Raw genomic sequence first — 55805 nt, 5'->3', positions numbered from 1 at the left:
AGCCAGCAATCTGTATTTAAGTCCTGGTGGTTTGATGGGAACCATTGGGCCAGTCAAACCAGAGGACATCGATGTCACAACTCATCAGTGAATACTGTGACCAAACAACCAGAGTGACAGGATTGGTGAGTATGGTGAATATGGTAAATGGAAAGAATAGAGCTCATATCACATGTACTGTTGTATCTTGCTTACCAGCAGAGAGTAGCGATGAACGCATAGTAGATGCTCACAAAAACAAAAACGGGTCCCTGGGCAGTTAAGCGTCCACCTTAGGCTCAGGTCATGATCCCCGGGTCCTGGGATCGAGCCCCTGCATTGGGCTCCCTGCTCAGAGGGGAGTCTGCTTCACCTTCTCCCTCTCTGCCTTTCCCCGCTGCTCGTGCTCACTCTCTCCAAAAAACAAAATCTTTTTAAAAACTTAACAAATAGGTGGAATTTTAAAAGTCAATCTGGAAAGAGTTCACAGAAAATGGAATTTCTTACATTTTGGAACTCAGTTTCATTATGATTCATTTTTCTGGGATGCCTGGGTGGCTCAGTTGGTTAAGAGTCTGCCTTGGGCTCAGGTCATGATCTTAGGGTCCTGGGATCGAGTCCTGCATCAGGTTCCTTGCTCAGCGGGGAGCCTGCTTCTCCCTCTGCCTGCCTCTCTCCCTGCTTGTGCATGCTCTTGCTTTCTCTCTCTCTCTCTGATTGATAATAAATAAATAAATAAATAAATAAATAAATAAATAAATAAAATCTCTTAAAAGAACAGTTATGATTCACTTTTTGAAAGATTTATTTATTATTTGAGAGAGAGAGTGGGGGGGAAGGGCAGAGGGGGAGAGAATCTCAAGCAGACTCCCGCTGAGCACAGATTCCCCCCCCCCAAGGCCAGACCCCATCCCACGAAGATCATGACCTGAGCTGAAATCAAGAGTTGGTCACTTAACTGACTGAGCCACCCTGGCGCCCCAGTTGTAATTCATTTTTATCACTGCCAACCATCTTTAGTTTGTAGCTCTCCCAACAAACAGGTACAAACTGCTTGTCTTCCAGAATGTGCTACATAGTTACTTCCTTAGGATAAATGTATAGGTTAATTTAGTGAATTCTACTGAATATAAAATGACCCACTTTATAAATTTTCATTTGCATATGTTTTATAAATGCATCATCCACTGAGCAATCCCTCATTCTTGAAACTGTCCTCAGCTCCTGTGACTCTACTCTTGGGTTTCCTTCTTTAAATCTCTGACTACTTCTTGGTCTCATTTGCAGTATCCTCTTCCTCTGCCCACATCTTTGATGTGGGATTTCTCCAAGTTTCCATTTCAGACCCCATTTTCCATGGATGATCTCACCCACTCCCCTTCCCATCTATATGCTGGTAGTTCTCAAATTGTTAGGTAAGCTCAGATCTTTCCTGAGCAGCAGACTGGTTTATCTATCTCCTAACTGATCTGTTTCCCCCCGTGCATTAAATTCCCTTAGTGTAACCAGAGTATTTTTGTTTTTAATTTCTAGTAGCATAGACTTTAGAAAAATAAGAAAATATGAACAAGAATTAACATTATCTGGGAAAAGGGACACTAAAAGACATCACAAGAAGCAGTCAGACAAATCTAGAATGTGAAACATTCTATAGGACAAATGACTGGCTATCTTCAACAAATGGTGTGGGTGTTGGGGGAGGGGGGCCATTCTAGATTAAAAGAATTTAAGAGACAGAACCATATGCAATGCATGGCTCTTTGAATCCTAACTCAAGCTAGCAATGCAAAGAAATTTTTGAAACAATTGGGGACATTTAAATATGAAATGGGTATTAGATGGTACTAAGTTTTCATAGTAGTAATAATGACATTATAGTTATGTAAAAAAGGCCTTATGTTAGAAATGCATCTAGGTGTATAAATAAAATAAGATTGACATAATATTAGTAATTGCAGCTGTTTTTCTTGTTATTTCTACTTTTGTATATGTTTGAAATTTTCCGTCATAAAAAATTGAAAGGGCAGGTCAACTAAAAAGGAAAAAATAGGAATAAGAAAAAAAAAAAAAAGTCCTACCATCCTGGGAATGCTTGTTTACAGAACCAAAGGGCTATCTGGTAAAAGTCCTTGACTCTGGCAATCAATCCTGGCAGCAAATCTGGGTTTATCTCATGCACACGTCGTCTGTTTCTCTGCAACACATATGAAGCACTCAGACGGTTTCTCAGGAACAGGAAATTGCAGGGTTTTGTTTTTTCTGTTAAGAGCACTAACTCTTAACTGCAATGAGACCATTCCTTGGTCCCAGAATCATCCGTTGCTGCCATCAGATTGCAACTTAATAAATTAAAAATGGTCAGGTTGGCTGTGTTCTGCTCGCGTTAGTGATAAAGTGGGTAACTATAAATTCAGATCACTGGAAACCCCCTGCTAGAGCTTTCCACACTACAGCATGGTAAACTCTGTGCTTGTGGGAACCACTTTTACCTTCATCACTGTCAAAACCCAGAGACAGCGTGGCACTTGGCCCCTAGTAAGCACTCATGTTTAATTGAACTGAAACCCTTAGAGGAAAGGGGCCACAATAATTTGAATGCCACTTAGCATAGGAAAAAAATGTGATAAGAGATGAGGAAGACAAGTTTGTGAACTACTTCCTAGAACAGTAAATATCCCTTCCCTGGTCATTGGAAATTTGATTAGGACACGAAACATAGATGAGAGAAAGGATAAGAATGATAGAAGCCAAAGCATCAAGTCCAGATAAGATTAGGAGAGAGAAATTTTGGTTTCATTCAGATCTTTCTTTAATAAAGTATTTTTTTAAAAACTTCTGGGGCACCTGGCTGGCTCAGTCGGTAGAGCATGCGACTCTTGATCTCAGGGTCAGGAGTTCAAGCTCCATGTTGGACATGTCCTCCTTTTAAAAAATGGTAAATAAATAAATAAATATTTTTCCCCCTACCCTTCTTTTTGTCCTTCCCTTTCACATTATCTTCAGTAATAGTGCTTGCCAATTCTCAGGAGTCCACACACTATAGAATGTCAGGGAGCTGGCATTCTATTGTCTGGGGACACGTAATATACAGGTCCTTTCATTTTGCCTCTTTTGTCTAAAAATGAAATTCTAGTAAACATCACTTTTTAGTGTTGTTAATTTAATGAGTCGTTCCTAATTGAAGCCCCTACCTCTATCTTAGTGTGAGAATTAGTAAAATAAGTAACATTAACCCATTTTAAATTTGAGGAAGAAAGAAAGGCACTATGAAAACATGAGGTATTGCTGCTTGAATTGGTAGAAACGCAACTTAAACCTGGTTTCTTTAGGAAGTTTTGAGACCAAAGACCATAGCAGAACACACTTAGGAGCTCGCTTCAGGACAGTGTCTGCCCATGCCACACCTTTCCTTACTACTTTTTCGTGTGCTATTGTAAGCTCCTTTACCATCTGACCAAGACATTTCCTAGTGACCAGTTGCAACAATTTGACTTTATCCCTTTCTCATTCCATAAGCAATGGTGGGGCTGCAACACCATGAAATTAATTCCTAGAAGTCACAAAACAAGATTTTGACATGAGGGGATGTCCCTCATTTAGAGTTCCCTTCTGGATAAGATACTGGAGGCCTTGTTGCAGGGAATTCTTGAGAGAAAACAATAGGAGGATGAGGGATTGTGATGGTTTCCCCCCCCTCCCCAAAGAAAAATATCAATAACCCTGTTGACAGTGTAAAGCAGTGTTTCTATCTGGGGTCAAGGCCAGAGCAATGGACTCCTTATCCCACTCATCCTCTTCCTCTGATAAAGCCCCAGCCAGTACTGTAAAATCTTTTTTCAGGAGAGCCTAGCGGCCTTTTTTTAAAATGTGCTTGAAAAAGAAAGGGACAAAGGACAAGTGGAATTAAGAGGATTTCCAGTCTGTTCTGGTGGCTGGTCCAGAAGGATGCTTCAGTTCCTGCTTCTCACCTGCGTCTTCATCACAATCACACCTGCATCACCAATGGGTGAGTCTTGTGTCAAGTACTTGGCACAATGCACTTTTTGTTGTAGGAATTTGCTATTATGTCCGGATTAAAAGCTATTTTCCAGTATCTTAAATACTGGTTCTAGAATAGTGTAAGAAAACCTATGATAACCTACAATACATATATTTTCAAAGAATTTCTGTTTCATGTTCCCATTAGCCTCTTGCCTGGGCATCCAGAATTTCCATGGATCTGCCATACCCAACAGTTTCCACTAGATAAATATTTCTTGGAGTATGTGTAAAAAGAATTCTAACTTCTTTATATTATAGACACTTTTATAATTCCAACTTTTTTTTTAAGGTTTTATTTATTTATTTGACAAAGAGAGAGAGCCAGCAAGAGAGGGAACACAAGCAGGGGGAGTGGGAGAGGAAGAAGCAGGCTCCCAGCGGAGCAGGGAGCCCAATGCGGGGCTTGATTCCAGGACCCTGGGATCACACCCTGGGCTGAAGGCAGACGCTTAAAGACTGAGCCACCCAGATGCCCCTATAATTCCAACTTTAAGAGCAAAAATATAATCTTTAGAGTTGAGGATAGAGTTGCTTTCTTTTTTTTTCCTTTAATGAATACAAGGCACTGAATGAAAGCTCTATCCCCATGAAAGGCACAGATCTGGATAAATTGAACTCAGTCTGGACATCTGAAAAATATGACTTTTGCATCGACTGAGTGAATCTTAAACTCTTTCCCTTCTCAGGCTTGGCACAAAAATGGCCAAGAAGGCAAAACAAAGTTTCAATTCCAGTTACTAACACATTTCTCCTTTTTCCAATTGAATTTAAGTTCTAATTGAAAGAGAGGGGAGAGGAGGTTGAGATGGACAGAGCTATCCTTCTTGGCACTTCTGCGTAGCTCTGTCTAGTTGACCCTGATTTATTTCTTTACGATAATTCAGGTCTTGTGCTAGCACCTTCAAGGGTACACATTAACAATAGGTTTGAAACCCTAAAAGATGTGAAAATTAAGGTAATATGGTATCCTGGATGGGATCCTGGAATAAAGACACAGGCAAAAACTAAGGAAATCTAAACTATGGACTTGAGTTAATAATAATAATGCATCACTACCGGATCATTAAATGTGGAAAAGAGACCACACTGAAGTATGATATTTCATAATAGGGGAAACTGGGCACCAAGTATATGGAAACTCTTTGTACTATTTTCTCATGTATGCCCTAAATCTAAAACTGATCTAAAAAAAAAAAAAAGTCTATTAGAAAAGTCTTGAACTAAGTTTAATCACCCTGTATCTGCAGCCAATAACCAGCCAAGACTTTTCTAAGCAAAAATCGCCCCCCACCACCGGGAACTACCACTTCCCTTTCTTTCCATTCTTTATTGCTGACTCTCCCTCTAGTCCCTCCCGTTCCCATCAAAGATCTCCCATCCCACATCTTTTTTATGTTATTTATTTTTTGCAGCCCTTCTAGGACGTTTGACTCAATGCCAGCAGCGAGACAAAGGGAAAACTTCGGGGGCTGGGGAGCAGGGAGGCGGTCTTCCCTGGGAGGAGAGGGGAAGTGAGAGAAAAGGAGGGGAAGGAAAGGAGAGGAGGGGAGGGGGCAGGAAGCAAGGAGGGAGAGTAGGGAGAAGGGAGGGAGAGGGAAGGAAGAACACAGGGAGCTTGCGGACCCAGGACCCAGCCCGAGGGGCGGCATCCCCTCCACCTGGACGACTGGGACGGGAAGGGCACGGACGCTGCCTGACGTCTGCTCTCCGCACTTGGCCGCCGCGAGGGGCTGGCCCTTGGGGACACGCAGGCGTCTGCGCGTCCCGGGTCGGGGGGGAGTCGGGAGGGGCCGCCAGGCAGGAATCCTGGTAAAGACCAAGGAGCTCTCTGGCAGGCCTGGCCCGGACTCAACTTTGAAAGGAACCCTCGGGGCTGTTCTTTTTGAAGGTCTCCCATTTATGGAGTGTGTACTTGAGCAATTTAGGACGCAGTATGCATAATACCGAATTCCAGGCTCCCCACGGAGAGACTGAAGAATACCAGTGGCCAGATTCTTAAAGGTTTGAAAGGGTGGAGAGGAATGGGTTATTTAATGTTAAAAAATATTCCGTGGGGAACTTAAAAAATGTATTTATTTTACAGAAAATAGCCGGTGAATTTCCCCTATTTGGGCCATATGTCCCCTTCAACAAGAGGAAGTGAACTTTTAACAAAGAGCACAAGAAATGACAGTTAAATTTAAGGAAAAACTTTATAAATCATGAAATAGTTATTGAGGGAGGTTTAGGAATTTCTGCAAAAGCCATTAAAAGTTGAGTATCTAACCATTTCTTATAAAAGTAGAGCCAAGGAGATCAACAAATATTTCTATGAATTTATAATCACCTGTGAAATTGCCCTGGAAACCTTCCTTGCTTCTTAAGAGAACCACAGCTGGGAGAGCAGATGAGGGAATTTTTCCCTTTTGAGAGGGGAGAACGTCTGGGTGAGGACATTTCCTGCCCTCAAGTGACATCAAATATGGTCTAGGGCACAGCTGGGATATCTCAGGAACATTTTAAAAGAGAGTGGCTCCTGCCATGTGCAACCTGCAAATGTGTTATTTCCAGAAAATGCAGTAGCCTATTTATTTCCTGTCCCAAACTGTCATATTCTCTCTGGGGCCATTAGCTCTAGGCTACACCCTCCTCTGCATGTGACTGAATTTAGAGAGTGAACCGGAGTTTTAAATGTAGTCTGGGAAAATCCAAAATATTTTCTAGACAACTTACATTTTATGATCATGGCCCATCCACATTTAATTATTGTGCAGTATTTGCTAAAACTGAATTTTCTGCCTACAAAATGTATGGGCCTTAATGTAAGTTCCCCACCTACAATGTCAGGTAAGTCGGCCTCACGTGCATTACAAAGGATAGCACTCTGGCCAGTGTTCCTTTCTAGAATTTCTTGGTTTTATAGACCCTTCCTAAGGACAATTTACCTACATTTCTTCAATGTTTCCCTGAAATTGAGGGAAGCAGTGAGAATATTGGGGTTACTGGTGTCTGTAGTCATTAAAATATTGTTGATGAGATATTTGTCCATGCGATTTATGCACTAAAAATGAATGCTCGAGAAATTTGGCTCTACTTTAGATAGTGATGCCATGGCTGATTGTTTATACACAAAGTTCATATATTTTCAATAAGCTGATGGCATATATACCAACATTCAGCTTGAGAATATCTCTGATAATAATTTGCTTGTATGCTGTGTATTTCAAAACAGCAGACACATGCCAGAGGCACTTTCTTTTCAGTGGAGTGAGCTGTATACCTTCTTAACAAGACAAACCTCCCAGTAGTGCAAAATTTCATCCACAGTCTTGCTTACAAATGACCATCCAAACACTTTTTGAAAATTACCAGAGACGAAGAGCTTACAACACTGCGATAGGCCTCTCCATGACTCTATAGCTGAACTAAAGGTGCCCCCAGCAGTCTGTTCTTGCTCTTGTAACAGAATACCTAGATTTGTGAGAACTGATGCATACTCTTCAGTCTTTTTTCTCCAAACTATAGTTGTCAGCTTCTTCCCCAGTTGGTAATTTTTTGACTCCCTTCCAAGTCTGGTCACTTTTCTCTGGACACCAGGTTTGTCCATACTTTCATATAATATAGCCTCCAGGTGAACACAATGTTCAAAATATTTTCTGACCGTTACAGAGCTCAGGGAGACTATAATCGTAACTTCCCTTGGTCTGAACAACTATCCTTCTATCAAATGATTATTCTGGATAAAAAGTTTAGTCCAACAGTAGCACTAAACCTTAAGCAGATTGGAAATAATTATGTAAAAGGCATTTATAAAATATGTTTACGTCAACTTAAGGAACCTTAAACAGCTATATGGGAGATTTTCGGGTATTTCTTTCTTAAAATAAAATAAAATAAAATAAAAATCCAAAATGTAAGACCAAGAAGGTGGGCTCAGGCTATCGCCATTGTAATTTGAAACATGACAAGGTGGCTCTGAGTGTCTTTTCATTCCCAGCTCTAGATCCTTGTTCTGCTTACATCAGTTTGAATGAGCCGTGGAGGAACACGGAGCATCAATTTGATGAGTCTCAAGGTCCCCCTCTTTGTGACAACCATGTGGATGGGGAGTGGTACCGCTTCACGGGAATGGCAGGGGATGCCATGCCCACCTTCTGCATACCAGAAAACCACTGTGGAACCCATGCTCCCGTCTGGCTCAATGGCAGCCACCCTCTAGAAGGTGATGGTATCGTGCAACGCCAGGCCTGTGCAAGCTTCAGTGGGAACTGCTGCCTCTGGAACACCACGGTCGAGGTCAAGGCTTGCCCAGGAGGCTACTATGTGTATCGTCTGACCAAGCCCCGCGTCTGCTTTCATGTCTACTGCGGTCGTGAGTACCTTCTCTGTGCTCTTTTTCCTCCCCCGTAAGGCATCAGATGGCATCAGAAAATGCCGTATGAAATTCAGTGATGGTAGTATCTCAGAGTCTGAATAGCATTGATTTAGGGCCACAGGTAACTTCAGATGGTGATTTCTGTGATCTGTCCTTGGGTTTCTGAAAATGTCCTAAAGAAACGGAAAGGGAGAGGAGCTATGACTCTGATCAGTTCTATTTTGTTTTGTCTTTGTTCCATTCAAACAAAACATTAGAAAATGAAGTGTTGATTTGGGTTTTCTAAATAGTGGATTTCCAACATTTTTGAGTGTGGATGACCCCTTTTTAAGATCTATATCAGACATCCGCAGGGTGGCATTGTGTTTAGTATCCATTGATTTTTTTAAATGATGTATAATGGGAAAAAACTACTTGAGATCAGGAATATTTTTAAATGAATTTTTGTATTATTAATCCCATCAAAATCTGTACACATTTAAAAAACGGAAGCACATAGGAGAGTAGGGCATAACACTTACTTAACCCACAGCTCATATTTGATGAGGTTTTAGATTCACAGAGACTATCACCCGTGCATCTGAAGTCGGGAACCATTGATCTAAATGACAGATGTCCCTGGGCAGTATCTCTTTCCATTGGGTTACATAAACCCTGAATGATGAGAACTCTCAACGTTGTCCACGAACCGATACCTCATGATTGAACTCATGAGGCTTTCTCATGAATGAGAGTGTCCTCTGGTCCTCGCCCCTCATGCAAGGTTGACTTCATCTTCCACAGATTTTTATGACATCTGCGACGAGGACTGCCATGGCAGCTGTGTGGACACCAGTGAGTGCACGTGCTCTCCAGGGACTGTGCTAGGCCCCGACAGGCAGACATGCTTCGGTAAGAAACTCATCTTGAAGTGGAAACAGGCCATTTATATCAAAAGGACACATCAAACACTTCCTGACTCAGAGGTCTGTCGCTTTTCTAGTTCGTGTCTCTAAACATTTAGAATGGTGTTTGCCTTTTTTAGGTCATGACTAAAGCCTGAAACCAAATTTATATCATGGGTGGAGACAATCTGGAATTTCACTGTCCAGTACAGCAGCCCCTAGCATGTGTGGCTGTGGAGCTCTTGAAATGTGGCTGGTATGACTGAAAAGCCAAATTTTAATTCTATCTAATTTTAATTTATAAACTGATACTTGGCTTAGTCGTTGGAAAACTGAAAATGTTTGGGACAACTTGAGTAACCAACTATACATTTTATGACTCTAAATACAGAGCAAGTATTTCCAATGAAAATTTAGCATCCAAATTGAGATGTGCTATAAATTTCTCAATAATTTTAATATTGATTTTACATTGAGATGAAATGTTTTAGACATATTGAATTAAATAAAATATATTATTAGAATTTTTTAATGTGACTACTAGAAAAATTTAAATTACTTATGTGGCTTGCTTTGTATTTCTGTTGGATAACTTTGGTCTAGAATTATCTAAGGACATACTTCTACAACTTCACTCACATAATTTTGGTTTCTCTGAGCAGCAAGAAAGGGGGGTCAGATTATTTTCTAGGAAATCTAGACTTGTCTACTTGTACACGTGTTGTTATCTGTAACTAGAAGAAAATAGAGTTGAAAAACCCAAGACTGAAGATCATACCTTTTCCCATTATGAAGCTTTTTGTATTCAGACTCAAGTAGATTTCCTTTTTTTAAGATTTTTAAATTTATTTTTGTGAGAGAGAGAGAGAGCACAAGCAGTGGGAGGCACAGAGTGAGAGGCAGAGGGAGAAGCAGGCTCCCCACTGAGCAGGGAGCCTGATGCGGGACTTGATCCCAGGACCCTGAGATCATGACCTGAGTTGAAGGCAGACACTTAACCAACTGAGCCACCCAAGCGCCAGGACTCAAATAGATTTAAAACACATCCAGAGAGGAAGGGAGGACTGGCCCATACCCACCTCCTCAAGAAGAACAGTAACTGGTCAGCATGGAATGGGGATTAGGTTGAAAGGTATATAAAAATGCTCTTATTTTAGAAAAGCTTTTGTTCTTCAGCCTCCTTAGTGAACCCACTGACCGTCCTATGGAGCAGGTTTACACCCTCCCATGCCAGCTGCTAGCGCTCTTACATGACGGACTTTATGTGATTTAACGCTAAAAGGTTTGGGGTACAGGAGAGCATTGTTCCTGTAATCTTCCCCAACCTCCCTCCTCACCTCGATCTGTCTCTATCTCTGTCTCTGTCTCTGTCTCTCTCTCTTTCTCTCTCTCTCTCTCTCTCTCACACACACACACACACACACACACGGTGTGCTTGGAAAATCTTTGACGTCATTTTAAGGCAGTTTTTGTTTCATTACTCAGCTTTTGGAGGGTTTTTTGTTTGGTTGTTGTTTTTGTTTTAATATTTTATTTATCTGGGGCGCCTGGGTGGCTCAGTTGTTAAGCGTCTGCCTTCAGCTCAGGTCATGATCCCAGGGTCCTGGGATCAAACCCCACATCGGGCTCCCTGCTCAGCAGGAAGCCTGCTTCTCCCTCTCCCTGCTGCTCCCCCTGCTTGTGCTCTCTCTCTCTCTGTCAAATAAATAAATAAAATATATTTTTAAAATATTTTATTTATTTATTTGCGAGAGAGAGAAAGCATGCCCGCACAAGTGGGAGGAGGGGAAGAGGGAGAGAATCTCAAGCAGACTCCACACAGAGTGTGGAGCCCAACGTGGGGCTCAATCTCATGACCCATGAGATCATGACCTGAGCCAAAATCAAGAGTCGGACACTCAACCGACTGAGCCACCCAGGCACCCTTCAGCTTTTGTTTTAATATAACTTTTGACTAGGTAAGATAGTTGGGTCCCAAATTAAACAGTGTGAAAGGTATACAATGAAATGTCTAGTTCTCTGTCCTCCGTTTGTTCCATTTCTCCCTTCTCCAACCCCATCTCAGGTAATCTCTTATATTATTTTCTTACGTATGCTTTCAGGGTTTCTTCAGGCAAATATAAAAAATGCAAATATATATGTTTATTTACTGCCCTTTTTTTACACCAAAGTTGCATACCATACGCATCTCTTGCTTAACAATTTATCTTGGACATCATTGCCTAATAGTGCACAGGGGGAAACCCCCGGTTGCTGCCTGAGGCCTGTCTGTCAGTTTCAGGGACGTCATGAATTCCCTTAAATTAAACGCAAAATTTTGTGATAATGTGCATATGTCAGTTTTCCTTAATTTAAAAAAAAAATGTAACTTACTTTTAATTCTTCATTTTAAATTCCATAAATTTTTTCAGTCAGCGAGGAGTAAAGGAAAATAATACAACAGGATTATTGGCCAGGATGATAAAATAATATAACTCATGTGCCCAGATTGAACTATAGTTAGTTTTTTTCTTCCTTTGTCTTTTTAATAAAATTTTGAAAATACAAATAAAGCCATCTCACTCCGTCTCCTTTTTCATTTTCCTATTTCACCCTCCAGGAGTAATCACTGTTTTGAAGTTAGTGTATATTCTTCTGGTCCCTGTTTTTATGCTTTTATTATTTGTGTATGTACCCATAAAAATATAGAGCATTGTTTTTGTTCTTAAAATTAACATTAAAATGATACTCCAAGTGTGAGATTTTCTCTAGAGCATACCCATAAAAGTGGAATGGCTGGGACACAGAGTGTCTAAGGCTGTAAATGACAATGAACTCCCAAATGACAATGGCTTAAATCAGTACAAGTGTATCACTCGCTCACATTAAAAAAAAACACACATCGGTCTCAAGGTAAACCACCCAGGTTCGGGACAGCGTGTGGCCCCATGCAGGAGAGCTGTCAGCACCTCCGTCACCATCCACTTTCCGGGCCGTAGTGGCTCAAACTAAGAGTCTGATCTTACCCACTGTGTTTTCCATTTCTATAAGTTCTATGTCTGTTTGGTTTCAATTCTGCCTTGTCTTTTTGCTCACTTCTTTTATCTTGGTTACTCTCCTTTCTTTCATCTGTTTAGTAATTTTTAAAATCCTTGCATTATGGATTTTTCAGGATTATTCTCTTATCTCCAGTTCAAAGCTGCCCATTTGTTATCTTGCCAAGTCATTCTCAAAGTGGATCATTTCCTCCTGTGTCGTGTTTTGTGGCAAACCACCTTCTGCTGTAATTGTGTTTCTGTGGAACCACGCTGACCACCTGTTTTGTGGAAGTCTGACTACGGAGTGGTTTTTCCAATGCTTCTGTCAGGTATCACAGAAGCTTCATCAGTCCAGGCCACATTTTATACCAATTCCTCAGCTTCGAGTTAAGTTCATACTTCAACCATGGCAAGGCCTGACTTGGGGTTTCTGTTGTTTATAAAGGATTTCCTCTCTCCTGGAGCCTCAGAGAGGGCTTGCTTACTGCGTCCGTGGGCCTTGGGGCAAAGTTCTACTCCCCCTTTCATTCTCGGGATATCTTTTCTGGAGTCGTGGATTTAAGCAGGGTTTCGGTTGCAGGTCATCTCCTCTCCTGGGCCCAAGACCATGCCTTCTGTCACCCTATGGGTGTTTAAACCCCAGTACCCCAACCCTAATACATTTGTTCCCAAGCTTCTCTTTCTTTCTCGAAGGAAGGGGATCAACATTTGTTCCCAGCTATGCATTTTTTAATAGCAAGAGTCCATATCCTTCATCATATTTTTAAAAAGATTAGCAATCATGGTTTAAGTACAATGTGGGAACAGTCCAATATTTAAGATAGACTTCAAGGGCAGTTGTACATGTTATAACAGAAGACTGCCTCACACAAATTTTTTATCAGCTATTTACTTCCGTGATGTAAGTTCCTTTGATGTATTTAAAACACCATTTGGTTTGTAAGTCTGTATTTATTCAGCAAATCTTCGGGCACTCACTGTAGAAGGTGATGTTCAACAACACAATGAAATAGGTGAATCCAGGTAACAAAAAAACCTCCATTTCCCCAGTTTTGCTCTTAAAGGGAATTAATTGGCAAACGAGAAGGGCCTTCTGCTCTCGCAGAGGGCGGGTGGACAAATTACTTGGTTGAGGACATCAGGTTGATGGAAGTGATGGTAAGGATCATAGCAAAGAAGTTGATGTATCAACAGGCTCTGAAAAGACGGGAAGATTCTGCTAAGGGGCTTGGGATAGGTTGAGTTGCTCAGCAGTGTGTAAGGGGCGTGGTTTCTCTCCTACAGATGAAAATGAATGTGAGCAAAACAATGGTGGCTGCAGTGAGATCTGTGTAAACCTGAAAAATTCGTATCGCTGTGAGTGTGGCGTTGGCCGCGTGCTAAGAAGTGATGGCAAGACGTGTGAAGGTGAGAATGGGCAAGAAGGGATTCAGATCAAGCGCCCACACTAACCCATTGGCTTACTCTTTGACTGATGTTCATGAAACTGTCCCGCGTTAGAAGAGAGTCGAGGTTGGGCTGTGTAAAGAAAAGACAAAAGGGCTTCACCGTCATCGAGGACAGTCATGTTGCAGGCAGAATTCAGGGTTGATTTTATTTTCAAATTTAAAAGGAGGGAGTTGTTGCATTTGCAAGAGGCAGAGAACCACTTTTTTTTTTTTTTTAAGTAAACTCTACCTTCAATGTGCTGTTTGAACTCACAACCCCGAGATCAGCAGTCACAGGCTATCTACAGACTGAGCCAGCCAGGTGCCCCGAGAGCCACAGTTTAATTTGGGAAATAAAAATGGGGTATTATGTGTTTCTCAAACTTTAATGTGCCCATAAATCATCTAGGATCTTTTTAAAATGCAGATGCTGATTCAGTAAGTCTGGGCTCAGGCAAGGACAGTGCATTTCTAAATAACTTCTAGGCGACATCTCTGCTGCAGATCAAGGAGCATCCCTGGAGTAGCAAGATAATAGAGGCGGTAGCATAACAAATGGTTTATAGCAGTGGTTCTCGAACATTCCTACTAAGAAGAATCACCTGGATGCTTTCACACCTGGCCCTTCCCAGGACTCTCTCCTGGAAACTTTGTTCAGTGGGGTGAGATGGGCCTTAAACTTTGTGTTTTTACCAAATTCCATTAGGTGAGTCTTACCATCTTGGAAGTTTGGGAAACTGGTTCACATGAAGCCATTATATTCCCCCTCTAGGCTTTGCATTTATTGAAGATTGATATACTGTGGGGGAGATAAGTAACGTCCTTTTTTTTTTTTTTTAAGATTTTATTTATTTATTTATTTGAGAGAGAGAGAGAGAGAGCATGAGCAGGGGGAGGAGCAGAGGGGGAGGAAGAGAGAGGGGAATAGAATCTCAGGCAGACGCTGCACTGAGCATGGAGTTCTACACGGGGATGGATCCCAGGACCCTGAGATCACAACCTGAGCTGAAACCAAAAGTCAGGTGCTCAACCCACTGAGCCACCAGGGGCCCCACATTGTCTATTTTTAATAGCAGGAAGGCTAGGTACATTTTATATGATTAAGTAATAAAAAAAATTTGTATGTGAAATAGTTGAAATTGTATACTGTAACAAGGATATAAAATTTAGATAATGTCCCTTCTGTAAGACACATTTGTCCTTGCAAATTATCACAACTAAAATGTCATCATTTCTACTTAAATAAGTCTGAATCTCATGATGTTGGGAGTTGAGGGACCAAAAGAAAAAAAAAACCTCTTTGCAGATTATATAAAGAGATAAATGACTTAATTATTATTTACAGAGGACATATGATTTGTCCCTGAGGCTAATTGAATTTGTAGTATAATACTGCTTATAAGAGTTCACTTTATTCTAGTTATATTCAATATAATGAAATATGACCCCAAAAGGAAAACTTATGGCTAGTTCCCACAACTTATTCCATGCAACAAAGTTTACGTTATTCACTGAAGGACTGTTAGCCAGAATATTAAACTATTGTCCCTCATAATGAGACTAAATGTACTTTAAATTTTATTGAATAAGGGTAATGTCCTGAATCTTTCTTAAATCCTAATTATTTTATGTAATAATCTTTGCATATTTGAATACTAATGAAATGTTTCAAGAGGAACATTTGTAATTATTCATGAACATTTTATTGGAAGTATTACTGTTAATCCTCATATAATTTTAAAACCTAATAATCATGATTGAAAAGTATTTTAACAGAAGATAAAATTTATACACGAGTTATACTTTAGCATTAAATTCATTGAAACCCTTACTTATTTTTAAAGATTTATTTGTTTATTTTAGAGAGAGAGACAGAGAGCATGGGGTGGGGGGGGGGGCAGAGGGAGAGAGAAAATCTCAAGCAGTGTCCTTATGAAGCGAGGAGCCCCATGCAGGGCTCCATCTCTCAACCTTGAAATCATGACCTGAGCCAAAATCAAGAGTCAGACATTCAACCGACTGAGCCACTCAGGTGCCCCTGAAACCTTTAAGTTTTATTGATAGTTCAAACATATTTGTTTCTTTGGTTGGGTGTAAAATAATTATACCTTTTTTTTTAAATAAAAAAATACCTTTTTATTTTTAAGTAATTTTTGTTGTTTTGTTTTATTATGAATGTTCATAGAAGAAAATGTGGAGGAATAAATAAAAGATAACTAAAATGGCCCACAAGCCCACTTGCCAAATGTAGTCAAACATTTTGGAATATCCTCATAAGAGACTTACATCCTTTAAGTCAACTTAGAATTTCAACTTATTTTGTGCTTTGCAGTTTTAGACCTGGAAATATCCTGAGTGAACTTTTACTCCAACCCCTTCCTTTTACAAATATTGAAATTGAGACCCAGAGAAATTAAATGACTTAAGGAAGATAATTCTTGTTGATTGATTTTTCAGATTTATTTATTTATTGTAGAGAGAGAGAGAGTACATGCATGAGCAGGGGGAGGGACAGAGGGAGAGCAAGAGAGAGAATCCCAAGCAGACTCCCCACTGAGTGTGGAGCCCTATGTGGGACTTGATTTTACGACCCTGAGATCACAACCTGAGCCGAAACCAAGAATCAGATGCTCAACAGACTGAGCCACCCAGGTGCCCCAGGAAGATCACTTTTAGAAAAAAAAAAAAATCCCATTAATGTTGATCTTAACATTTTATAGTATATTTTTACGCTGTCTTCTACATTGTTACATGTCATTTTCAGCTGTTTCAAAAACCCATAGCAATACTTTCATCATTTTTAAGTATCCAGATTTATAAGCAGGTAATAGCCTAAGCTTTCTTAAGTTTTACAAGGATTAATTCACTGTAAATTTACACTCTCTATATGTTTAACAAAAATGGATTCATCCCCAGTTAATTTACTGATGTTCCAAAGAACTTTTTTTTTTTTTTTACTATTACTGAACTGAGAATTCTGACTATAACTGGAAATCAGTTTACATCTGTCCCTGAGCATCTGAGATGATTTGAAAGCATTCCCTTTCTTTATCTCACCCCTAGAACAGGGGCGGCAAACTTTTTCTGTGTAGGCCAAACAGTAGATATTTTAGGCTTTCTGTATCATATGGAATCTGTTGAAACTATTCAAATCTGCCGTGTAGTGAGAAAACCCTCAGAGACAATAGGTGAATGAATGGGTGTGGCTGTGTGCCAGGAAAACTTACAGGGACATGTAGCAGGCCAGAGTTTGATGGCCCTTGACCTAGAAGATAGTGTCTAGAGCCCACAAGTTCATTAATTTTTATCTACTATGAAATCAGGTGGTAGTTTCTTTAGTTTTCAATTGAGTCCTTTTTTCTTGTCCATCTGGTGGAGTTTGCTTTTTGAAAATGCAAAACTGTTTACATTTTTTTTTTGGCGGGGCTTGAACTCATGACCCTGAGATCCAGACCGGAGCTGAGATCAAGAGTTGGACATTTAACTGAGTGAGGCACCCAGGTACCCCCCAAAAATGCAAAACTTTTTGAAAGGAAACTGAAAAACTGACTCAAAAGAAGAATGTCACCAAGAGTTTGGCGGAGTAGACCAAGTGTGCCGTCTAGGCCTCATTTCTATAGTGTGCGCCAGCCCAAGACACATATCCCGGTGTTATTATTACTACAGGTTTGAGGAGAGGGTCTGGCGATCCAACCTACTGGCAATAGCCAACTGATCCATCTAATTAGTCTAGTTGCATTTGTATTCTGTCAGTCCCCTTTATATCAGTAATACTCTATAAAATTTCAAAATGGGTGCATTGAATGCTATAGCAATTAAGAAATGACTTTTGGGTCTTCCTCCCCAAAACTGTAGCATAACTGTGAGAAAAACCGACAAATCCAGATTGAGGGACATTCTACAAAATGACCAGCTGAAGAGGTTAGAGACTTGGATGTTGTAAGATTGCTCTTTGTAGCTGTCACATTTAATAAACATTTTTTCATAGGTTTCCCTACATGACTGAGTTAGGCCCCAGTGATACTGCGATGAGTTGAGTGTATTCCCTGATGCCAAGTGCCATCCCAAGAACCAGAATCCTCGGGGAAGAGGCCTGCAAGATCATGTCCTTTTCTTCTGGTTTTATTGCAGACATTGAAGGATGTCACAGTAACAACGGTGGCTGCAGCCACCTTTGCCTCGGGTCCGAGAAAGGCTACCAGTGTGAATGTCCCCGGGGCTTGGTGCTGTCTGAGGATAACCACACGTGCCAAGGTAGTACCTGGATGGGCTCAACCTCTGCTCCCCCACCCCGCCCCACAAGCCTCCCCGCCTTCCTCACTCTAGTGTGTCAAAATTCTCATCTATCGAACACCAGCTCCTTCGGCAGTGTGTATCCCTGCATCTTTCCTCTGGGATCGTTCAAAAGAGAAGCTCTCTAAGAAAATATTACCAAAAAGTTAATTTTCCTTTGCTTTTTAAGAAATTGTGGTTAAAAAAACATATAGCAGAAAATTGACCATCTAAGCCAACTTTAAATGTATGTTTGGTAGCGTTACATATATTCACATTGTGATGCGACAGATTTCCAGAACTTTCTTATCTTGTAAAACTGAAACTCTATATCCATGAAACGATAATTCTCCATTCCTCCCTCCCCACGACGCCTTGGCAACCACTATTCTATTTTCTATTTCTATGAAGTAGACTACTTTAGACACCTCATGTAAATGGGGTCATATGGTATTTGTGTTTTTGTGATTGACTTATTTCACTTAGCATGATATCCACCAGGTTCATCCATGTTATAGCGTATGACAAGATTTCCTTCCTTCAAAAGGCTGAATACTATTCCATTGTATTTATATACCACATTTTCTTCAGCCACTCATCCATTGATAGGCACTTGGGTTACTTCTGCGGTTTAGATATTGGGAATAATGCTATGAACATGGGTGTGCAGATATCTCTTTGAGATCCTACTTTCAATTCTTTTGGATGTATACCCAGAAATGGGATTGCTGGATCATATGGTTTCCTTTGCTTTTTACTTGCAATTTTTCCCCCTAATTTCTATTATTAGTAGTATAACTAATAATTAATTTTGAAGTCTAAGACATTGGTGGAGTTCCTCTCTTTTCTAAGATAATTGGGTGGTGAAACTAAGCTGAAAGCCTTAAGGAACTGATTTTTCTCCTTACAATTACAATATAAGAATCAACAATCCTCTGAGAACTATTTTCTGGAATATGTCCCGAATCTTAACTCATTCATCTAGCAAATATTTAATGAGCACCTACCGTTGATTTCTTTATACTGTGTCATTGTTATGACATATCCTCACATTTTTTCTGACAGTGCCCATAAATATTCCTTTCATGGTACGTGTAGAACCTGGAAAAGTGAGCACAGGAACACTGAAGAAAAGCAATCCTTTTCATATTAAGTTAAAGTGGAATTTATAGTCAGCATTTATGGTTTACTGAACAATGCAAGGACAATTTGGAACTTTTCCCCAAGTACACTAACATTGTTTATATTACCTCTGTTTTATGAGACATAATTAATGGCAAAGTCAAAGCAGTGCTATTATGTAATTTAAGCCTACAGTAAAGCAGTACATTTTCTGTATTGCCAATAAATTGTGGTTGTGCTAAAAGTTAATCCTTCAGGTGTTTCATATGGAACTATGCTATCCATACTTTGAAATAAATGTTGAGTCAAAACTTGAACAATATTTCCTCATTCAGAGATCAGTGCGTTTGAGGAGCATTTTTTTACCACAACCTGGGGAGTTAGGAGTCCTGGTTTTATTCACCGACTTGTTTTGAGTCTCTTAGATCTCCTTGAGGATGGAACAAAAGCTCAAGTTGTGTGAGGGTAAAATTATTTCTCCTAGAAGCCTTCCTTATCCTTCTCCCAATTCCCATTTCTCGGTTCTAACAGTACTGCCTTTCTGTCACAGTCCCCGTGTTGTGCAAGTCGAATACCATTGAAGTGAGCATCCCCAGGGACCTGGTTGGCGGTCTGGAGCTCTTCCTGACCAACACCTCCTGCCGAGGAGTGTCCAATGGCACCCATGTCAACATCCTCTTCTCCCTCAAGACCTGTGGCACAGTGGTTGATGTAGGTTCTTCCTGAAGGACACTTGGGGGATGACCAAAAACCAGTTATGGGGGAGGTAGTTGACAGAGGCGTGGCTTGTCATAGATGAGATCTTTCCACATGAAAGAATGCAGCGCAAAAACTCATATGCCATTCATTTAACGCATGTATTATGGAACGTCTGCTGTGGTCCAGGCCCTGTGAGCGCAGGGAGGTGAGCAGAATTCTGCTCTTTCTGTTCTTCGGTAGTCCTCTCTCTCCACTACGAGCAGACATTTTCCCAAGTGCACCAGCATCAGCACCAGCACCGGGAGGCTGGTTGCATCTCCTCTGACCGATTCTTTTACTTGAAAGCAACCGATACAGATGAAGGTTCAGGTGTGAGGTAACAGATGAGGTCAGGTGTTGGACCAGATAGAGGGAAAAGGTTCGTACTTTCATCTAGGAATGTGCACCGGAGCCTGAGGGATATATGCAACAAGAGCCTAACTTGGGGAGCACACACGGTAGGATTAGGATGACAACACACCCACAATATAATCAAGAAACAGGGATGCAGAGGACAGGTGCAGTCACAGTCCAGAAAGGGACAACACTGGAGCAGTCAACACAAGTGGACCTTGAACTGGGGTGGAAGCCTGCATGAGGCTTATCCAGACGGAGAGGAAAAGAAAGGCCATTTCGGATGGGAAACAAGGGAGCCAGTGTCGGGGATGGCAATACTTAAAGCTGCTGCTGAGGGAACGGGCAGTGCGGACTGACTGGCAAGGAATGCATATTGGAAAAGGAAACTGGAAAAGTAGGTGGGGGAGGACTGTGCTTCCAAAGATCTGCCTTGTGTGCGAGGGTGAGGCGTTTGGGCTTGATCCCACAGAGTGAGGTTGCAAGCGCTGTCGTGATGAGATCAGAAGTGTAGAGCCCGTTAGAAAAAAAGAGGACCTGGATCCAGGAGATCAGGGCAGAGGTTCTTGCGACCATTTGATTAAACAAACACTGATTTATTGGATCCAACGAAAAGACAACCAGAGAGCTAATTAGACTTGGGGTGAGACCTGGGAGTGATATCTCAGGAGAAAAGGGTCCCAGTTCAGGCAAATTGTGTTTGTTGTGTCTGCGGATAATGGAGTGGAAATGCCCTGGGGTGGGTTGGAGTCGCTGGCACCCAGGGGAACAGACGAGGCTGGAGATAAAGAGCTGAAAGTCATCTGCACAAATGCGGGAGCTGCAGTTCTCTGCCTGTGGATGAGTTCAGCACAAGGTCAGGCCGCAGCCTGACCAGCACGTCTAGGATTCCAGAACAAAAAATAATATACTGAAGCCATTCTTTCCTAAAATACCAGAGCTTTGAATTTGCTGATTCTGCATAGTTCAGGTTTAATGAGTAATACTCCAAAGGAACGTGTGGGTTGACCATGAAGTAGTATATAAAACTCTTAACAGTCAGAACATCTTGCTAAAAAGAGAAGAGATTTTTTTAAAAGGCTTCAGGCTTCAGCAACCAAATCTCTAATTGTTTGGATATAAATAGAAGTGTGGAGAATGTTACAGTCAAGAGTGGGATGCGGTGGGGGCTGGGGTGGGAGGGAGGGATAGGGTGAGGTGGGGAACTCTGGAGAAATAGACATACAATCTTTTTCCTCTCCTGGCCCTGGCCTGGCTCAGGTGGTAAATGACAAGATTGTGGCGAGCAACCTTGTGACAGGTCTACCCAAGCAGACCCCAGGGAGCAGCGGGGACATCATCATCCGAACCAGCAAAGTGCTGATCCCAGTGACCTGCGAGTTTCCACGCCTGTACACCATTTCAGAAGGATATGTTCCCCACCTTCGAAATTCCCCACTGGAAATCATGAGCCGCAGTCACGGGATCTTTCCATTCACTCTGGAGATCTTCAAGGACAATGAGTTTGAAGAGCCTTACCGGGAAGCTTTGCCCACGCTCAAGCTTCGAGACTCCCTCTACTTTGGCATTGAGCCTGTGGTGCACGTGAATGGCTTAGAAAGCCTGGTGGAGAGCTGCTTTGCCACCCCCACCTCCAAGATTGACGAGATCTTGAAGTACTACCTCATCCAGGATGGGTAATTATTCTGCTTACACGATCTATTATCCCCAGTTCACATCCGATTTCTAAGTGCACAAGCATACTCAGTCATTTCCTAAAACAACAGGGCACTTTTGTGAGCTCTTAATTGGTTTGAGAAACCGTTTATTGACATGGGAGGTAAAAACTGGTGAAGGAACGGGGAGTGGAGAATGATTCCAAGGGGTCTACCACAGATGACTGACTAGATGCCGTTAACCCGGATGGAGGGCTATAAGTAGAAAAGCAGACTTGAGGTAAAATATTGAATATGATAATTCCAAATAATACTATTGAATTGTAAATGCCCGCAGGATACATGGGAAGAGAAGTTCAGTGGGCAGTTGGAAATGTGTATCAGACCCAGGAACAAGGTCAGGACTAGAGATAAAGGACCAAGAATCATCCTTGTTTCTGTTTGAAACATAGGATTGATTAACCTGCTCAAAGAGAGGGTAGAGCATGAGTGTTGGCGGTGGGGGGAGGCTGATAAGTACAAGGGGATAAGGAAGAAAAAGCACCAAATGTAGACTCCTCTTTTAGGAAGCTTGGTAGTTAAGGAGAGGGAAGAAATACTTGGAAGGTTTTAGGAGAAAAAAGATCAAGTAAAATTTGGTTTTTGTTTGCTTGTTTTATACAAAAGAGATTTCCTTATTTCCTAAGGATCCCTGGATTGAGAACTGTGTGTATCTCATGGGACCATTGGAAGCCTAGCAGTTGTCACACCCATTGTTTACAATCCTGGGAAAATTACACACAAACCCCAAACTCACGGTAGAATCTTGTCAGTTTCTTCCTTGTTCTCAGTGTCAGGCGGACATAGCTCAGGTAGGGTCAGGACCTGCAGCTCAATGAAAGGGAGGTGGTCTAATAGGAGCACCACCTGAGCCATGCCCTTTGCTAATTGGCCTCATGGACTCTGAAATGTCTACTTAGTTTTTATCTACTGGATCTCTCACCACAGGCATCCTCCACCTGCTGCTGTCAATCTCTTGCGCAGTGATGTTCAACCTTGAAGCGCACCGGGATCAACCAAGAGGCTTTTGTAGAAGTAGCAGTACCCCCAGACTTGCTCTCTCTGCTCTACTCTGGCTTAATCCTAGCCCTTATCTTTCACCTGGACAGTGAAAACAGCCTTGTGACAGCCCCCTACATTCCAACTCTCAAATCTCAGCTCCAAGAGTCCCTGGGTAGCCAGTCAAAAAGAAAACAAACGTTAAAAGTTAGAAAAAATATATATCTGTATATACAGTCAGATCCTTACTGAAAACCTTTGATGACTCTTGATTTCCTTTGGTTGGTAAATTTCACCATTTGCCAGCTGGTGGAAAATGTATCATTCTGAGCTGCTTTGGATGGCCAGTAATAGGTCTCATAGGGGTCTGTAGTTCTTTGGATTTCTTGCCATCTTAAAATTACTTCCACAAAGTTTTAAAGTGAAAAGTAGAAGTGTCATCTTTTATTTCTTTTTTTCACTCACATACCTAATGCTAAGGAGATTAAGATATGGATTTACTGTTAGGGGGGAATAGATTCGGGTTCCTTTTTTTTTTTTTAACGGCTTCATTGGAATACCATTCTCATACAATGAGTATACACATTGAAAGTCTACAGTTTGGTAAGTTCTGATGTATACATTCATGAAGCCATCACTACAATCAAGATAGGGAACATTTCTCTCATTCCAAGAGTCTTTTCTTACCCCTGTATTTACTTTTTGCAAAAATACATGTATAATCATAACTCACTGGAAAAACATGTAATCTACCATCTCAGTAAAGCTTGTAAAGTTTATTTATATATTTGTTATTCAGATGCTCAGTTAAGGACTATAAGCTTTTTATTTTAGACCGTTCTAAGAAGCTATGCTTTTTAATTTCCAGCCCTTAGCACATACAAAATAGCTAAAAAAAAAAAAAAAAAAAAAAAAAAGCTGCAGGAGAAATTAAAATGCTTAAAAGCCAGAGGCAAGAATTCAAAAACACAGCAGTAGAGGTCTATTTAGTAAACAGGCAAATAGCCCCATCTCTGGCATAATAATGGAGAGTACTGGAATGGTGTCTGTGAGACAATTCCTCGAGATAATATCCAGCACTGAGCTTGGCTCACCATGCCTCACCCTCTGATCTCTGCCCTCTCCAGTTTCTGCTTGCAGCAAAGGGAACTAAGGGCAATTCTCAGACTCTATGTTTTTTACGCCTTCCTTTGCCGCACCTGCTGTTTCCTCTCCCAGAAATCTCCTTTTCTTCCTGCCTAAGTCTCACTGTTCCTTCAAGTTTCAGCAGGATTTCTTTCCTCCATGAGCCTTCCTTGATTCCTTCCAGCCTGAGCTTGAAATTTTCCTTCCTTCTCTTTCTTCCTCAATGCCTAGCCTATAGTAAGGGTCATTAAATAGTTGTCAAGTGAACTATTGAATGAACATTTACTATAATAATCTTTTGAGGCAAGTCCAGAGTCCTAAAATAAATATAATACAGTGTGTTTACATTTATAAATGGTCTGATTATTCATTGTCCTCAGCTTAACATTTTAATCAGGCCATTTTCCCCTGGTATTTAACACAGCTCATTCACCTTGCTCCAGTTTTAGTTGGCGTATGCTGGGAGAATGCAAAGTAACTTAATACAAACCTCAGCAAAGTAGAATGAGAAAGTGAATCTCCAGAAAAAGAAACATATTGAATTCCAAAGTGAAATATTGGACAATATTTTGGAATCGATTATTTTGGATTATCCTATACCATCCTTACTTTCTTTTTTTTTTTTTTAAATATTTTATTTATTTATTCGACAGAGATAGAGACAGCCAGCGAGAGAGGGAACACAAGCAGGGGGAGCGGGAGAGGAAGAAGCAGGCTCATAGCTGAAGAGCCTGATGTGGGGCTCGATCCCATAACGCCGGGATCACGCCCTGAGCCAAAGGCAGATGCTTAACCGCTGTGCCACCCAGGCGCCCCCATCCTTACTTTCTTTTAACACATGAACTTGGAGTTGATGAATTAGCATGGTCTAATCTTAGCAAACACCAAGTCAAGAGCCAGGATTGGTCCTGGGTCCCATATGTAATATATTACCCTATAACAACTCTTCCTGCCTCATTTTCCCTTTTTAAAGCTAAACAATGGTATTTTTTGGTAAAAATAAATTGAAAATGGTGAGGCCCTTAGGTGAAAAGTGCCATTTTGATATCATGTTACTATTTGTGTCCTAGATACAGACTATAAGGTCCTTGACATCACAGACCAGTTATTCATCTTTATACCCTCTGCAGCTCCCAGCAGAGCATGTTGTGTGGATTAGATATGCGATAGGTGTTTATTATAGAACATAATCAAAAGATGGTATAAATTAACTTTAACCTCAGGAAAATGAAAATGAGTACATAAATACAAGAAATAACAGAAACCGCATTATATATTTAGATTCTCTTCAGTTCAGGGGAATACGGTACTGGGGTATTATAAATCACAGTGCCTTCTTTTTAAACAATTTTACTGGATTTTTTTCAACTGCACTGAAACAGCACTTAGCAATGAACTAGAAAGTGGTCTAAAAGCATGTGAAGAAAAGGATCCAGTTTCATAGACTTTTCTTTCTGGTCCCCACTTTTTTTTTTTTTTTTCCTGGCCTGGTAGACCAGAACTATTAGGATACCTAATAGGTATCCACCTAATAGTAAAAGGAAAATACAGTTTAAAGTTCCTTTAAAATTCAGAGTGGGAAAGATGATACAAGTGTAATCCCTGGCCTATCAGGAGAAAATGTTCATCAAATACTAAACCCTGGTCTCAAAATTGGGAATCAATAAGACTTCTTTTACCCAGCTAACTCTGGGGTGAGCCTAGGCGTTTCACTTTTAAAAAGTGGACATGAGATGAAAACCCAAAAACCCTATCAAACCACTTCCTAGCATTAAATTTGGAAAAAGAGAAAGTACAGCAATTTGGAGGTGCCTGAACTTTCTCAGTAGCACCAGTTATTCTCTCCGGAACTTAAATCTGTATGCAGCTCTGTGATGTGCAAATTGAGGTTTGCTCACCTTTGAACCCCCTCTGGGGGTTAGTGTGTGTTAGGTGTCCAATACATGTTTATGACATCCAGTTAAAATAAAGCCTTCTCAAACCAATTATCAAGTAGTGAATGCAGAATTCCTGTGACGTATTACAGATGAAAATACAGGCTTCCAGAGCGATCTTCATTTCAAAAGGTATCTTTGAAAGAAATGTGGTTGCTGTTGCTAATGCTTCCATACATTGACATATCGAGAGGTCCTCGTGCCCAGTTTGTGCGTACAGAGAATGAGAGAAGGGACAGACAGTATTCATGACCAGGGCTGAAGATGCCTTTGCAGGGAGGGAATTTCATTTTTCCTTCATTCTCAAAAAGTTTGAGTGCAGCCCAGCCTCCTCCACCCAGTCAGCGTCTCTTTGGACCAAACACATTGGACCGGATTGTTTTTCCACCTCTGTTGAAATGATCAAGTCTTACGTGCTCTCCCGTCCTGCTTTCAGCTGTGTTTCAGATGACTCCGTGAAGCAGTACACGTCCCGGGACCACCTAGCAAAGCACTTCCAGGTCCCTGTCTTCAAGTTTGTGGGCAAAGACCACAAGGTGAGCTGAACACCTTTTACCTTGTAACCCACACCACGCCCCCCCCCCTGCCCTCCCACCTCAGCCCGAGACCTGAGCCTCGTTTCTTGGTGAGCCAGTTTGTTGACATTCGCTGTGAGCCTACAGTTAGGATCTCCATTACCTCTATGAAAAACACGGCAGAATTGGCTATCTAGAAGTTTCATACCTTTCATGAATGTCACAATTATCTCCCTCCCTCCCAATAAAACCACTGTTTGTTCAAGGAAAATACTGTATGATCATAATTTTATTTTTTTTAATTTTAAGTTTTATTTTATATAAGTCATTTCTATGCCCAACGTGGGGCTCGAACCCACAACCCTGAGATCAAGACCTGAGCTGAGATCAAAGGTCAGATGCCTAACAGACTGAGCCATTCAGGCACCCCTATATGATCATAATTTTAAACTGCTGTGGGCAGGTATGGTTGAAAAAGCCTGTGTGGTAGTCATATGGCAAAGGATATGGGCAGAAAATTCACAGAAAAGACAAATAGTGAATTGTTCAGTGAAAACAGTACTTAAAATGCCAACTAAAACAATTATAGGGGCGCCTGGGTGGCGCAGTCGTTAACCGTCTGCCTTCGGCTCAGGGCGTGATCCCAGCGTTATGGGATCGAGCCCCACATCAGGCTCCTCTGCTGGGAGCCTGCTTCCTCCTCTCCCACTCCCCCCTGCTTGTGTTCCCTCTCTCACTGGCTGTCTCTCTCTGTCAGATAAATACAATCTTAAAAAAATAAATAAAATAAAACAATTATAAGACACTATTTTATACATATTATATTTATAAAAATTATAAATCACAATGCTTGCAGAGTTATAGGGAGAAGCATACAGTGGCAATATAAATGGGTATAGTTTCTGGAAAGTTGTCTGGTAATATGTAGTAATAACCATAAAATCATCAGATTCTTTTGTCTAAAAATTCTGACAGTTTCTCAAAAACAAACAACCAAAAAGAAAAACAAGATGTGTTGGATGTTATAGAGCATTGATTGTTACACAGAGAATGAGAAAAAGCCCCCAAACATCGCTACCCTCTGTCAACTAGTGCAATATTAAGCAGTTATTAAAATGAGAAATATAGAAAAAAGAGATAGGAAAAATCATTTGTCATACCAATTTACATGCATATTGAATATGCTACATTTTTAAAAAATACACATCAGAGGTTATAAGAGGCAAAGATAGTCTGTTAAGGTGGAAAATTTTTTGTTTTTTTCAGTAGAGTTGTTGAAACATTTAAACCAAGGGAAGTTTAAGAGATCAACAATCTTTTCTACGCCACATTTAAGTGAATTCATGTCCTTCCCTGCGACATCACTGTTCTCGAACAACTACTAACCGGGAGGGCTAATCCTGGTCTCCCTCCTCAAGCTGGCAGTGTACTTTGGCAGGTAGCTTAGAGGAAGACGCTTGGACAAAGAACTTGTTATTTTACACAGAAGCGTGTGGGCACCGATGTTTTTCCCAGACTGTGATGTGAAGTGCGAGGATGTTAACGTTATTAGGTGTTCCCTTCTCGAAGGTCTCTCCTGTCCCTGTACGAAGGCAGAAGTTATGCTAGATCACCCGTGTGACTCAGTCTGTTTGCCCACCTGACTAATTTACTAATGTCAATCTGGGCAAGTTCTCTAACCTAAGTCTCCGTTTCCTCATCTGTAAAATGGGGATGACAACATCTACCTCAAAGGGTTGCTGTTTAGATGAAATGAGACACTATATATGAAACATCTGGTGTAGTGTCCGGCTTCCGGAAAGGGCCCCACAGGTGGCAGCTGTCATCGCTGTTTTTGTTAATTATCATTATGGTCTTTCCAGGAAGTGTTTCTGCACTGCCAGGTCCTTGTCTGTGGACGGCTGGACGAGCATTCCCGCTGTGCCCAGGGCTGCCACCGGCGGATGCGGCGTGAGGCAGTGGAAGGAGTGGGCGTAGCTGGTCCGCGGAGCCAGATGCTGACAGGCGGCCCGATTGGCATCGACCGGGAGGACTAGGACCACCCAACACCCGACTCCTGGCTCCTGGTTCCACCTCTTTGGAACTTCCCCCTCTGAGAGAACATCAGTCAACACCTCAGAACATGGCACTTCTTTAAACCTCATACTGTGGGTTTAGACAGACTCCCAGAACTGACTCATTCTGATTCTGGCCCCTGGGTTGGGAAAGATCACTTCACTGCTGACTGACCTGACCCACGTGGGGCTTCATCCTCCTGACGTTGAAAGCTACACTGTCCCTTCAGAAAGCAGCTCACCCCATTTCCCACATTTCTTTCCTACAATGAAACACCTAGTGTAGGATACAATAGGACCATTACAGTCAAAAGTTCGGCATGATATTTCAAACTACGAACTTAAATTAAATAGTTGCTTGAAATTATGACTTAAATACCCAATGACTCCTTAAATATGTAAATAATAATGATACCCTGAGATTTCAGTTCAACCACAGAATAGTTATAGGGGATTTGGAAGTTCATCAATGTAAGTATGTACTAAAAATACTTTTTGATTTTTCTCTTGCATGATGTTTTCTTTTGATGTTTTTATATTATCTTAAGTGAAATATTTTCAATTAATAACTATTAACAAATTTATTAACATGCAGGGCACCTGGGTGGCACAGTCAGTTAAGTGTCCAACTCTTGGTTTTAGCTCAGGTTGTGATCTCAGAATCGTGAGATCGAGCCCCGAGTCGGGCTCCATTCAACATGGAGTCTGCTTGAGATTCTCTCTCCCTCTGCCCCTCCTCCCCCCTAAAATAAATAAATCTTTAAAAAAATTTATTAACATGCATTTAAGAGATTCAATGAACTGTAGACAAAATTCGGTACCATATGCCCTCTTATCTGGCATTCTATGCCCTCAGACTAATAAGGCAATAGAAAAAGATGTAAAATTATACCATACTCTATTTTGTAGGTAGATGCTTAATAAATTTTATTGAAATAAATATTATAAACTACAGGGATAAATTTTATATGCAATCAAATGCAATTTCTTATTATGCCAATTAATTTTATGGCTTTACATAAGATCAGGAAACAGTTTTTCTTCTTGTTCTTTTTAGAAATGACTATCACCAACAATTCTTAATGCAACCAGTAAATTTAACAAAAGGAAGGGAAAGACAGAATGACCTAGGTCAGCAATTGGCCAACTTTTTCTGTCAAGGGCCAAATGGTAAACATTTTAGGCTTTCTGGCCGTGCAGTCTGTCACGAGTATTCAGCTCTGAGGCTGTAGCACAGGCGCGCCATAAACCAAGGAGAGCATGGCTGCGCTCCAAGAAAACTTCACAGAGGCAGACGTTAGGCCTGATTTGGCCCATGAGCTTCATTTGCCAATCCCTGACCTTAGTGGACCTCAGCCTTCCCAGTGCGTCAGAATCAGGTGGGGAGCGTTTATCCACCAATAGGTAGATACCACCCCCAGAAATTCTTTGTTTTTTAATGGTCCTCCGGTGATTCTAATCTGTAGTCAGAGTTAAGAAACATAGTTTACGGACTGACCATTTGTGTCCCCCCAGATTTCAGGGACTTTACCTAGCTATCTGCAGTGGCAATTTTTACCACGTACTTCTCAGATCTTAACATGACACTAACACCACTTAGGAATTGGGAATATCAACAGGAATAGTTCGTTGAAGGAAAAAATGGAACCTCAGAGACCTAACTCCATCTGACCTCCACCTTCATTGGCCTTAACCAGGTAAGTCTCTGACCTTTCCCACCTGTTCTCATCTCTCCAGCACCAGTGGGAATGATGGTTATCATCAGTGGAACTTACCAGGCTGGGTTCTGTTCTCTTCTAAGTGAAATGGAAGTACATTGGTGATAATGGAATTCATTCATTTCTTTTCTAAAAAATACACTTTATTAAATGTGAGATGCTTACTGGCAACTGAAAGATGAACCAGAGGAAAGTCCTTGCCTCCCAAATGGTTGGACTCTGCAAAATTTCACTTATGAATATAATTACCAAGTCCAGGAATCCCAGTGTTTTAGTCTTTATTTTAGTCTTTAAACTAAGAACTGAATTGCCAGGCAAATGTGTCTCGGTTGGGGAGACCATCGTTAAAATGAAGAGTAGTCTTCAAATCACTCCATGGCTTTTTTCCAGTTCTCCTCAAAGGATGGGACTCACTTCTCAGCTAGTAGAACAAGGTTTTCTTTCTCTTGCTTTGTGGTATCCAAACTTTTGGAAGCAAGGAGGAGACACATCTGCCACACTACCATCTCAGAGACTGACAGCTGTGGCATCATTCAAAACCAGGAAGAGATCACCTCTTTCTCATAATTCTACTTTCTCTTCTTCTGCACAGATGCAGGCTGCCCGTTGGCTATTCATAAAAGGTCGGCAGCCCAAGGTCCATACAGTATTGAACACAGTATCAGCCAGAGAATCACAGGCTACTTGAAAAAGATGAAGAGAAATAAAAGGTTAATATACTAGACTACCTGAAGTAGATTGAGTAATTTTAAGAAGCGGTGTAATTCCAAGGATGACATGATATCTGGAGGAAGGTTAAGGCAGTAAGCCAAATACAGAATTAAAAAGAAAAACATACATGTAAGAGAAGTTTTTTCATAAGCTTCCATCCAAACTAGTAAAGTAGAATATACTTTGGGGTACCCTTCTTTTATGGGCCTCCAGGTCTAAATCATGTTTAGCAATCAGAACTCCCATACCACTGTGCTCACTCCATGGAAACTCTACCATTTTTGCAGAATACTCACCCAGATAACTCCACTATGTTTCCTATAGCCTTCTCTGTTCAAGTGTGGGATGAATAACAATTCACTCATTGAAAAAACATGTGTGTTGGTCAGTAATTCTGTTAGTCATCTGGGATACAAAGACCAAAGACATCCCAACCCAAGTATTCACAGTTTGGACAGAGGCGGACAAGATGGATAGGTAAACAAATGGTTACACTACACCGTGATAGAAGTGATATTAAGGTTGTATGGGAACCCACAGAAAGAGTCTCTATCCTTTTGGGGGTAAGGGTTATTAGGGAAGGCATCTCAGAACACCTTCCATTTGAATTTTGATAGGGATTGCATTGAACCTGTAGGTTGTTTTGGGTAGTATGCACGTTTTAAGAATATTAATTCTTTTGGGGCACCTGGGTGGCTCAGCCGTTAGGCATCTGCCTTTGGCTCAGGTCATGATCCCAGGGTCCTGGGATCGAGCCCTGCATCGGGCTCCCTGCTTGGTGGGAAGCCTGCTTCTCCCTCTCCCACTCACCTTGACTGTGTTCCCTCTCTCACTGTCTCTCTCTGTCAAATAAATAAAATCTTAAAAGAAAAAAGAATATTAATTCTTTTAATCCATGATCACAGAATATCTTTCCATTTATTTGTGTCATTCTCAGTTCTTTCATCAATGTCTTATATATTTCAATGCACAGGTCTTCCACTTCCTTGGCTAAATTTATTCCTGGGTATTTTATTCTTTCTGATGCAATTGTAAATGAAAAAATTTTTAAATTTCTCTCTCTGATAATTCATTGTTAGTGTACAGAAACAAAACTGATTTTTTTTTAAAGATTTTATTTATTTATTTGACAGAGATAGAGACAGCCAGCGAGAGAGGGAACACAAGCAGGGGGAGTGGGAGAGGAAGAAGCAGGCTCCCAGCAGAGGAGCCTGACGTGGGGCTCGATCCCATAATGCCGGGATCATGCCCTGAGCCGAAGGCAGACGCTCAACCGCTGTGCCACCCAGGTGCCCCAAAACTGATTTTTTGTATATTAATTTTGTATCCTGTGACTTTACTGAATTTGTTTATTAGTTCTAATAGTATTTTGGTGGAGTCTTTAGGGTTTTACATATACAATATCATGTCATCTGCAAATAGTGATAGTTTTACATCTTCCATTCCAATTTAGATGTCTTTTATTTCTTCTTGCCTAATTGCTCTGGCCAGGATACTTCCAATACTATGTGAAATAAAAGTGGTGAAAGTGAGCATTCTTGTCTTATTCCTGATCTCAGAGGGAAAGCTTTCAGCTTTTCTCCATTGAGCATGATGTTATCTGTGGGCTTGTCAGGTATGGCCTTTATTATGTAGAGGTATGTTCCCCCTCTACCTATTGTTGAGAGTTTTTATCACAAATGGATATTGAATTTCGTTAAATGCTTTTTCTGCATCTATTGAGATGACTATATGATATTCATTCTTCATCTTGTTCATTTTGTTCATGTGGTGTATCACACTGTCTGGTTTGCTGATGTTGAAACTTACTTGCATCCCTTGAATAAATTCCACTTGACCATGATGTACAATCCTTTTAATGTATTGTTGAATTAGGTCTGCTAAAATTCTGTTAAAGATTTTTGCATCTATGTTCATCAGGGATACTGACCTGTAATTTTCTTTTCTTGTAGTGTTCTTGTCTAGTTTGGGTATCAGGGTAATGCTGGCCTCATAAAGTGAGTTTGGAAGTGTTCCCTCCTCTTCTATTTTTTAGAAGAGTTTGGAAAGGATGGGTATTAATTCTTTAAATGTTGAAGCCATTTAAATGGATGATCAATTCTTCTTTAAATGTTGAAGCCACTTTAAAAGTCCATCTTGTTCATTTGTTGGGAGATTTTTGATTGCTGATTCAACCACCTTACTGATGATCAGTTTATTCAGATTCAGTTTTTTCATTATGCAGTCTTGGCAGGTTGTGTTTCCAGGAATTTACCCATTTCTCCTCAGTTGTCCAATTTGTTGGCATATAATTATCCATAGTAGTCTCTTGTGATCCTTTGTATTTCCATGGTGTTAGTTGTAATGTCTCCTCTTCCATTTCTGATTTTATTTATTTGAGTTCTCTCTTTTTTGTTTTTAGTGAGTCTAGATACAGGTTTGCCTATTTTGTTCATCTTTTAAAAAAATAGCTCCTACTTTCATCTATATTTTCCATTATTATTTTAGCCTTCATTTCATTAATTCTGCTCTGATCGTTGTTATTCCCTTTCTTCTACTAACTTTGGGCTCTATTGCTTTTCTTTTTCCAGTTGCTTGAGGTGTGAAGCTAGTTTGTTTAAGATCTTTCTTTTTTTCTTGATATAGGCATTTTATGGCTAGGAATTTCCCTCTTAGTACTGCTTTTGCTGCAGCTCTTAAGTTTAGATATGTTGCATTTTCATTTTCATTTGTCTCAATATTTTTTTTAAAGATTTCTTTATTTATTTTAAAGAGAGAGAGTAGGGGGAGGGACAGAGGGAAAGAATCTCAAGCAGACTCTCTGATGAGTGCGGAACCCGATGCAGGGCTCAATCTCACAACTGTGAGATCATGACCTAGCCGAAATCAAGAGTCAGATGCTGGGGTGCCTGGGGGGCTCCGTCAGTTAAGTGTCCAACTCTCGAATTCAGCTGAGGTCACAATCTCAGGATTGAGAGCAAGCCCCACATCAGGCTCTGTGCAGGGCAGGGAGTCTGTTTGGATTTCTCTCTCTCCCTCTCCATCTGCCCCTCCCCATCACAGTCTTTCTCTCTCTCTTTAAAATAAAATTAAATAAATCTTAAAAAAAAAAAGGAGTCAGACGCTTAACTGAGTGACCCACAGGTGCCCCTCAATATTTTTTTTATTTCTCTTTTGATTGCTTCTTTGGTCCTTTGGTTTTTTGGTACCATTTGTTTATTTGCTCTCTACATTGCTCTCACCACTTCTGTTCAGTATTGTACTGGAAGTTCTAGACAGGACAATTGGCAAGATGAATATATAAAAAGGCATCCAAATTGGAAAGGAGAATGATTTGTAGATGGCATTATCTTGTGTATAGAAAAAACCTAAGGAATCCACTAAAATCTATTAAAATTAATAAGTGAATTCAGCAAGGTTGCAGGATAATAGATCAATATACAAAATCAGTTGTATTTCTGTATGTTATTAATAAATAATCTAAAAATAAAGTTAAGAAAATTTTGTTTACAATAACAACAAAATGAATAAATTAATACTTATGAATAAATTAAACAAAAGAAGTGTAAGACTTGTGCTCTGAAAACTATAAGACATTGTTGAAAGAAATTAAAGAAGATCCAAATAAATGGGAAGACATTCATGTTCATTGATCAGAAAAAATTATTTTGTTAAGATGGTAATATGCCTCAAATTGATCTATAGATTTAACAGAAGCCCTATCAAAATTCCAACTGCCATTTCTTGCAGAAATTGACAAGCTGATCCTAAAATTCATATGGAAATGCAAAGCATCCAGTATATCCAAAACAATCGTGGAAAAAGGACAAAGTTGAAGGACACTTCTTGATTTCAAAGCTTACTACAACACCACAGTAATAAAGACAGTGTGGCACTGGCGTAGATCAGTGGAATAGAATTGAAAGTCTAGAAATAAACACTGCATGTATGTTCAACTGATTTTTGATAAGGGTGCAAAAACAATTGAATGTGAGAAAGAATAGTCTTTCAGCAATATGCAGGAACATCTGTATATCCACATACAGAAGAATGTATTTGGACCTCTTTCTTAAATCACATGCAAAAATTAACTAAAAGTGGATCATAGATCTAAATGTATAAGCTAAAACAAAACTCTTAGAAGAAGAAACTCTTAGAAGAGCAAATCTTTGTGGCCTTGGGGTAAGCAAAGCCTTCTCATATATGACACCAAAAGTACAAGCAACAAAAGAAAAAAATAGATAAATTGGACTTAATAAAAACGTAAAATTTCTGCTTTACAAGTAATTTCATCAAGAAAGTAAAAAACCCACAAAGTGAGAGAAAATATTAGTGAAACCTATGTTCGATAAGGTACCCGTGTCCAGAATATATAAGGAACTCTTACAACTCAATAATAAAAAGACAAGTAACCCAATTTAAAGAGAGGCAAAGGATCTGAATAGACATTTCTCCAAAGCAAATATTTAATGGCCAATAAGCACATAAAAAGGTGCTCATCATAAGCAGTCAGGGAAATGCAAATCAAAACCACAATGTGGTACCGGTTCACATTTGCTGGGGTCTATGATTAAAAAGACAAAGGGACAACTGGCTGGCTCATCAGAAGAGCATGTGACTCAATCTCCGGCTGTGAGTTCGAGCCCCGTGTTGGGTGTGGAGCTTGCTTAAATAAATAAACTTAAAAAAAATGACAGATAATAACAAGGGTCGGTAAGGATGTAGAGAAATTGGAACTTCTATACATTGCTGGGGGGAGTGTAAAATGGTATAGCTGTTTTGGAAAACAGTTTGCCATAAAATTTCCATTATAACCCAGAATTCCCCTCCCAGATATGTACTCAAGAGAAATAAAAAAAAAGTATGTTTCTACAAAAACCCATACATCAATGTTTATACCAGAATTGTTCATGATAGACAAAAGGTGGAAACAACCCAAATGTCCTTCATTTGATGAATTAAAAAAATACATTATATCCATATAATGGAATATAATTTAGCAGTAAGAAGGAATGAAATACTGATACATGCTACCACATGGATGAACCTTGCTGAGTTAAAGAACCCAGTCACAGAAGACCACATATTTTATGATTCCATTTCTATGAAATATCCAGAATAGGAAATCAATAGAGGTAGAAAGCAGATTCATGGCTGTCAAGGGCCTGGCAGGGGAAAGATGGAATGGGATTGCTCATGGCTATGGGGTTTCCTTTTGGAGGGATGAAAATGTTCTAAAATTGATTGTGGGGCTGACTGCATAGTTCTCTCAACATATTGTAAAAGCATTTGAATGGTTCAATTATATAGTATGTGAATTATATCTCAATAAAGCTGTTTAACAACAACAACAACAAAATGAATGATCAGAATGTTCCAAGCAGAGGGAACTGTAGAGGCAGAAAGATATGGTCCATCAACCCAAGGAGTTTGGAATGGCAGAAGTCAGGAGAGAAATCAGAAATAAGCACGATGATGCTGGAGAGGTGTGGTAGGGCTGGATCAGAAAGGGCTATGTTCATCATACTAAGGAGTTTCGTTTTATCCCAAGGAAGAGGAACCAACTAGAGGACTTACACAGAGGGTGGAAATGACTGATTCAAGTGGTACAAAAATATATCTGGTCCCTATGGGGAAAAATAGATTGGATGGGACCCAGAGATTAGATTAACTTGCAGTAACCAGGCAAGTGGTATATCAAAGAGATATTGAGGAGAGAGAATCAATAGAACATTGCTTAGAGGAAGTAACTCCACCTGACCCTAGATTAGCAGCGGGTACTTCTTCACCTTTTGTCGGTACAGATAGTGTAATACTCCCTTTACGGGGCCTAATTAATTCTTCATATTTTCAAGCCTTCACACATTCCCTTTGGGACTACACTCTAGACATTGATCTATGAAAACAATTTAAGATTCTTTCTACGGCTGACTTTCTCAGTGGCATGAGGCCAGCTCCTTATAAGCCTTAAATGTCACTTTGCCATCTAAAAATACATAATGCTAATACCTAGATGTAATGTTCTAGTTTTGGAAACTAAAGGATTAAAGCTTTTCCTAAGGTGAATTAGGGAAAAGAAATTACACAATCAGCACTAGAAACTGGGTAGCTATGCAGTTTTTTTAAAAAAAATTATCCTCAGGTATACAGAGAGCTTTACACATAGGTTTTTAAAAATTCTTTGCCCAACTGAGAACAAAATAAGGCAAAAAGAGCTTACACCAAACCAAGTGGTCCTATACAAAATAACTCCTGATATGGAAAATTATTTAATAGTGGAATGAATAACCAAAGCCAGTTGGGCAACTCTTTGTCCGGTCTTAAAGGATAGATTTTTATATCTCTGGGAAGGCTTTGGTGTGGCCCTGTCCATCAGGAATGGGGCCAGCAGCTCCTGGGCAGGACAGCAAGAACTTTAGCGAAGGAATGTCCAGAATCTTCCTTTACCCTTCCTATGTTCATCACAGTGTTCTAGAAAGAAAGTTAGGGGAGCTCTAATGGTCTCTTTGCATCGAGGAGCTCTGGATACATTTCTGTAAGAAAACAGGAACAGAACTCCCTGCTCACCAGTAGATGCCCTTAAGAGACCTACCTTCCACTTTGGAGACAAAGCCCAGACTCCGCTTCAGGTCAGAACAGATGGAGTGGAGACACCACCGGAATTTTGCATCACAGCGATACTTATTGGCACCACAAGTGTCATAACAGACATCCAGCTGGTTGCAGCACTTGGTCATTGCCGGAATGCCCAAGTCCATCTGCGGAAAAGCGAAGGAAGAAAACGCCACGTTTAGACCAACGACCTCAGGCAACCTTGCCCTCCTTGTTATGAGCTAGCCAGTCCTCGAATTCCTGCTACACGCGCAGATCAATTCTGAAATGCCAGCCACTCGGGAGAACACATCCGGTTGACAGTCACAGGATGTTAAGTTTCCGTCATGGTTTAGTTATTAGTTTCTTAACTCTGAATAGCCCATTTTCTTCTTTTTCTTTTAGATTTGGTAATTTTCAAAGTCACAGGCCACTACAGTGATGAAAATAGAGATCAGAAGGTTAGTGAAGAAGGCAAAGCTATGGGACTTCAACTAAGACCTATGTAATGTGAGATTTCGCTTGAACAAAGGATCTGAAGGCTCAGAAGTATGAAAAATTAAGCCTTAGTTCATCAAGCGGTCACCAGCATTTATCAGGGACCCATCCCACACAGCAGTGTTTTAAAGGTGTGTGTATGTGTCGGGGAGCAGAGCGGGCTCTAGAACACGTGGTTCCTGACCACAGGCGGACTGTGGTCAATGGCAAGATCTAACACACACACACGCACACACACACACACACACACGTATTAAGCATCCTATAAACGGTTATAAATGCTGTGGCATAAACTGAGTAGTGAAGTTCGTAGAATGCCACATCTAGAGTCTGATGACTCTACATGGGTTTCTTTGGAGAGGATTATGAGGAATGAGGTTAGACTTAGGGTGTAGCAGGGAAAGGAAGGAGATATGAACAAATCATATGTGAGCAAGTCGGTTTGTTTAGTCTTTCAAGGGCTTAGCAGGGACGAATTTGTTTGTCTATTTGTTTATTACTTTTTAATTAGAGAGAAAGGCAAGTCGGCGGATGGCCCTGACTTCCAAAGTAACTGGTAAGAATTGATAAAGACTCTGGAGCAAGGCAGAGACATGACAGAATGAATGATTACAGGGAGCGATCGTTCTGTGGTCTATGAAAGAGTTTGGACCAGAGGTGTCGAGACGCAGGTAGAGCATCTTAGAATCTTTGGCACTTCTGATCATATAGACTTGGACCCGAGGGGAAATTGTGGAAATCTGGTTTCACAATATAGGTGGGGATTGATTAATCAGCTATTATAGATCCTTTCCACTTGGGTCTCCTTAAGTTCCCCCCTTTTGAACTTTCACTCCAAGGCCACCTAAAGCAGAATATGGACATTGGTAGTTTAAAATGCCCTTCTGAGAAAAAGGGAAGAAAACACACTGTTACATTGAGAGGTAATGTAATTCACTAGACAAGACAACAGCATGGGCTCTGCATTTCTGGGCAGATCCCTATCACTGCTTCCTTCCATTTTGCTGTACCTCATCCCTACAACTAAACATCTATCACAGCGGAGGTAGCAAAATCTGGTGAGTATAGTCGCTATCATCAAGTCAACCAAATTGGAAATTCTTGAACTAGTTCTAAAGAATACTTGTACCGATAAACAAAATGACATTACTCCCAAAATAGAGTGCATACTGTTGTTGAAAACTGACCTCTGTGCTCCGGAGCCAAAATATGTAATGTGAAGACAGAGTTGGGGATAAAGAAGGGACATAGTTTATTCCTTCGCCAGGTAAAGGGGGCTGCAGCGGACTAATGCCTCCGAGACTGCAAGCCCATCCTGGGGTAAGAGCCTGAGAGGTTGTATAGGAAAATACAGGATTGGGGCAGTTTCACTAGGAATGTGGTTTGTGCTGCCAGCCGTGTCCCTTATGTCTTCTCGTGCTGACACTGGCCATGCATGTCTCGTTACTAAGTATCAACATCCTCACCGAGTTCCTAGAACAAAGGATTCTACAGCAAAACAGTGATGGGGAGAGGGAGGTTTCAAGAATGAGGAAGAGAAAAATTTGTTGACAAGTTGAGCCTTGTTGAAGCATTAATGTGTCCATGTTAATAATTTCCACCCACTGGTACATTTCTATAGAGGTTTCGATACCACTTTCATAGCTACTAAATCGGTATCAAGTATATTAGCCAAAAAAGGGGATTTCTCTAATATAAATACATATCTGAAAGAGATTGCCTTTCCTCTGTGTCTACACACATCTTGATGATTGTGGACAAGGCTGGGCATATGGCCGTGCAGGTTATGCGGTATGTGAAAGCGTCGTATCAAAGGGGACATCTCCCCACAAGACATCATAGATTTGTGTGTTTATTAAGGAAAACGTCTAGCCAGGTGCCGGGGTGATGTAGTCGGTTAAGCGTCTGAGTCTTGGTGTTGGCTCAGGTTGTGATCTCAGGGTCGTGGGATCCAGTCCCTTGTTGGGCTCTGCGCTCAGCACGAGTCTGCTTAAGATTCTCTCTCCCTCTCCCTGTGTTCCTCCCCTTGCTCTCTCGTGTGCTCTCTCTCGCTCAAATAAATAAATAAATCTGTAAAAAAGAAAAGAAAAGAAGAGAAAAATGTCTAGTCAATGGCAAATTTCCTCTTCTAACAATCAGTATATTAGGATGAATTTCTGACAAATGGAAGAGGAAAGGGGACATTTTCCCAATTTGCACAAAAATGCCACATTGGTGGGCAGCATTCTTTTTTAAAGATTTTATTTATTTATTTATTTATTTATTTATTTATTTATTTGAGAGAGAAAGAGAGAGCGAGCACAAGCAGGGGGAGCGGCAGAAGAAGAGGGAGAAGCAGACTCCCCACTGAGCAGGGAGTCTGATGAAGGGCTCAATCCCAGAACCCTGGGATCATGACCTGAGCCGAAGTCAGACGCTTGACCAACAGAGCCACCCAGGTGCCCCAGTGAGCAGCATTTTTGATAGAAGAATAAACATTACGCTGCTTAGAAAACTATTACAAAGTAAAATCTTTTGAATCAGCAGAAAAGTGAAATTAAGCTTGATTAAGGCAGAATTCAAAATCATAGCTTAGATGTGAAATCCCTCTACCCACATTTTACATAACACCTCTTTTCTGAAGTAAAAAAGATAAAAGGGCCTCCAAGAGGTCTTAAGATCAATCAGTTTATTATATTGTTTTCAAGGGAGGCCAGTAGTTTGAGGGAACAGCCAGCAGTAGGAGGAGAAATGTTTAGCCAGCGGCTAGATGGGAGGTGCGGGTGGGGGCTGGGTGCTTGTATGTGGGTGGGTATGTGGAGACACTATGATCTTAATACTCTGAACATTAATGATTTGATGCTACCAGCATGAAATCAACCACTTGCAAAAGTCTTTGCCGGTCAGTGCCAATGGCTCCAGCACATCACAGGGAAAGTCTCACTCAATTTAAATAAGTCAAACTTGTCATATTTCATATGAAGTGATGTTTGATTACTTAAGATTCGGCTGATACTTGCAGTGGTGACTTTAAAGTTCACTACACAAGATCTTATCTGAGGGACAGCTGCCTCTGATAAAAGGAAATCAGATACTTTCTTTGAAAATTATCTCCCTTACTCTGTATCCAATTTAAAATAATTATCCTGATCAACTATATTTCATAAATGATCACTCCCATCATTGATAACTCTTGGACTTGCCTTCGTTAAAACCAATCAACTAAGAAAACAATGGTGGTGGTACATACACTTTCTGGTACCTTAAGACCCAGGAAATAGGAGCTGCAGCCGTTGGGCTCCTGAGGCTTGTAGCCAGGTCTGGGCATTGGTGCCTTTCCTAGCAGGAGAAAGAGAGGAAAGAAGCAGGAAGAAATATTTAGAAATTAAGCATTTGGGAACATTCATCAAATAAAAGTTATCTAAAAGCATATTCAATTTTTCCTTTTTAAAGTCCACATTCCTCAGCAGATATTCACATCCCAATTAAGTAGTAATGATGGTGGTGATGATGATAATGTCATAAAAGGGTAATAATCTTCAGACTAGCTTGGCGTTTTTCTCCTAATCTCAAAGAATTTTATGAGCATTCATTTACTAACAATTCTAATGTTTTGTTTTGTTTTCATTTTTTCTTCCTAATTTTTTATTTTTTATTCATTTCTTTTATTTAAAATCAGTTAACACATAGTGTATTATTAGTCTCAGAGGGAGAGGTCAGTGATTCATCAGTTGCATATAACACCCAGTGCTCAGTACATCATATGCCCTCCTTGATACCCATCACCCTGTTACCCCAACCCTCCACCCACCTCCCCTCCAGCAACCCTCAGTTTATTTCCTGTAGTTAAGAGTCTCTTATGGTTTGTCTCCCTCTCTTATTTCATCTTGTTTCATTTTTTCCTCCCTTCCCCTACAATCATCTGTTTTGTTTCTCAAATTCCACATAGAAGTGAGATCATGTGGTATTTGTCTTTCTCTGACTGACTTATTTTGCTTAGCATAATACCCTCTAGTTCCATCCACTTCACTGCAAACGGTGAAATTTCAATTTTTGATGGCTGAGTAATATTCCATTGTGTATATATACCACAACTTCTTTATCCATTCATCTGTCAATGGACATCTGGGCTCTTTCAATAGTTTGGCTATTGCGGACATTGCTGCTATAAACATTGGGGTGCATGTGCCCCTCCAAATCACTATGTTTGTATCTTTTGGATAAATACCTAGTAGTGCAATTGCTGGGTCATAGGTAGTTCTGTTTTTAACTGTTTGAGGAACCTCCATGCTGTTTTCCAGAGTGGCTGCGCCAGTTTGCATTCCCACCAACAGTGGGAGTCGAGTGTGATCTTGTTCAAGTTTTAAAGCGTTGTGGTCTAAAATATGCAGGGAAGAATCCCTATCTTTTGGGACCTTTTGAGATCTGATTTGTGACCCAGTATGTGATCTATTCTGGAGAATGTTCCATGTGCACTCAAGAAGAATGTGTATTCTGTTGCTTTAGGATGGAAAGCTCTGAATGTATCTGTGAAGTCCATCTGGCCTAGTGTGTCATTCAAAGCCCTTGTTTCCTTGTCGATCATCTGCTTGGATGAGCTGTCCATTGCTGTGAGTGGGGTGTTAAAGTCCCAGCTATTATCATATTATTATCAATGCGTTCCTTTAATTTTGTTATTAATTGGTTTATATAATTGGCTGCTCCCAAGTTAGGGGCATAAATATTTACAATTTTACAATTCCAGACAGGGTCTCTATAGATTTGCCTATTCGGGACATTTTGCATAAGTGGAATCATGTAATTTGTGGCCTTTGCTGTGCTCCTCTCACTGAGTGTCGTGTTTTCAAGGTTCATCCACGTCGTACGTTGGATCAGTGTTTCATTTCTTTTTGTTGTCAGTAAATATGATGAACATTTAGGTTTTTCCCACTTTTCGGCTGTTATGAAAATGCCACGGCAAACATTACTTTGTGTGGACAATATGTTTTCATTTCCCGCGAGGAATAAAACTTCTAGTTTGTATGCTGACTCTGTTTAACATTTCGAGGAGCTACCAGACTGTTTTCCAAAGTGGTGGCATAATTTTACATTCCCCACAGCAATGTATAAGGGTTCTGATTTTTCCGCATCCTCTCCCCCACTTGTTATAATCTTTTTGATTGCAGCCATCCTAGTGAGTATGAAGCGGTATCTCATGGCCATTTTGGTTTGCGTCTCCCTAGTAACTAATTATGTCGGTCAGCTCTTCCTGTGCTTATTGGCCGCTCATATGTCTTCCTTCCAAATACCTTCTCCCGTTCTGTGGCTTGTCTTTTCACTTTCTTTCTTTCTTTTTTAAGGATTTATTTATTTATTTATTTATTTATTTATTTATTTATTTATTATTTATTTATCAGAGAGGTGGGGAGGGAGAGAGAGCATGAACAGGGCAAGCGGCAGGCAGAGGAAGAGGGAGAAGCAGGCTCCCTGCTGAGCAGGGAACCCAATGCAGGACTCGGTCCCAGGACCCTGGGATCATGACCTGAGTGGAAGGTAGACGCTTAATCGACTGAGCCACCCAAGTGTCCCTTCTTTCACTTTCTTGATTGTATTCTTTGAATAGCCAAAGTTTTTAATTTTGATGACATCTGTCTACTTTCTTTTTTTTTTTTTTAGGTGAAATTCACATTTCCATCTTAAAGTGCACAGTTCAGCGACATTCAGTACTTTGATAATGTTGTGCGACCATTGCCTCTGTCTACTTCCAAAACATTTTCCTCACCCTCCAAAGGAGACCAAATGCCCATTAAGCATATTCTCTCCTCCTCCCAACCCCTGGCAACCACTAATCTGCTTTGCTCTAGGGATTTACCTATTCTGGGTATTTGAATAAATGGAATCATACAATATATATCATTTTGTGACTGCCTTCTTTCACTTAACATAGTATTTTCATGGTTCATGTATGTTGTAGCAGGTATCAGTACTTCATTCTTTTTTATGGATGAATACTATTCCATTCTCTGGATATACAACAATTTGTTTATTCATCCATCCATTGATGGACATTTTGGCTGTTTTCATCTCTTGGCTACTGTGAAGAGTGCTGCTGTGAACACGGGTGTGCAAATATTTGTTTGAATATCTGTTTTCAATTCTTTTGGGGACAGATACCTAAAGAGTGGAATTGCTGGGTCATACAGCAGTGCCGTGCTGAACTTGTTGAGAAACGATTCAGCTGTGTTCTTCAGCAGCTGAACCATTTTCCACTCCCACCAGCACTGCCCAAGGGTTCCCATTTCTTCACGTCCCTCGCAGTCTCACTGCACTGCATCCAGGTGTGGATTGTATATTCTTCTCCTGGTTGGAACAATCTGAAGGCCTGGTTTCCTTCACTCTGGATAATTCACAGCCACTGTCTGAATGTTTTCCTTTCCTCATTCTCCCTAATTTCTCCTCCTAGGCCTCATATTACTAAATTTTAAATCCTCTTAACTCTGTCCTTTGTATATCTTAACCTCTCTTTTACATTTCCATCCTTTTTTCTCTCTCTGCACTGAATTTTGACTAGCTCTTCAAGTTGATTTTCCATTTCACTAATTCTCTCTAGGTTCACTAATCTGCTATTTAACCCATCCACTGAGATTTTTCTTTCAGTGACTATAATTTTCACTTCTTGGAATCCTATTTGATTCTTCTTTTAAATCTGCATATTCATTTTCACTGAGTTCTGTCTTTTTTATTATGTTTTCTAGTCCTTCTTTTCTTTCTTTAATAATTTCAAATATTCTTGTTTTATTATTTTATGGTCTCCAGTTTTGGGGGTGCTAAGTCAGTTTTTAATGTCTGCTGAGTTTCCTCATATTGGGTTATCTTTTCCCATGGCGTGCAATATTCTAGTAAGACTTCAACTTCAGGAGGGCTTGTGTTTCTAAAGGAATTCCTGGGCCCCGAGTCAGGTACTACAGAGCGGTTCCTCAGTTACCTTTGCTGTGGCTCCAAGAGTCTTAAGATTCTGTAAACACTAGTATTTTTGTTAATTTCTCAGCTTGGAGCTCACACCAGGCCAACTGTATAAGTTCAAATTCCTCACCTGTGAATAGAATATGTTTGGAGTAGTGATTTTTAAATTTAAAATAAATTTTTTATTATTAACAAAGAATGCTTCAGGGGTACAGGTCTGTGATTCATCAGTCTTACACATGGAGTAGTGATTTTTTGGTGGGTGCTCTTTATTCTGCCTTCAAGCCTCAGCCCCAAGGGGGTGGAAACCATCCCTGCTACTTTCTTGGAATATTGGATAGATCTTTTCTAATCCATTTAAACAGACTGGGCAGCTCCTCGGGCTCTAAGCTTTATACAGACTAATCAGTTCCAAATTCCCAATTCTTACAAGTGAAAGCTACCCTTCCTCTCTTTGTATGAGTACTTTTTTAATAGTTTTAAATATTTATTTATTTATTTATTTATTTATTTGAGAGAGAGAGAGAGAGAGAAAGAGCAAAGCAGGGGGGAAGGGCAGAGAGAGAGGGAGAAGCAGGCTCCCCAGCTGAGCAAGGAGCCTGATGAGAGGCTCGATCTCAGGACCCTGGGATCATGACCTGAGCCAAAGGCAGATGCTTAACTGACTGGACCACCCAGGCGCCCCTCTTTGTATGAGTATTAAAACCCATTCTTCAGCCCCTGGAATCTACATATGTTCCAGACTAAAAACTCCAAGGTTTTTAGCATCAGCCCCTGCTCACCACTTTGGCACTGCTATTCCCTTTCAACTGGAACTTACAGGTTTCCCTTTATTCCATTCGAGCTGAGGGTGTACATTTTTTTAGTGTTTTCTTTTCACCCAACATTTCTTATTTGTGATGGAGAGGAACTGTGCTTATTGATGGAGTCTGCCAGCCCACCAGTAATCCCTACATAACTTTGCAAAGTTCTTGAGAAATGTAACCTACCACTCATAAGGTACCAACCTACTCTGTATGTGCACATGCGTGTGTGTGTGTGTGTGAGAGAGAGAGAGAGAGAATTACCAACTCTTGCGGAATGGGTAAAATGTATTAAATAATGTTAGTAATCAAATTTACACATAATGAAAATAATCACCCTATGGCATAGATTGAATGTGAATTGTCTCTTGTAGATAAGATGATTATGGTGATTTTATTTTTTCTTTGGATTGGTCTTTTACAAATGTCCTACACATACTAGCTTTAGAGAAATTAGGAGGGAAATTTTTCAGGAAGAAAGCAATGTGTAAATTTTGTGATAATACTTATCTCTTTAGTAATTTTGCTGAGAAAGAGCTTTTGCAGCAGATGCAGTGAGGTTTCCTGGGTTACCCTCTGCCTTTTTTCGTGTTTGATGACTCACAGAAGATAAAATTCTGATATCCCAGTTTGAAAGCTAATAGAACTCCAACTCCAGACACTTCCTACCTGTCCTGTTATTTATTTTTTTTTTTGTATTTAATAGTTCAGGATTAGCTGTAGGAATTCCATTTAGGAATGAAGCTTGAAAGAAAAGTTCTAAGAAAAAGGGTGTTGGTTTGTGTCTGGGCAGAAATAATTTACTATATCCTCAACTTACAGTTTGAGCTGTTTTGAGTTGCACTGAGTCTTTACGGTTTGATGTTTTGAGTCTAGGCACCGATAATGTACTATGTCCACAGATGAATTTTATTTTCTGGTTTCGGCTATTTACAGGAACGGGAGGCTGACCCCTTGGTCCTCTAGTTCATGGGTTGCCAAACGATGGCCCAAGACCAGCCCATTGCCTGTTTCTGTATAGCCTGCCGGCTAAAAATTGTTCTCATATTTTTAATTGGGGGGGGGGAGTTAAAACAAGGATAATATTTAGCCTCATGTGAAAATTACATGAAGCTCAAATTTTAGTGTCCGTAAAAAAGTTTAATTGGAACACAGCAAGTCCTTTATTACATTTTAGCTATGGTTGCTTTCACAGAAAAAACGAACAGAAGGGTGTTCTAATTGTGATGTGAGGTTGGCTTTCTAAGACACAACCCTGAGAATCCATAAAGAAAAAGACTGACAGACTTGATCTTATGAAAATGAAAACCTTCTGAACAAAGTGAAACACCACAGAACACGCCAGACCCTTGAGAGACAAACGAGGGAGAGTCAGGGGGAGGTTTAGCCCCGAAAGCAGAGTTCTGCCGCAGGCACGACACAAAAAGAACAGTAAAAACTTCTGGGCTTTATTACCCAGGTCAAGGGTTTCGTCGTCCCGGGAGGGTGTGTCTCTTCTCCCCACCCAGCTGGCTCCTGCAGAAACTGTGCTCCCCTGGGAATCTACTAAAGAATCAAAGTACTTCATTTGAAATGTACATCCTTCCAGGGGCGCCTGGGTGTCTCAGCTGGCTAAGCGTCAACTCTTGATTTCAGCTCAGGTCATGATCTCAGGGTCGTAGGATGAGCCCCGAATTGGGCTCCAGACTCACAGGGAGTCTGCTTGAGATTCTCTCTTCTTCGCTCTCTGCCCCTGCCCCGCTCGTGTGTGGCTCTCTCTCAGATAAATAAATAAATCTTTTTAAAAAAATAAACATATATCCTTCCAGGAACACTCAAATATAGCATGAGGAACACATCAAGGGAATAAAGCAGAACTACGACAATTTTACTGAAGCAATAAACTCCATTTCAGTCCCTAAAACAGAGTAAGTTACTGCAGGAGGGAGGATGACCAACTTGTCCTGGTTTGCCTGGGACTGCCTCTGTGTTAGTGCTGGAAGTCCATATCCCAGGAATCCCCACCCTGACCCTGCCTCTTCCCTCAGTCCCCAGCAGACTGGGACATTGGGTCACCTTAGCACGAGAACAATCTTTGCCTCTGAACCAGTGGCTATTTCCTTTTCTCAGGCTATGGATCCCCTTACGAATCTGATGAAGGCTGTGAATCCTTTCCCTGGAAAAAGACACAAACTCACAGGCTCATAAAATTTTGCTCTAGATTTTACACAGATAAAACACCCTCTTGAAAAAAGAAGACCTATATTTAAAGATACTTTTTCTAGAACTAAACCCAAGGAGAAATTCATCATGAGGTCCTTTTATCAAAGTGTGAATAAAGACACAGAAACTGCTCCAAATACCCTCATCCAAAGACCTTCACAAAGGCACAGAACACTTAAATCATCATTTCTTCCAGAAGTTGAGAGGGTGTTGTCCAGCCACTGGGATTTCTGTGTTTTTTAAATTTTATGTTGAAGGAGAACGGGAAGAATCTGAATGCATAGTTAACCTGTTCAACAGACCATCTTTCTCATAACGTTTATAAAATTTGGTATCTGCCATGATCCACACATAGCACTAATTCTTTATATGTATTATCTTTCTGATAACAACCTTATAGGTTGTAAGGTAGGTGTTATTAACATTATTTATAAACATGACTCAGCAAAGGTTGAGAGAGTTAGGTAACTTGCCCAAGGTCACCAGCAATGGAATTCACGCACCCCTACCCCCAGTTCAAACCCATGATTTTTCCATTACTAGTTATTTCTCAAAGTCTGGTTCAAGAGCCACCTGTGCAGCTCCAGAGTCCTACCACAGACCTATTGGCTCAGCATCTCCGGGGGCGGGAGAGGGAATCTTGTTTACATTAGTGCAGATCCCTGATAGCAGTTCGGCTACACCTGTTATTGATACCTGCTGAATCTCATTATATGTACAGCCCGATCCTTGGCAATTACAGATTTTGCGTGTTGACATGAAAACAAGCTGCTGTAGATCTCCGAAGTGGGGAAAGGAACGTTGACACAATGTTGTAGGACACAAATACACCTTCACCTGTCTGAACAACCCATGGGCTGAAGTTCTCCAAGAATGACCTCTTAAAATAGCGCTCCATACCTTGACTGCACTTGATAATCACCTGGGAAATATTAAAAATACTGATATCTCCAACCCACGGAGATTCTGATTAAATTGGTTTGGGCAGCAGTTTTGAAAGCCCCCCAGGTGCTTGTTAAGTGCAGGGCCAAGATAGAGAACTAAGGTTTTAAGTAGTTGTTAAGTACCTACCAAATAGAAATTTTTTCTTGTAGACTAATTGTGGCTAAATTATTTTCTCTGACAAAAGATTGTAGCCTTCAAAGCAGATTTTTTTTTTCAGGAGTGTGGTCTCGGGACCAGCAGCGCCAAAATCACCTGGAAACTCTTAGAAATGCAAATTCTCTGGCCCCACCCCTACCTACCGTTCTACCCAATCAGAAACAGGGGGGAGGAGGCAGGGGAGGGGGGAGGGGCAGCAGTCTTTTTAAGCAAGCCCACCAGCCGATTCAAAGTACACGGGAGTTTGAGAACCACCGCTTTAAAGAGAGAAGCGTTATGCACAAGAAGTGTATCAGAAAGCAAACTGAGAAAGGACAGGGACTCAGCTAATTATTAGGTATTATCTCTTCCAAAGATTGCTTCATTCACAGTCAACCCGAGAAGATATTTTGTACTATTTGGCCACAGCCTCCAGGTTCTCGGCTCCACCGAGTTCCAAAGGTAATAAGGCTTAATCCCGTATTTCCTGCGTGTTTTTCAGGCCCCTCCTTACGGGCTCTGTTTTCGGAGTGACTGGAGTTATTTGCCTTCCTGCAATGTCTCTGTTGACTGTCCCCCATCCCCCTTCAGTGACTGCTGACCCTGCCCAGGGAGAGGCTTGCAACCAAATTTTGCTGACATCTTTAAATGCTATTTTGCTAGAGAAGGAAGAGGAAGGTTTGAGTCTTGTTTTCCTAAAAAATTCCTGTGGTTATGTATTTGCTAAACCACAGACCTAAGTCTCTGAGAGCCTCTAGGAAGGAAAACAGCACCTGTATTTATTCAAAACGTGAAGTGAGTTAACTCCCTTCCTGCACCGTTGTTGCACACTGGGTGATCTCAGTCCAGTGACCAGGCACTTCTGCATTTGTCCAACCCACGTTGGACAAAGACGGGGCTAGGGGCCCACGGGGTCCTAGCGCAGATGGCTTTCTACCCCATGGGATCTTCACAGAGAAGCTGCAGCTCCTTTGTTCACCGTAACTGCGTGTGGTTAAAACGTGTGTCCTGCAAGGCTTTGGGCTCTGCTGCAAGGATGACCCGTTGTCTCTGAGTCACTTGTGGTTCGTAAGGTAGGGATGTCCCTGGCTCGAAGGTAAAAGGGAGTGAGCGAGACTGGGTGAGTCCAGCAAGTAAGCAGCCCTTTTGAGAGTCTCTCTCGAAGCTGAGTTTTATCTACTGAGTGTTTGGAGAAAATGTTGCTCGAATGGTTTCCTGCTAGGCTGGACTGACTCACCAATTTTATCCAATCTCATGATGAAATGTTTGATAAGCTAAACCATAAACCTAACACCATGTGAAACTGCGTATCTTTCGAAAACCTGCTCGGCTGCATTTAAAGTTCCCCCGCCTCCCGGCTGCGAGGGCCAGGGCCTCGCTTTCTGCTGCCCTTACACCACTCCCGGTGCAGAGAAGGGAGCTGACGCCGGGGACTCCTCCCGGCAGCCACCGGTGCCCCCCGCTCCCAGGTACCCCCTTCACAGCTCCGGCAAGGTGGAGCTCCTACCCGTTCCCGACTGTGCATCGGACATCAGGCCTGAGGGACCGAGCGGGGCCTGCTCAGCCCGACCCCGGTGGGCAGAGACGGCTGGCAGCAAGCCCTCCCTGTCCCCTGAAGGCCTGCCATTGCTGACTGAGGCGGCGGCGGCAGGGACTGCCCTCCTGGGAGGGTCAGACACACCGACGCCCATCAGAGACTGACAGAGCTGGCAGGAAGGTGTGAACTGCATGAGGGAGAAAGGAGAACCCATCTCCAAACTTAGCACAGCGTGACTGAGGAAGCTGTTTGACCCGCTGCCAGAATTTTCTCGAATGTTCATCTCCAGTGTTCATCCCTAGGAACTCCTCCCAAAGACCCCTCATCTTCTTTCCCCCCACCTCTGCTTCCTGTTCCTCGGAACTGGCCTCATAACAAACTCCTTAAAATGGCCCCGGGGAGCTAGACTCCCTGGAGTAAGTTCGTTAGAAAAGATACAGGAAGCTCAGTGAAATTCGTATTTCAGATAACCACGCAATGATTTGTCAGTGTGACTGTGTCGCAAATATTTCAAATACACTAACAAATTATTGGTTGTTTGTTTGAAATTCACATTTCACTGGCGTCCTGTGTTTTTATTTGCTGAATCTGGCCAGCCGACTTAGGAGCTGGCTGACAGGGAGAGGAGCATGACGACGGACCCCGCTCCAGCTGTCCACAGGTCCCGCGGGAGGAGAAGCCGGGCACTCACCGTATCGGCATCTGTACTGACAGACTCCATTTTTCCCTCCCAGCAGCTCCAGAAAGGAATCGAAGTAGCTGTTGACAGATTCAAAGCTGTCCCTGATGTGCCGAAGGCCCCAGTCTGAATAGGACTCCTCTGCCTCGGGGCTGGTGTCTGTCTGAGCCAGGCCACCCCCCAGACTGAGCCACAAGACCAAGAAGCCGGTGGCCAGCTTCATCCTGAAGCCAGGTAGGCACTGAGGTCTTGCTCAAACCCCAGCCAGCGTCCCAGGAAGTCCAGGTCCACAGCCTGCTGGCCAGATGTCAAGCAGGACTGGAAAGGGGATTATCTGGAACACTCAATCTGTGTATTCCCCAGAGGTGGACTTTAAACATAGCTATGGAGGTTGGGATGAGATCAGGGCAATTAGAAAGGGCAAAGGTTAGGCAGTGGGAGGGCCTGTCTGAGGGATGGCCAGTGAGAGAGAACACTTCAAAGTGGATTCCACAGGCCTGCAGGAGGGAGATGCTGGCCAGCTTGCGGGAGGCATGAGCAGTGGAGCAACTGGAATTCTGCCCCCAACCAGCCTGTTAACCTATTGATCAGTTACAAGTTTGGTTCTCCAGGGCTAATCTCTTGACACGAGAGCTTGTCCCCAGGTCCCAGTGCCACCCCGAAGTCAGTCACCTGTGCATGGTACCATCTCTAGGGAGATTCGGCAGGATGTCCTCAGGGCTCAGGAAACCTCCAGTGACAGTGGGTTAACAGTGTCACCTGTACCGATGGTCAGGATATTGTTGGAGTGTGCTCTAAGTGTGCGTGACATGCGTTCAGATTTGAGACCCCAGCTTCCGCCTTGGTCCCTTCTTGGCTCTCAGACTCCGTCCTCTAACCCAGCAGAGCTCCTAAGTGCAGCCGCCCTACTGCTGGGCCATCTGTGCCTCTTTGCTTACAGCAGCGCTGTTTCCTCCGCGGTCTGAGGCTTGCAGATTGCCCAGGGAAGGCTCTGGGGGGACTCAGCTCGCCTTGTGTTGTTTTTACTTGGGGCTGCTTAGAAGCTAGAAGGGTTATGAGAAACAGTATTTGAAATTTTAGGCTTTAAGACCTTTGACTGGAGTTCAGTGTTTTGGCGTCATTTTCATACTTTGCTTTTAGTCACATGAAGAAATAAATTCCATCCATGAGATCACCAGTCTAGATAAAGGGTACCTTTATGAACAAAATGAGTCATTTAGGTTCTCTCTCAAAAGTCGGGAAAGCTCCATAGGAAATAATGAATTACATTTCTTCATTTTAGATAAGTCTCAAGACTCAGCCTGCAGAAAAGGCAATGGTTAAAAAAGACTTGGTATGAACAACAATGCCACCAGTATTTTCCAAACCACTGTGCGTGCATTTCACACCAATTCTCTGAAGCAGGGTAGGCCTCATTCCCATCTGAGAGGTGAGCCACAAAGGCAAAAGGACTCCGTCAGAAATGGACAGGCTGTCACTGGTAAAGCGGGCGTCAGGGAGGGCCAAGTACATGATTTGTGGGGCCCAGTCAAAATGGAAATGAGAATCTCTTTATCAAAAAGCAGGAAAAAAGTGCTGCTAAAAGAACTAAAATGTAAAGCTTTTCCTTTAAAAAGGTCTTATTACTCATAAAATATCCTGGGGTAATAGCGATAACTGAGTAACAATATAAACTTGATTTGTTCTGACTTTTCTGCAAATGCATTTAACAGCTTATCAAGATTTACACTCCTATTAACTTCATTTTCAATTCGTATAATCAAAAGCAATGTCAGTTGCTCTTGGCAAATGCAAGATCGCAAATAATATCTGATAATTTTTAATTTTGAGAAGGATCTTTATGCTGATGCAACTGTTACTGGAACTAATAATAGTATTTTTCCCTATTTCTCAATACCATAAAATTTTTATTGTGATAAAATATTCACAACATAATATTTGCCATTTTAACCGTTTAAATGTAGCATTAAGTCCACTAGGTACATTCACAGTGTTGTTCAACCGTCATCACTGCCCATCTCCAGAACTTTTTCATCATCCCAAATTGAAACTCCATACGTATTAAACAGTAATTCCCCATTGCACTCTTCCCCCAGCGTCTGGCAACCACTATTCTTTCTTTCTGTAGTAATTTGCCTATACTAGGCACCACATAGAAGAAATCATACATTTGTCCTTTTATGTCTGGTTAGTTTCACTTAATGTTTTCAAGGTTCATCCATGTTATACTATCAATACTTGATTATTGTAAATAATACAGTTAGGAATATGGGGATACAAATACCTGTTCAAGTCCCTGCTTCCAGTTCTTTGGGGGAACATACCTAGAACTGGATTTGTTAGATCGTGTGGTAATTTTACGTTAAACTTTTCGAGGAACCACCAGACTGTTTTCCACGGTGGCCGCACCATTTACATTCCCCCAGCAGCGCACACGGGTTCCAATTTCTCCACATCCTCACCTACACTGCTTATTTCCTCCCCCTTTTTTTTTTGGCAGTAGCCATCCTACTGGGAGCAAGATAGTGACTCATCATTGCAGATTTACGTTCTCTAACGATTAGTGATGTTGAGCATCTTTTCATGTCCTTATTGGTTATTTGTACATCATCTTTGGAAGAAATGTCTGTTCAAGTCCCTCTTTGCCCAGTTCTTTTCCCCGGCTTTACTGAAGCGTAACTGACATAAATATTCTGTGAACTTAAGATGTAGCTCAAGTTGATCTGATACACTTCGATATGGTGAAATGGTTACCACGACAGCATTAATGAACACCTCGCTCACCTTGCACAATTACAGTTTCTTCTTTGTGGTAAGAACAATTTAACATCAATCTTCTTAGCAAGTATATAATACAATATTGTTAACTATAGTCACTGCACTGTACATTACATCCCCAGAACTTTTTTGTCTTGTGACTAGATGTTTGTGCCCTTTTACCGATAATTCCCCAATTTCCCCAACCCCTAACTGGCAACCACTTCCCAAATCTGTTTCCATGAGTTCTGCTTTTTCTAGAATCCACATACAATAGTGATATCACACAGTATTTGTCTTTCTCTGTCTGACTCATACCACTGAATGTAATGCCCTCAAGTTCCATCCATGTTGTCACAAATAGCAAGATTTCCTTCTTTTTCATGGTTGAGTAATATTGCAGTATGTGTGTGTGTTTGGCATTTTCTTTATCCATTCACTGTAGACAGACACTTAAGGTTCTTTCCATACATTCGCTAGTGTGAATAATGCTACAATGAACATGGGAGTATACATATCTCTTCAAGATTCTGATTATGTTTCCTTTGGATATATAACCCAGAAATAGAATTGCTGGATCATATGATAGTTCTATTTTAATTTTTTGTGGGACCTCTATACTGTTTTCTTTTTTATTTTTAATTTGTTTTTGGAGAGTGTGCACACGTGTGACCTGGAGGGTGGGGGCAAAAGGAGAAGAGAGAGAAAGAATCTTACGCAGGCTCCACGCTCGATCTCCTGATCCTGAGATCATGACCTGAGCCAAAATCAAGAGTCAGATGCTTATCTGACTGAGCCACCCAGGCGCCCCTCCATACTGTTTTCCGTAGTGGATGCACCAGTTTACATTCCCACCAGGGCACTTGGGGTTCCCTTTTCTCTATATCCTCACCAACCATGTTATTTCCTGTCTTTTTGATAACAGTCATTGCAACAGATGTGAAGGGATATTATGGTTTTGATTTGCATTTCCCTGATGATTGATTATGTTGATTGAGGACCTTCTCATGTACCTGTTGGTCACTTGTATGTCATCTTTGGAAAAATGTCTATTCAGAACACTCAGCCCATTTTTTAATTGGATTATTTGGCTTTTTGCTATTGAGTTGCATGAGTTTGGATATTAGCCCCTTATCAGATACATGATTTGCAAATATTTTCTCCCATAGGTCGCTTTTTCATTTTTTGATGGTTTCCTTTGGGGTACAGAAGCTTTTTAGTTTGATGTAGTCCTGCTTGTTTAGTTTTATTTTTGTTGCTTTTGGTGTCAAATCCAAAAAAAAATAATCACCAAGACCAATGTCAAGGAGCTCACCACCTATGTTTTCTTCCAGAAGTTTTATGGTTTCAGGTCTTACATTCAAGTCTATAATCCATTTTGAGTTGATTTTTGTGTATGGTGAAAGATAGTAGTCCATTTTCATTCTTTTGCATGTGACCAGTGTTCCCAGCACCATTTATTGAAGAGACTGTTCTTTTCCCATTCTCTGTTTTTTGGTCCTTTGTTGTTAATTAATTGATCATATATGCCTGGGTTTATTTCTGGGTTCTCTGTTTTTTCCAAGGATCTATGTGCCTGCTTTTATGCTGATACCATGCTGTTTTAATTGCTATAGCTTTGTAGTATAGTTTGAGATCATGAAGTTATGCCTCCAGCTCTGTTCTTCATTCTCAGGATTGCTTTGGCCATTCAGAGTCTATTGTGGTTCCATACAAATTCAGGATTGTTCTATTTCTGTGAAAAAAGCCATTGGAATTTTGATGGGAATTGCATTGAATCAATAAATGTTTTTGGGTATAATGGTCATTTTAATATTCTT

General features: G+C 41.1%; 2 protein-coding genes across 5 annotated transcripts; one reads left to right on the top strand and one right to left on the bottom strand.

The window, feature by feature from the left end:
* Positions 1-761: 761 nt before the first annotated feature.
* Positions 762-30353, top strand: OIT3 (oncoprotein induced transcript 3). Of its 2 annotated transcripts, none has more exons than XM_045783550.2 (9): positions 762-3985; positions 7997-8371; positions 9158-9265; positions 13560-13682; positions 17834-17956; positions 19647-19807; positions 21449-21864; positions 26377-26476; positions 28318-30353. In XM_045783550.2, the coding sequence occupies exons 1-9, from the start codon at positions 3925-3927 to the stop codon at positions 28489-28491; spliced, it is 1641 nt and encodes a 546-aa protein (XP_045639506.1). In that variant the 5' UTR covers positions 762-3924; the 3' UTR covers positions 28492-30353. The 2 variants fall into 2 exon arrangements, with proteins under 2 accessions (XP_045639506.1, XP_045639505.1); XM_045783549.2 differs by lacking the exon at positions 762-3985 and adding an exon at positions 5808-6021.
* Positions 30354-30488: 135 nt separating this feature from the next.
* PLA2G12B (phospholipase A2 group XIIB) lies at positions 30489-51593 on the bottom strand. Of its 3 annotated transcripts, none has more exons than XM_045783523.2 (4): positions 51241-51593; positions 41236-41324; positions 37510-37675; positions 30489-30910 (listed from the first exon to the last, which is right to left on the bottom strand). In XM_045783523.2, the coding sequence occupies exons 1-4, from the start codon at positions 51449-51451 to the stop codon at positions 30789-30791; spliced, it is 588 nt and encodes a 195-aa protein (XP_045639479.1). In that variant the 5' UTR covers positions 51452-51593; the 3' UTR covers positions 30489-30788. The 3 variants fall into 3 exon arrangements, with proteins under 3 accessions (XP_045639479.1, XP_045639480.1, XP_045639481.1); XM_045783524.2 differs by having other exon boundaries at positions 30489-30907; XM_045783525.2 differs by having other exon boundaries at positions 41248-41324.
* Between the last annotated feature and the right edge of the window lie 4212 nt (positions 51594-55805).

Source organism: Ursus americanus, chromosome 6 (genome assembly GCF_024610735.1).
Source record: "Ursus americanus isolate L20-20 chromosome 6, mUrsAme1.1.p, whole genome shotgun sequence".
Lineage (NCBI taxonomy): Eukaryota > Metazoa > Chordata > Mammalia > Carnivora > Ursidae > Ursus > Ursus americanus.
This window is presented reverse-complemented; position numbering and strand designations above follow the sequence as displayed.

Coding starts and splice junctions, on each gene's coding strand:
- OIT3 (XM_045783550.2), top strand. CDS start 3,925: ATGCTTCAGTTCCTGCTTCTCACCTGCGTCTTCATCACAATCACACCT. Junction 19,808..21,448: donor CCTGTGGCACAGTGGTTGAT/GTAGGTTCTTCC, acceptor GGCCTGGCTCAG/GTGGTAAATGACAAGATTGT. Junction 21,865..26,376: donor TACTACCTCATCCAGGATGG/GTAATTATTCTG, acceptor TCCTGCTTTCAG/CTGTGTTTCAGATGACTCCG.
- PLA2G12B (XM_045783523.2), bottom strand. CDS start 51,451: ATGAAGCTGGCCACCGGCTTCTTGGTCTTGTGGCTCAGTCTGGGGGGT. Junction 41,325..51,240: donor TCAGTACAGATGCCGATACG/GTGAGTGCCCGG, acceptor TTCTCCTGCTAG/GAAAGGCACCAATGCCCAGA. Junction 37,676..41,235: donor GTCTTAAGGTACCAGAAAGT/GTATGTACCACC, acceptor GCTTTTCCGCAG/ATGGACTTGGGCATTCCGGC.